The 72089-nt window shown below is 37.6% G+C and overlaps 3 protein-coding genes and 1 long non-coding RNA gene across 4 annotated transcripts; 2 read left to right on the top strand and 2 right to left on the bottom strand.

Moving 5' to 3' along the window:
- Positions 1-22818: 22818 nt before the first annotated feature.
- On the top strand, positions 22819-26366 carry LOC138876546 (uncharacterized). Its single transcript, XR_011401880.1, has 2 exons — positions 22819-22930; positions 25876-26366. It is a non-coding gene; the product is annotated as an uncharacterized lncRNA (long non-coding RNA).
- LOC104244514 (14 kDa proline-rich protein DC2.15-like) lies at positions 23285-23958 on the bottom strand. The gene has a single exon (XM_009799956.2). It carries the CDS (start codon positions 23890-23892, stop codon positions 23485-23487), a length of 408 nt encoding a protein of 135 aa, XP_009798258.1. The 5' UTR covers positions 23893-23958; the 3' UTR covers positions 23285-23484.
- Positions 26367-31046: 4680 nt separating the features above from the next.
- LOC104244515 (14 kDa proline-rich protein DC2.15-like) lies at positions 31047-32029 on the top strand. Its single transcript, XM_009799957.2, has one exon. It carries the CDS (start codon positions 31246-31248, stop codon positions 31660-31662), a length of 417 nt encoding a protein of 138 aa, XP_009798259.1. The 5' UTR covers positions 31047-31245; the 3' UTR covers positions 31663-32029.
- Positions 32030-58447: 26418 nt separating this feature from the next.
- Positions 58448-58972, bottom strand: LOC138876272 (uncharacterized). Its single transcript, XM_070155181.1, has one exon. It carries the CDS (start codon positions 58970-58972, stop codon positions 58448-58450), a length of 525 nt encoding a protein of 174 aa, XP_070011282.1.
- Positions 58973-72089: the final 13117 nt, after the last annotated feature.

The following is a 72089-nucleotide window of genomic DNA, read 5'->3' on the forward strand; positions in this document are numbered from 1 at the left end:
CATAAATTGGGGCAAAGGAAGTAAAGTTATATGCATAATCAACAATGAGATAACCTTTTTTGGGTCTATTTCTAAAGGTTGGTAAACCAATTTGAGCTTGCTAGAACCTACATGTCATGATTTTCATATAGGAGATTCATATTTGAACGTCAAAGTATGAAAGAAAATCCCCGTAATACAAGAATGCCAGAGCGTTACTCAATAGAAAACCAAAGGCAATCTGGGCAAACCTTCAAGGAAGGGTGAAGCCCTAGCCATCTAAGCTTAAATGATATTTTTAATTTGATATTGGCATACTATAGTTTAATAATCTAGTCAGGGGCTACACAAGAAAGAGCAAATGAAATCACCACAACTTTAATAAGATTAAAATTATTCTTCTCATGAATGTGCCAAAGATCCCTACGTCAAATTATTGTAGTTAGTAGTGTTTTCTTGTGTCTATACTCACTAAACTACTCTTGTTTATTTATTGAAAAAAATATTTCTATTGGAACCATCTCTTGTACCAAGTATAATTTAGAACATGGGAGCTTGATTCTGGTTGGATTATATTTGGCGATATTTATCTTTTAATTGACGATTTATTTTGCATCTGGACTTGTAAGTCTTCTTAATGGTAATACAATGCCAATAAAACATATATGTAGGTTTGTATAATTTAATTCCGTCACAGTAATCATAAAAGAAGAGAAAGCATGTGTATTGTGAAATATGACAAGTATATTACTCTATTTGGTCCATTTTATGTGGCATTATTTTCTTATTAGGGCATATAAAGGAATTGCACGTTTCTAAATTTGAAAATAATTAATTTTAAACTCTCCATTTTACCGTTAATAACATGTTTTTATAACTACGGAAATCTCATGGCATATTTTAAACCACAACTTCCGAAAGTTTGTCTTTCTTTAATTCTATTCCCCGTCGAACTGCGCCATATCAATTGAAAAGGGAATACTCCTTAGTTTTGGTGGTCAGTATTGACTCACAAGAACTGGTTTTGGTCCTATGACAACTAAAACTTACATCTGTTTGGACATTATGTGATGCGCAGGAAACAAATCCTTTCTTATAGTTCCAACACCATTAACTTTTATATAATTATACAGAGAAACTGATTACCTTAATCTTATACTTGTTCTGTTCTGTAAAATTACCCCAAATGAATCTAAATGTTGCCTGCAAAATATGATTAGTAAGGTTTTAACAAGGGGGAGTGTTACAAAATATGATTATGGTGGATGTCCATAACCACCAATTGAGTAATACCCACAGCTCTTCTCCATGATCTTCATAACTCTCATTACTCTAATACTTATGGAGTTATGGTTGTAACTCTCATACCTCCCCCATGATCTCAAATGCTTAATGGCATATTTATGTAATTCTTTTGGTATACCTTTATGTAGTACTATAAATAGAGGATAATAAGTCATTTTGTAACATACTTGGAAAACACTTGATGAAATAAGAATCTTTCATCTCTTGCTCCCTACATTCTTGTTCATTTAATTATTTTATATTGTTACTTTGAGCTAAATTTCTTAACAGTACCCATTTTTTAAATATTTTTTTAACTTTTACCCACGGTTTAAACAACTTCATACATTTTTTTCCCTTCTCCTTCGGGTAACAGTGCTTTTATGTGGTGTTTGTAAAAATATTCTAAGGTGATTTATGATGCTTTAGAGTGGTCAGCTGTTGTAGCATTTTATTTTTTACTATTGCTTAGGGTTTCTTCTTTTTCTGTTCTTAATTGCAAAATGGGTTCGTTAGATTTATTGTTGTTTTGACAAATTGATGATTGAGGTTTGTTCTTGATGATATTTGGAGGTTATGTTTCAAATCTAAGCTTATTTGGAATAGATTTAAGTATTAAATCGTATATTGGATTGTTAAAATTCGAAGAACAAATTTCTGATTTTGGGTTATTTGCACTTCAGGCCTATTTTGGCCTTAAGTGCATGAAAACGTTGGTCGCACATCAGACTTTCTAGCCTTAAGGTCATCTGAAGTGTAATTTTTTCACTTTAGACCCGACAAGTCTGAAGTTGATCGTAAAGTGGGTAAGCTTGCAAACTTTTTTGAAAAGTAGGTATAGGTTCGATTGTGATCCAAAAATGGAGTATAGATGCAAAAACCCCAAAAATGGTCCACCAAGGTAGACTAAGGGTGTGTTTGGTGTAATGGAAAATGTTTTTCGTGGAAAATATTTTCCAAGAAAATGTTTTTCGTGAAAAATATTTTCCAAGAAAATGTTTTCTTGGAAAACAAGTGGTAATCTTTGTACGCATGTGATTTTTATCCTATATGAGAATTACTCCCAATGAAATGCAAAATAAAATTATTTTCCTTGGTGTGCAATTTTGAGAATTTTTGTGACATTTTTTGGATAACTATTTGTATTTGTCTGTGCATGTTTATTTGTTAAATTAATAAAAAATACAAAAATATGTCGCATTTTGCATGTAGGATTTAATTCTACAATTTTTAGTAATTAAGTTTGTTTTACAAAAATTAAAAATTACAAAAATAGGCATCTTTTGCATTTTTAGCATTTAATGTCCAAATATACAATTTTATGCTTAATTATTACTTAATTGTGCGTTAATTGTTATTGTGAGTTAATTTGCGCTTTTATAACTTAATTTAGTTCTTAATAATAATTTAAGGATTTTTAAAATTTAGTTTTAGAAAAATAAAAGAAGAGCAAAAATACAGAAAAATCGGATTGGGCCACTTCTTCAAATTTCAACCCCAAGCCCAAACAATTGTCCATCCTTCCACACGACCCGGTCCATTTCAAACCGGGTCAACCCAATCCATAACCCAACACCCCCTATCTTGCATTTCAAAAACAAAACAAAACAAAACCCTAAAAAACAAAAACAAAAAAACCATCCGCCCCCCCTCCCTATCTTCTTCTTCTCTAAAAAGCTCAAACACAGAACCATGGCTTCCCCAAGCCCTCTCCAATGGATGCCTTAGCCTCTCATGGCTGCCCTTTACCCTTCATTCTCACGTCCAAACGACCCCTAACAGCTTCATCTTCACCCTCACCATGGACGACCTAGCTGCGTCTTCATCTTCTCCTTCTTCTCCAAGCTTCACCAAGCTCCATCCATGGCTGCCCCCCCCCCCACACACACACCCCAGCCTCCATGTCCAGCCATAAAAACGAGCCTTACTGCTGCGTCGTCTTCACGTCGTTCGTCACCACCATGACCGCCTTTCTCGTCGTTGTCTCCTCCATGGCGAGCTCAAGCTCGTCCATGGATGCTTCACCATCTCCAGTAGCTCCCCCCGCCTCCAACGAGCCAGCCTGCTCCATCGACACAGTCGGACGACCACCAGTCTTTCGTCGACGTCCAGTTCCACAGTCGACGACCAACAGCTCCAACGATCCTCCATCTCCATCCACCAACAACCCAGCCCCATCGTTCATGGCTGAACGTCCACCATGACAGCCCAACAGCCCACGACAACCCAAGCCATGGCTACCCCATCACAGTCATCATTCACCCCCAGTCTCGCCTCGTCGTCGTAGCCCGTCGTTTGTTCGATCTATTGGTCTGCAGAGTGTTAAAGGCTATTAAGGTCCATCTCATCTCCCTTTCTCATTTTTAGGATCTATATGCGAGTGAGATAAGAGTCGCTAAAATCTGTTTAAATGTTATGGTTTAAGGAATTCGAATTTCTTCTTAGTTGAATCTGGGTTGTAAAAATTAGATTTTTGTTTAATCGAATTTGAGTTTGATTGGTTTTTCATTCGTGATTATTAGTTGTAAAATGTATAGTATCTTTGCTAATATTGAGTTGGTTCGGATGATTTCATTTTGTGTGATGTTTGGTTTCCTTTCTTGTCGATTGTTCATCATTTTCTTGCATATGAAGTTAGTTTGTTTTCATTCAGTATGTTGGCAGTGTTCATTTGTTCTTGTTTAGGCTTAATCTAGAAGTGTGTTAGTTTAGTCATGCAATATTTATTTTGATGATATTTGGTCTGAATCGAGTTTCATAGTTTAAGTTGTGATTTGAGTTTGTTGAATCTTTTCATTTATGTTCATACTTTGTTTGATTGATCTTGAATCCGAAATTAGTATAGTTTGATCTTCTCGATTGTTGATTATTATTTTTGATTATTTCTTCAATTTGCTTTATGATTTTGTTTAGTTTTAATATAGGAATTGTTGGTTGTAGAGTTGTTAGATTTTAAGTTCAAATGATTATTGAATTTAGAAATCTGAATATATTTGTTTGTTGTTGTTGTTGTTGTTGTTGAATCTGAAAGTAGGTTTGTTTGTTGTTAAAGATGTTGTTCAATCAAGATAATTTTAGTTGTTTCTTTGTTGTTCATCATTTAGTTTAAATTTTGTTGTTGAACATTGTTAGAAATTGATCATATTGGCTATATTTCGGTTAAGATTGATTAGGTGAATTGGTTATAGCTGATGGGGGTAGTTTGGTAATTTGCAGTACGTTCAGGGGTAAAATGGTAATTGCAATAAGGTCGGAGGGGTAGTTTGGGAATTGAACATTTTGAATAATTCTTTATGTTAAGCATGGGGGACAAAATGTAATGGGGTGGGGTTTGATATAATTGTTTAATATAAATGGGGAACAAGACATAATGTAGTGGAGGGAAATATGGTAATTGTTTATGTTAGGCATGGGGGACAAGATGTAATGAGTTGGTTTTGATATATTTGTTTAATGTAGTGGGGGATGTGTGGGAGGATAATGAGTTTGGTAGGAGAAAGTGTGGTTTTATTAATGGATTAAAGGGTTTGGGATGGAAAATAAATAGAGAAACCTGATCAGATTTTGAGAGGGAGTTTTTAGAGGAGAATAAGAAAAAAAACGGACAGATAGAGAGAGAGAAAAAAAAAAGAACTGGATATTTAAGAGAGAAAGAAAAATTTCGAAAAATATTAAAACTTTCAAATAATAAAAAAAAAACTAAAAAAAAATCTTCTGCTTTCTTTCATTGTTTGAAATCAGCATTAATTGTGGTTGTATCATCAAAGCTTGAAGCTTTTGTTTTGGGATTACTACTCCACCGGTTTGCAAACTCTATTCCTGGGTTGTTACTGTTGCTGGACTGTTGTTGTTGTGTTGTATTGTTATTACTGCTGCTGATTCTCATCTTCATCTTCTTTTGTTTCCAATACCAGGTACACGACTGTAATACTAGCTATTGCAAGCTAATAATGTGGAAGTATACATATGAAGAATGAAATTTTGAAGTTTTAATTTCATTTTTCTTTGTTCCTTTTGTTGATTATATTTAAGCTATTTCATGTATTACTGAATAATAATTGGAATAAGAAAAAATAACATAAGTTAGTCTTTAATGAATCGGTTTGGTAAAACGGGTTAATTCACTAGTTGTGAAGGTTTCAAGATTATCAACAGTAGGTTAATCATGAATAAGTAGCTAAATTTAGCTAAGGCATGAATTTAAATTAAATTTCGTAAATTAGGCATTAAGGCATGATTTGAGTTCAAGCAAGATTAGAAGAATGTTTAAGTCTAATAAACTTTCTAATAAGTTTTAGTAATTATGGTTAAATCTAGTTTCAAATGGTTGTGAATAATCTCAATATTTTTTTTTTATAACAATGCTGAGTTGTATTTGATTCTTTTGGATATTAGTAGTCGAATTTTTATTTTATTTATAATTTTGAAATTTTGAGTAAAATTCCTTTTTTCATCAATATTTGTATTAATCTAGCAATTAGCATGCCATGTTTTCTTAAAATAATAAAAAAAAGCTAGTAATTAATTAGGATTATCTTTCTTTATTTTAAAGACTAATTTTTATAGAAAAATGTAGTCGTTTTAAGATTTGTCCACTTAAAATAAATGAGATGAGCCTCGCTTAATAAAATGTATAGATTGTGGGGCCCTCAATAAATGTACATTTAATTGCTTAGAATTCGGGAGGAGTCGTTTTAGCAAATTTCACGGCCCTACCCAAAATAATGATACGCTAGTCGCTTTAGGCGCGTATTTAATAATGTTATCTTCTTAAACTCGGGTGCATATTTCATGCGACCCAAATCCAAATCCCAAAACATTGAATAAAAATGTGTTCCGGATTGCGGTTGCATTTCATGTGACGTAATCCAAAGACATGTTTTAAATAATGTTCACATTCTGGTAAAAATAATAATAACAATTATGAAAGCGGTAAAAAGATAAAATTTGTACATAAGTTCATATTTGTATAAAATCAGATAATCAAGCCGAATATAACAGTTGAGCGACCGTGCTAGAACCACGGAACTCGGGAATGCCTAACACCTTCTCTCGGGTTAACAGAATTCCTTATCCGGATTTCTGGTATGCAGACTGTAATATGGAGTCATTCTTTTCCTCGATTCGGGATTAAAATTGGTGACTTGGGACACCCTAAATCTCCCAAGTGGCGACTCTGAAATAAACAAACAAATCCCGTTTCGATTGTCCTTTAATTGGAAAAAACTCCTTCACCCCTCGCGGGGGCGGAAAAAGGAGGTGTGACAGCTCTAGCGACTCTGCTGGGGAATTAGACTCAGAACCACTGGTTCAGGGTTAGAAATTCGAGCTTAGATAAATTGTTATATTTGGTTTTATCTGATTCTGTTACATGATATATGCCTAATGTGCTAAATGATGTTTTTACCGCTTTAATATTTTCTGAATTGTGTATATAAAACTGCTACGAAACCCTTCTTCTTTCTGAGTCTTCTGAATTTATGGTGCACACGTGTGCGTGGCCCACCTTTCTATTAGAAGTCATACCAAATAGAACGAAGTTGGGACAAGTAACTAGGCCGGGTAGACTTTCGTGCTCCCGGTATGTTGCCCCCACTTCGGCTCAAGCTGTCCACTTGGGTAAGCCAGGGCTAGAACAATATGCCTCAGGTTTTTCACTTAGAATTAACTCAGCTTCATGCCGGATCCCTAGTAGGAACGTTTGTTTGCATCACGTGCATTTGACTTTGGAGGCTCAACACAAGGGTTGGGTCTGTCTAGGACAGGTGTACCAAAAATGAAAATGATCATCCTGATGCATCTTACTTACTGCTACTTGCGCATTTATTTGATTCGGACTTGTGTGTTGACTGACTTTTGAATATCAGGAATAATATTTTGAAATTGAAAAAATAGCGGTTAGGGAACTGATTGTTTATTTTTGAAAAAAAACCAATGCCCAAATACTGTCAAAACTCTGCCGAAATTTTGAGAAAATGAAAAAAAATGTTTTATTAGTTTGTTTTACTAAAAGCAAAGGAAAAAAAAAGAGTCGTTGTTGTGTCTCGTTTTCAAAAATAGAAAAGGAAATAGTTTGCCTTCCCATGAAAAATAAAAATGAAAAATGGTCTTGTTTTTAAAAAAAAAAGATATATATATATATATATATATATATATATATATATATATATAGTTTTTTATGCCCGAACTACGCGGGTTTGATTCTCACCGGATGTGAGATACGTAGGCAACCCTCATCGGGTCCAACCCCCTTTTTGCTAAAATAGCCAAAAATAAATTTAAAAAAAAAACATGTCAAAATTTTAATTCTGTCATAAAGAAGTCGGGTGATGCTGTTTTGTCAAAACATAGCCGAATGTTCCCGAAAAGAACACCGGAAGGCTGACTTTGCATAAACAGCCACCTTTGGGTCATTTTTTAGGATTTTTGCCCAGTTGACCCACACAGCCTTAAAAATCTTCGTCCCCGAGGCGCTGAAGGGCCGTGTTTGCAACACCCGATTTTTATTGTAATTTGAAAAGAAAAAAAAACAAAGATTCAGCGGTCAGGTGAATACTGTTTGGGTTTTTAGTCAAAAATAAGCCGAGTCAGCTTCGGCCGCGTCTTAAACCGTTCTTGCCGAAATAGCCTTAGAGTATCTTTCCGTTGTCGAAAGGCTATTTTCGTAAAAGAACGGACAAGTTTGTAAAGTGTCATAAAATAATCCTCCCCGGCCTCAAAATTCATGTGAAATTTGGAAGTGGCCACATTTGCAAGAATAACCATTTGGTTGCATTTGTCGAACAGAGAAAGGGAGCTGGCCGTTTGTTTTTGAGTTTGTAAAACTTTTGATTAGAATATGTGGGTCGTTTGATTTTCAAGTTTGTAGGTCATCTTTAAACCTTTGAGACCCAGTTTGTTTTTATTATGAAAATTGATAATTCAAAAAAAAAATGTTTCATTGTTGTTACCTTTCATTGGTCCGAACTACGCAAGGTCTGATTCATGCGTGGTCATGATACGTAGGCAATCTCCATAAGATTCGACCACAACACAAAAAAAATAAAAAAAAAATTGAAAAAAAAAAGAAAAAGAAAGAAAAAAGAAAAAAGAAAATGAAAAAAACGAGGAAAAGATGTTGTTAATAATGAGGACCGACTGAGTCCATTTTAACCTGTTGTTTTGAATCACAAAGAAAGAAGGTGGTTGGTGTGTGGTAAGCCGGAACTACAGGATCCAAAAGCACACTTTGCGGGGATCAAGCCTGATGACAGAAGCATTCGAATCCTATTGGGGACTTGTTGACGGAGGTTGATGATATTGAAGCTGGTAATGGTCTTGACAATACTGATGCGAAGCTCAGTGGCTAAGATGCCAATTTTGATAAAGTGGGAGGACGCTCTGTTCCTTGGTTAGCAAGAGAGAAGCTTTTGGTGGCTTATTTTGTTGTCATTTCTGTTGTCCGGATTATTCTTAGGGTTGTAATCTGGATATTGTCTTGTGTCAAACCTTCTTATCTTTCCATTTTGTCGTAGCGGTTTGTTTAAGTTTTGTCCAAGTTGTTTTAGGATTTTATTTTGGTTTGTTTCGTTTGTATTGTTATTCAAACCATTTCACCGGTAATCTAATGCAAAATCCAGTCTTTTATTATTTCCAGTTTCCTTTTTGTTTAGTCCTTTTATCATTTTTATTCAACGTCGATTCTAGTGACATGACATGCGCACACAGTTTGGGCCTAATCTTAAAAGTTAATCATAAAACCCTGGGAAGGTGATCAAAACATTTAAATAAAGACGGTTTGAGAATATTCAGAGCTCGAGTCATGTGGAACTAGGGCAAGTTAAACACAAAAAAAAATCGTTAAAAGCAAGATTCGCCAAATTGGCATGAGGGTCGTTCATGATAACGATACTGAGAGCGTCGCCCAATGGTGCTTTAGAAATGACAAACGAAAAGCAAATGTTGAATATAATTGTCAAAGTCCAGCACCATCGGAAGAGGCTACGAATCTTTGTTTAAATGTGTTGTTTGCAATGGGCATGTTTCGAAGGCTGGAATGACGAAGTCATTTTGTTCTTCTACCTAAATACTTTATCCTTTGTTACCCCTTTTGAGCCTTATTTATTTTTCTTTCGTACCCCTCGTTCGGAATCAGTAGCAATGACTAAAAAACGCAAGCATGACAGGAAAAAAAAGAGAAAGAAAGAAAACAACAAAACGAAAAAAAAGAGAAAAAAAAAGAAAAGAAAAGAAAAGAAAAATGATAACAAAAAAAAACAAAGGAAAGTGAAATGAAAACAGAAGAACTGGGAACTACGTTCGACCTGATTCCTCAAAGAGGATACGTAGGCGCCTCACGGCTCGGTCATGGTGTAATAAAAATTAATAATAATAAATAAATAATCCTCAAGCAAGAAACTGGGGTAAGGATTGCGCTTGCTGTAAGCAAATATGGTTCCGAAGGTTGTAATTTTGAACCCCAAATTTATTTTGTTTTTTGTCGAGCCTTTAATACCCTTTCTTTCTAGCCCTATCCAAAAACCCACATTACGGTCCAAAGAAAGACCTTCTGATCAGTCTTCAAAAGATGCCAAGTCATACAAATGAGAGTCTTACCGGTGAACATAACACTCTGTTCCACAGCAGAGAGGACTCTAATCCCCAGCAGAAAGAGTCATACCGGCAACACTCCAAATCCCCAGCTGGAAAGTGATACAAATGAGAGAGTCTTATCGGTGAAAGTCTTTACGGAAACCATAAGGCGATGAAAGCTGAGAGAAAAAAACTAAAATGAGAGAGGCTTGATAGTGAAAACCCTTCGGGCACTACAAGTCGAATAAGATTAAAAATCAGATGAGGAATCTCCAAGTGAAGATTGAAAGACGATTGATGGCAGAGGATAGGCCACATGTGCATGTCATGATTATTAGAGTCGGTATCTGCATTTGATAGGTTTTTATTTATAGTTTCTTTTGTTAAAGAGTCATCTTTTTCCTTTGTCTTTTTATTCTGTTCCCTTTTATCTTTTCCTTTCATAGAAAATTTCCCAGTAGAGTCTGTTTGGTCAGAACAAGTGAGAATTGACTTCAAAATAGGCCATCAGCTTTCCAATCATCCAAGATGAGATCTGACTAGTACATCCAAATGGTATAGTCAGCAAGGAACAAGCGCGAGGCCAGTGTAAAAAAAAGATATCCCCAGCAAAAGGGAATTGACAAAAGGATTGACGAGTGTCAAGAGGGATACCCTTGCCGAAATCAAAGGTTATAAACCTCAAGGCCAAGGCCCGTGGACAAATCAAGGAGAGCAATGAGCATGATTTGGGAAATTCATGCGAGACTAAAAGGTCGGGGAAATGCCAGTTTCTGAGCTATGCCACAAAAGAAGAGGGATATCCCCAGCAGAAAGGGATTATCCCCAACAAATAATATCATCCCCAACAAGTTGTGGAACGCACAGCAAGGAAGGAGAAAGGGAAAACCATCCCAGTAGGAGTATCACAACCAACCACCACGTTTTAAACTAACAAATTTTGTTTGATTTGAAACAGGTAAAGGAAATGGCATTGATGACAGAAATGCATGCCATAAGGGAGACTGTCAAACTGGGGCAGAAAATTTTCCTTTCATTTAGAAAATTTTCTGGAAGTTAGGTACTCATTCAAGGAAGAATAAAGATAACACCAGCCTCAAGGGAAGTGGTCTTTGAACTGGTGTTATCCCCAGCAGTATTAAAAGAAAGAAAATAATGAGTTTTAATAAAAGGAGTTGTATCCCCAGCGGACAGAACCAAAGAGATGAAACTGGTGTTTAGAAAAAGCAAAAGTCATTATCATCCCCAGCAACTTCCAGAAGAATGAAGCATCGATTTGAAGGGATATAATTCCCCAACAGCGTTATCCTCAACAACGTTATCCCAAGAAGATAACACTTTTATCCCCAGCAATGTTGAGAGAAAATAAAATAAAAAAAAAAATTGAAGGAGGGGAAGAAAGGAGACTCCCCCAGTGGTATTATCCCCAGCAAGCAAGAACAAAGCAGCACAAAGGAAAAAGAAAAGAAAAGAAAAAATTACAAAGGTAAGTTTCTCAAATCATTGATCTTTACATTTTCCTCCTAGGATAAAAAGTCCTAATCTGATGAATTTCCCTCCCGATACAATCTTAGTCCGATGAAATTTTCTCCTAAGATATCAAATCTTAGTCCGATGAATTTTTCTCCTAAGATATCAAATCTTAGTCCGATGAATTTTTCTCCTAAGATAGAAATCTTAGTCCGATGAATTTTTCTCCTAAGATAGAAATCTTAGTCCGATGAATCTTTCTCCTAAGATCACAACAAAATGGACCTAGTTTGACGATTTATCTCCTAGAGTCACAATCTTGGTCCGATGGAATTTTTCTCCCAAGATAAGATATCAAATCTTAGTCCGATGAAATTTTCTCCTAAGATACCAAATTTTAGTTCGATGAATTATTCTCCTAAGATAGAAATCTTAGTCCGATGAAATTTTCTCCTAAGATATCAAATCTTAGTCCGATGAATTTTTTCTCTTAATATCACAACAAAATGGACCTAGTTTGACGATTTATCTCCTAGAGTCAAAATCTTGGTCCGATGGAATTTTTATCCCAAGATAATATAATAAAATCTTAGTCGGATAAATTGAAAAAAGAAGAAGTTTGAATTTGAAAAAAAAAGGAGTCATTTCTTTTTTAGTTTTCTTAAGATTATCAATGTTCAGCTGTTGTTGAAGTCAGGAGCCAACCTAAAGAAAGGAATGACATTTTATTTTTAAAGTTGGTGTTGAAGTCAGGAGCCCGTCTGAAGAGAGGAATGGCGTTTTATTTTTAAAAAGTTTTGAAATCAGGAGCCCGCCTGAAGAGAGGAAAGGCGTTTTATTTTTAAAAGTTGTTGAAATCTCGCCAACCTAAAGAAAGGAATGACATTTTATTTTTAAAGTTGTTGTTGAAGTCAGGAGCCCGTCTGAAGAGAGGAATGGCGTTTTATTTTTAAAAAGTTTTGAAATCAGGAGCCCGCCTGAAGAGAGGAAAGGCATTTTATTTTTAAAAGTTGTTGAAATCTAGCCAACCTAAAGAAAGGAATGGCATTTTATTTTTAAAGTTGTTGTTGAAATCAGGAGCCCGCCTGAAGAGAGGAATGACGTTTATTTTAAAAGTTATTTGTTTGAAGTCAGGAGCCCGCCTGAAGAGAAGAAAGACGTTTTATTTTTAAAAGTTGTTGAAATCTCGCCAACCTAAATAAAGGAATGGCATTTTATTTTTAAAGTTGTTGTTGAAGTCAGGAGCCCGCCTGAAGAGAGGAATGGCGTTTATTTTAAAAGTTGTTTGTTTGAAGTCAGAAGCCCGCCTGAAGAGAGGAATGACGTTTATTTTAAAAGTTTTTTGTTTGAAGTCAGGAGCCCGCCTGAAGAGAGGAAAGGCGTTTTATTTTTAAAAGTTGTTGAAATCTCGCCAACCTAAAGAAAGGAATGACATTTTATTTTTAAAGTTGTTGTTGAAATCTCGCCAACCTAAAGAAAGGAATGGCATTTTATTTTTAAAGTTGTTGTTGAAGTCAGGAGCCCGCCTGAAGAGAGGAATGACGTTTATTTTAAAAGTTGTTTGTTTGAAGTCAGGAGCCCGCCTGAAGAGAGGAAAGGCGTTTTATTTTTAAAAGTTGTTGAAATCTCGCCAACCTAAAGAAAGGAATGGCATTTTATTTTTAAAGTTGAAGTCAGGAGCCCGCCTGAAGAGAGGAATGGCGTTTTTATTTTTCAAAGTTGTTTGTTGAAGTCAGGCGCCCACCTGCATAACGAGAGGAATACTTTTCAGTCTTATACTGCAGATCTTGAAAGCAATAACCCCACCGGAAGGCAGAAGGTTACAACAGGAATCCCCAGAAGGTTACAATAAAAATCCCCAGTACCGGGAAGCAGAAGGTTGCAACAAGAGGTCCCAGCACAAATTCAAGCGCATGAGTCAAAAGGAAGAAAAGACGCGTCTTGAAAGAAGCGACCTGTGAACAATAAATCTTACCCAGCATAACAAATCTGATAAAGAAAGCCGTATCCCCAGAGGAAACGCCGAAAATCTTAATGAAGAAAGCCATATCCCCAGCGGACCGAGCAAAATGATGAAAACTGGTATTCAGAAAAGCAAAGGGCCAGTGTCATCCCTAAATTCACGGAAGAAAAGCACCGGAGGAAACACAAGCCGACAAGAAAGCAAGGCAACAAGAACAAATTGCAGTCTAGCCTAGCTTCTTGTTTTCTTTTAAACACGGTGTAACAAGGAGATCGGTAAGCAGTGGTAATAGCAGGCAACAACAGTAACCTTGCAGTCCCACGGTAGTCCCAACTACCAAAACTTCCCGAACTACATTGACCTGATTCCTGTTTAGCCCAGGATATGTAGGAAACCTCTGAAGCAAAGGTTCGGTCAAATCTTTTTCAAAAAATGCTTCACACGGAGTACTCGGATGGGCAAAAATCGCTCACTTTATCTTTGCACGAAAACCCTTCGTGTCTTCGAGCAAAGAGGGGCAGCTGTAAGCACGTGATTTTTGCCCTATATGAGAATTACTCCCAATGAAATGCAAAATAAAATGATTTTCCTTGGTGTGCAATTTTGAGAATTTTTGTGACATTTTTTGGATAACTATTTGTATTTGTCTGTGCATGTTTATTTGTTAAATTAATAAAAAATACAAATATATGTCGCATTTTGCATGTAGGATTTAATTCTATAATTGTTAGTAATTAAGTTTGTTTTACAAAAATTAAAAATTTCAAAAATAGGCATCTTTTGCATTTTTAGCATTTAATGTCCAAATATACAATTTTATGCTTAATTATTACTTAATTGTGCATTAATTGTTATTGGGAGTTAATTTGCGCTTTTATAACTTAATTTAGTTCTTAATAATAATTTAAGGATTTTTAGAATTTAGTTTTAGAAAAATAAAAGAAGAAAAGAGAGCAAAAATACAGAAAAATCGGATTGGGCCACTTCTTCAAATTTCAACCCCAGGCCCAAACAATTGTCCATCCTTCCACACGACCCGGTCCATTTCAAACCGGGTCAACCCAATCCATAACCCAACACCCCCTATCTTGCATTTCAAAAACAAAACAAAACAAAACCCTAAAAAACAAAAACAAAAAAACCATCCGCCCCTCCCTCCCTATCTTCTTCTTCTCCAAAAAGCTCAAACACACAACCATGGCTTCCCCAAGCCCCCTCCAATGGATGCCTTAGCCTCCCATGGCTGCCCTTTACCCTTCATTCTCACGTCCAAACGACCCCTCACGGCTTCATTTTCACCTTCACCATGGACGACCCAGCTGCGTCTTCATCTTCTCCTTCTTCTCCAAGCTTCACCAAGCTCCATCCATGGCTGCCCCCCCCCCCCCCCCCCACACCCCAGCCTCCATGTCCAGCCATAAAAACGAACCTTACTGCTGCGTCGTCTTCACGTCGTTCGTCACCACCATGACCGCCTTTCTCGTCGTTGTCTCCTCCATGGCGAGCTCAAGCTCGTCCATGGATGCTTCACCATCTCCAGTAGCTCCCCCCGCCTCCAACGAGCCAGCCTGCTCCGTCGACACAGCCGGGCGACCACCAGTCTTTCGTCGACGTCCAGCTCCACAGTCGACGACCAACAGCTCCAACGATCCTCCATCTCCATCCACCAATAACCCAGCCCCATCGTTCATGGCTGAACGTCCACCATGACGGCCCAGCAGCCCACGACAACCCAAGCCATGGCTACCCCATCACAGTCATCATTCACCCCCAGTCCCGCCTCGTCGTCGTAGCCCGTCGTTTGTTCGATCTATTGGTCTGCGGAGTGTTAAAGGCTATTAAGGTCCGTCTCATCTCCCTTTCTCATTTTTAGGATCTATATGCGCGTGAGATAAGAGCCGCTAAAATCTGTTTAAATGTTATGGTTTAAGGAATTCGAATTTCTTCTTAGTTGAATCTGGGTTGTAAAAATTAGATTTTTTGTTTAATCGAATTTGAGTTTGATTGGTTTGTCATTCGTGATTATTAGGTGTAAAATGTATAGTATCTTTGCTAATATTGAGTTGGTTCGGATGATTTCATTTTGTGTGATGTTTGGTTTCCTTTCTTGTCGATTGTTCATCATTTTCTTGCATATGAAGTTAGTTTGTTTTCATTCAGTATGTTGGCAGTGTTCATTTGTTCTTGTTTAGGCTTAATCTAGAACTGTGTTAGTTTAGTCACGCAATATTTATTTTGATGATATTTGGTCTGAATCGAGTTTCATAGTTTAAGTTGTGATTTGATTTTGTTGAATCTTTTCATTTATGTTCATACTTTGTTTGATTGATCTTGAATCCGAAATTAGTATAGTTTGATCTTCTCGATTGTTGATTATCATTTTTGATTATTTCTTCAGTTTGCTTCATGATTTTGTTTAGTTTTAATATAGGAATTGTTGGTTGTAAAGTTGTTAGATTTTAAGTTCAAATGATTATTGAATTTAGAAATCTGAATATATTTGTTTGTTGTTGTTGTTGTTGAATCTGAAAGTAGGTTTGTTTGTTGTTAAAGATGTTGTTCAATCAAGATAATTTTAGTTGTTTCTTTGTTGTTCATCATTTAGTTTGAATTTTGTTGTTGAACATTGTTAGAAATTGATCATATTGGCTATATTTCGGTTAAGATTGATTAGGTGAATTGGTTATAGCTGATGGGGGTAGTTTGGTAATTTGCAGTACGTTCAAGGGTAAAATGGTAATTGCAATAAGGTCGGAGGGGTAGTTTGGGAATTGAACATTTTGAATAATTCTTTATGTTATGCATGGCGGACAAAATGTAATGGAGTGGGGTTTGATATAATTGTTTAATATAAATGGGGGACAAGACATAATGTAGTGGAGGGGAATATGGTAATTGTTTATGTTAGGCATGGGGGACAAGATGTAATGGGTTGGTTTTGATATATTTGTTTAATGTAGTGGGGGATGAGTGGGAAGATAATGAGTTTGGTAGGAGAAAGTATGGTTTTATTAATGGATTAAAGGGTTTGGGATGGAAAATAAATAGAGAAACTTGATCAGATTTTGAGAGGGAGTTTCTAGAGGAGAATAAGAAAAAAAACGGACAGATAGAGAGAGAGAAAAAAAAGAGCTGAATATTTAAGAGAGAAAGAAAAATTTCGAAAAATATTAAAAATTTCAAATCAAATAAAAAAACTAAAAAAAATCTTCTGCTTTCTTTCATTGTTTGAAATCAGCATTAATTGTGGTTGTTTCATCAAAGCTTGAAGCTTTTGTTTTGGGATTACTACTCCACCGGTTTGCAAACTCTGTTCCTGGGTTGTTACTGTTGCTGGATTGTTGTTGTTGTGCTGTATTGTTATTACTGCTGCTGATTCTCATCTTCATCTTCTTTTGTTTCCAATACCAGGTACACGACTGTAATACTAGCTATTGCAAGCTAATAATGTGGAAGCATGAATACATATGAAGAATGAAATTTTGAAGTTTTAATTTTGTTTTTCTTTGTTCCTTTTGTTGATTGTATTTAAGCTATTTCATGTATTACTGAATAATAATTGGAATAAGAAAAAATAACATAAGTTAGTCTTTAATGAATCGGTTTGGCAAAACGGGTTAATTCACTAGTTATGAAGGTTTCAAGATTATCAACAGTAGGTTAATCATGAATAAGTAGCTAAATTTAGCTAAGGCATGAATTTAAATTAAATTTCGTAAATTAGGCATTAAGGCATGATTTGAGTTCAAGCAAGATTAGAAGAACGTTTAAGTCTAATAAACTTTCTAATAAGCTTTAGTAATTATGGTTAAATCTAGTTTCAAATGGTTGTGAATAATCTCAATAATTTTTTTTTATAACAATGCTGAGTTGTATTTGATTCTTTTGGATATTAGTTGTCGAATTTTTATTTTATTTATAATTTCGAAATTTTGAGTAAAATTCCTTTTTTCATCAATATTTGTATTAATCTAGCAATTAGCATGTCATGTTTTCTTAAAATAATAAAAAAGCTAGTAATTAATTAGGATTTTCTTTCTTTATTTTAGAGACTAATTTTTATAGAAAAATGTAGTCGCTTTAAGATTTGTCCATTTAAAATAAATGAGATGAGCCTCGCTTAATAAAATGTATAGATTGTGGGGCCCTCAATAAATGTACATTTAATTGCTTAGAATTCGGGAGGAGCCGTTTTAGCAAATTTCACGGCCCTACCCAAAATAATGATACGCTAGTCGCTTTAGGCGCGTATTTAATAATGTTATCTTCTTAAACTCAGGTGCGTATTTCATGCGACTCAAATCCAAATCCCAAAATATTGAATAAAAATGTGTTCCGGATTGCGGTGCATTTCATGTGACGTAATCCAAAGACATGTTTTAAACAATGTTCACATTCTTGTAAAAATAATAATAACAATTATGAAAGCGGTAAAAAGATAAAATTTGCACATAAGTTCATATTTGTATAAAATCAGATAATCAAGCCGAATATAACAGTTGAGCGACCGTGCTAGAACCACGGAACTCGGGAATGCCTAACACCTTCTCCCGGGTTAACAGAATTCCTTATCCGGATTTCTGGTATGCAGACTGTAATATGGAGTCATTCTTTTCCTCGATTCGGGATTAAAATTGGTGACTTGGGACACCCTAAATCTCCCAAGTGGCGACTCTGAAATAAACAAACAAATCCCGTTTCGATTGTCCTTTAATTGGAAAAAACTCTTTCACCCCTCGCGGGTGCGGAAAAAGGAGGTGTGACAATATTATTTATTTTCAGGTGTTTGGTACGCAAATTAAGAAAAATAGCTTCTCAAGAGTATTCATAAATAATTTAGAACCCACAAATTCATAAACTTTCGAACCGCTAAGCTTTCAAAACCGCGGAATTTCGAACCCGTAAACTTTATAATTTCTAAACCCGTATAATTCCAAACACATAAACCTCCGAACTCATAATTTTGGAACTTGTAAAATTTTGAACCTTTTAACCGATAAATAAAAAAATAAAAACTGAAAAATATATTTAAAAAATATTCTTTTCGGGGGGGGGGGAGGGGGAGGGGAGCAGTAAAACGAAAAAAAAATAGAAATTTAAATTATAAAAGAAAAAGTAAAAAAAAATGTGCGGGGTGGGGGGCAGGGGGCACGTGGGAGGGGGGAGGGAGGGTTAGGGTGGGTGATGCAGAAAAACGAAAAAAAAATTGAAATTGCAAAAAAAAAATTAAGGTAAAAAATAATTTTTTTTGCGGTGGGGGTGGGGGGGGTGTTAACAGAAAAACTGAAATTTGAAAAAAAATAAAACCGTTTTTGGAGAGGAGGTGGGGTGGGTTGGTGATGGTGGGGACGGTTGAGAAGGAGTTTTGGAAAATATTTTCCATTCCCTTGATAAGGAAAACATTTCCTCCAATTGAAGGAAAAGGCAAAATACATGTCAGCCCCTTAAAGTTGTTCACACCTTTCAGTTAGACACTTCATTTTAAGTCTGTTCCATTTGAACACTCTAACCACATCTCAAATGTGTCATTTAGACACAAACTTGAGATGTGTGTAATTTACATACCAAAGTGACAAATAAAAGGCGGACACGTGGATTTAACTTAAATAAATTTTAAAAAAACTTTTAAAAACAAAAGAAAAATGTTAAAAGAAAAACAAGAATGCACCCCCCCCCCCCGGTCATCTTCCGCGATGAAACCCCTTCCTTTTGTCTTCTGCCCCAGCAACCCCTCCTCCCTATTTCGTTTCCTTTAAGAAACTCTCCGCCGCCACTATTTTCCTCCCTAAATTTGTCAAGTGTGGAAGCAGACAATGAAGTTAATTAGTTTAAGATTTCATGTAACAAATTAATAATCTAAACATATATATTGGAATACTCTTTATTAATCTTCCTTAATGATCTGCGATTTCTTTGCATATATGATAAATGTAATTCCAAATACACTTACAGATTTCAAGTGGCAATTGAACCCAATTACAAAAATCTGAAGGAAAGTTACGAGAATTATTCCCATTTACATTGGTGAAAACCCAGTTCTAAATTAAAAATGAAATAATTTTTTTGAGAAGAGATGTTAATGATAAGTCGAAAATCGGAGCAAAAATACCTAAAATAATGAGTAGCTTTCATAAAATTTGCTTTAAAATCGTTAGATTTTGGTCAAAACTAGCTCAAAAGAGCTAGCATTCTTAAAAGAGAGAGAGAAAAGCATTTGTTTAGAATTCTGGAAAAATATCATCAATGTTCATAGCCTGAGCTTTGTGATTTTCGAAGATAAAGATTAGTCGGGGTGGGTGGGGTTGGGGAGGGAGGGGACAGAGAGAGTAGATAGCATTTGGAAAATGAGGAGTTTGTGTTTTGGGCCATTTCATGTGCTTGAAAAATGTAAGAAATACTGTCTTGCGATGTCAGTTTTTTGTGTCTAAATGACAACATTTGACATGTGGTTAGAGTGTATAAATGGAACGGACTTAAGATTGAGTGTCTAAGTGAAAAGTGTAAACAACTTTAAAGGTTTATCGATGTATTTTGGCATAAGAAAAATACTTTCCAAAACATTTAAGTCAACCAAACATAAAAAAATTAAAAAACATTTTCATACCAAGCACACCCTAAGCCCCACGTGAGTTTGGATGGGATTGGTGAATGAATCAAAGAGAAATAGGCACAGTATAGCTGCTCCCAAACTAATGGTAAGTCAATATATATTTTTTGCATGAATATACGTATAAAAACATAGTAACTAGTCTATATGTCCCAAATTAAATGTTTTAATGATTAAAATTGTAAGATTATGCATTAATCTTATCATTAGTTCATTAAGAAAATTTAATTTAATATTATACCGATTAATTTAATTACTGATAATGAATTACTGGTACTTCAAAAACAATCCGATTATCATAAAAGTCAAATTAAACTCTTGGAAGTCGTTTGGTTTGAAAATAAGTTATGCTGGAACTAATTATGCTGAGATTAATTATCCTGATATAGTTTTTATTGATTGTTTAGTATGTTGTATTAATTCTGAAATTGTCAATTTTACTGTTTTATCTTGAAATAACTTATCTTGGGAATACTATTTCCCCCTCTAAAAGATAAGTTATCCTGGTATATAAATTTATATTATTTACACAAAATATTAATCAGTTTTACCTCGTAATCCGAAAAGATTCACTTACGGCGAAAAGGAGGAAATATTTGCTTAATGGTAAATGGTGATAAGTAAATGTGTTAGGAATATCTGCACCAGTTGATCTATGTTAACATGAGTTTAAGTTAAGTTAATATACATCGTGTAAAGAATTTTATTTATTATTTATAATTAATCTTGAAATAAAACAAATTATCTATTACAACAAAGGAACCTGATTGCACATTAATTTTGACCCGTCTTACATACTTGGCATAGAAAATCATGATTTTTCAAAGGTGGAAATCATATTTGATAGTATTTCAATTATATCTAAACAACTTCACACTATGCCACATGGCAATTTAGGACAAATTAATTAGGTTAGATAATAATTAGTTTTTTTTTAATTTAAATTTTTTAAAATTAAATATGTATTATTAATAATTAATTACTTTCTTTGAATCTACAAATTTAGAGTTTTGAAAGTATTTTAAAATAAAAAACAAAAAGGAGAAAATAAAAAAAAACATCAATTCAAATTTAGGAGCAGTTGCTTCCTAATATGGTGGTTTATATCTATAAAAAAACTGCCAAATATTTTTTTGACAAAGAAAATAATTTGATTTTGAATTTATAGATAGAAATATATGAGTTAAGATAAAACAAAAGTTCATTTACTTATGAAAAATAATACAAAATAGAATTATTAAAAATATCAATAAATATATGAAAAAATAGTAAAATTACTTTTCTATTATATTTTGAAAAAAATTTAAATTATAATTTTATCTATATATGATAGTATCTTGATTATATGTAAAAAGCTTCACAATAGGCTAAATGACAATTTAGGACAAAGTTAGTTAGGTTAGGTAATAATTAGTTTTTTTTTTGAATTTATATTTTTAAAAATTTAAATTATGCATTATGTATTGTTAATAATTAGTTACTTTCTTTGAGTTTACAAATTTAGAGTTTTAAAATTATTTTAAATATAAAATGAAAAGAAGAAAATAAAAGAAAACTATCAATTCAATTTAGAAGCAGTTTCTTCCTAATATGGTAACTTATATCTACAAAAAATTTCCAAATATTTTCTTGATAAAAATAATAATTTGATTTTGAATTTATAGATAGAAATATTTGAGTTGAGATAAAACAAAAGTTCATTTGCTTATGAAAAATAATGCTAAATAGCAATTATTAAAACTATCAATAAATATATGATAAAATAGTAAAATTACTTTTCTGTTTATATTTCAAAAAACAAAATTCAAAATTACAATTTTATTTATATATGACAATATTTTGATTATATATAAAATTTAAAATGGAAAAAAATAATTATAATATTATAGTAGAAAAAATATAGATGAAACAGAGATAATATGAGGATATTTCAACATTGAATTAATTTAGAAAAATAAAATAAAATAAGTAAATAATACACATATTATTGATAAATTTAGAAAATTACAGAATTGTGAACAATAAAATAAAATTTAAAAATATTTTTTGAGAAGCAAAAATGAAAATGACATTAAACCAAGTGACACACTAATAAATTGTCATATTAATAGTGTAATAATATTAAATAAAAAAAATTATAATAAAAAAAATAAGAAACAAAATTATTATACGATGACTATATAATTCATTTTTCTTTAATTTCATATAATTTAGTTAATGAAATGTTGTATTGAGAAGTAAAATTCCAATTAAATTTTATTAAAATAACATGATATAATATACTAAAAAGATAAATTATAATTAAAATAATGAATAGTTCTAATATTGACTGCGCAACGCGCGGGGTTTTAATACTAGTTTATAATTAATCTTGAAATAAAACAAATTATCTATTACAACAAAGGAACCTGATTGCACATTAATTTTGACCCGTCTTGCATATTTGGCATAGAAAATCATGATTTTCCAAAGGTGGAAATCCTGACAACTAGTTGTCGAAATGTTATTATAAAATATCATAAAAACGATTTTCCTACACCATGGGAAAGTTAGCAAAGGAATATATAATTTTTTGTAAATCTAGTTGCTCATTATTTGGCAAGAGAATCAAAATATTATGCTTGTTTTTTAACTGAAAGTATGCTCCCGTAAACTTATTGATTGCCGATTTAACTTCATAAAAGTCTTTGTTTGAGTTAAAAAAAAAAAAAAAAAACAGAACACTGATATTTCTCGTTAATGTCTCACTAAGATTTAAGCGGGAAACTAAAAATATTTCCTCATTACTCTTTTAGCCCGGAAAAAAAAAATACAGAAATAAATCAATCAAAAGAAAAGGCATGCCAGAGAAAACGTCCACACGAAATTTTCTTAGGTTTTGGTCCAAATCAAGGCTCCCAATTCTTCTTCTTCTCCTCACCACATCGGAACCGACGTCGGCAATCTCCAAAGTCCTAAGTCTCTCCAAATCCAGCCTCTCAATAATTCAATTCCGTTGCAGCCCTTACCGCTGAATAGAAAGCAGAGGCTTTCGCAGTTTAATTTGCCACATTCCTGTAAGTTCAACTTTTTAAATTTAGAACGTGATCGTCCTCATCCCATCTCATATTTCCTCATTTTCTAATGAAATGTAAACCCAAAAAGAAAAAAAAGTTTCTAACTTGGATGAATGCTAGATGCAGTTTTCTCTCAATTATGATTTTCTAGCACTAAATTTGCTCTTTTGCCTTAGTTATAGCTAGTGGATGTTATCTGTAATGGACTAGAATGAGCAAGTTATATTTTTCTGAAAGCCACAAGGTGCTCGATATATGTCCTCTGAGACCAAAGATGGAATAATCGTGCCCAAACAAACAAAAATATGTACATCATAAGTAGAGACGCATATGAATACTGTACAAAAATCATACCAAGAAATATATTTATTTCCAAAGGGCATACAAACAATTGGCCGTTCAAGAGCCTGTTCCAACACTAAGCAATCCAATACAAACCACAACCTTGCACCTAACGAGAAGTTTAATGCAGGAGATAAATCGAATATCACAACCTGCTAAACAAATGAAAATCAAAAACCAACTTCAGAAAGACAAAAAAAAGTCAGAAGCATTTAGGGACAAGTGAATCCCTTTGGAGCCTTCTTACTGCAAACATTGAGCAGTAAGTTAAGGGAAATAGGGAGATTTAGGTTAACGCCCAAAATTTTAGCCTTAAGGGCAGTGCAAAGGCAGACAGCAGCCTCCAAATCCACTAGATTCTCAATAAGACTGCAGCATGGTTTTACAGGTGGAGTTCCCAGGGTAACATTCAGCAAACCGTTAAGCACATTAGCGCAAACACCTAGTTTTAAGGCATCAGTTGGGCATTTCCCGCCTTGAGAAGAAGGAGGAGGGGGGCATGGCTTTGGCTTTGGTTTAGGTTTAGGTTTAGGGCTAGGGCCTGGGCAAGTGCTGCATGCACTCACTACTGTGAAGAAAAGGATATTGAATATAACAAAGAGGGCTAGTGACTTGGCCATCTTGATCTCAAAGCTAGTGCAAGATTTGCTAGCTAAAGGGATAACAGAGAAATGTTTTGAATTATGATAATGAAGAATTAAAAGATAAATGGCTTGCTTTTATAGGCTGCATGTATAAGGAGGGAGACAAAAAAATGATGAGAAAACATTCTTAAACTCATGTGTGTAAGCCAGGAATTTTAGCTGGCTAGAAGCATATTTTGGTAGATCTTGGAGGTATGTGAAGAAGGAATTAATTCTGGTTTCCATGTTCCACGTTGAGTTTCAATATTAAAATTCAAGTAATTGTCTTATCTCGTAGCTTTATTGGTGATATATTATGTATGCTGACAGTATCAAAAATAATTATGTTATTGTAGTTTATCGCACACTAGCTAGACCCTTTATTCTTTTTAATGAAAAATCACTCTAGTGTTTCTTGGGTAAAAATACCGTAGAGCAAAACATAGAGAGTACAAGTAGTGGTTATGGCCTTACCTCTTGTTTCGAGCTACAAAGTAGCAAATGCCATATAAGAGTGTGCAGCTAAGACTACATATTGGCCAGAAGTAGGATAACTCCCCTTTACATGGATGTATGAAATGAGCTTTCAAAAGGAGTAAAAAGGTGCAATACTTCATATAGTATTGGCATTCTTTCCTTCTTAGTCAGTGCCAAAAGAATGATACCTTTTTTTATTTAGTAATAATTGTACTTTAACTTTCTTACCCTTAATGAGGTTATTTTTAACCAAAATTTTTTATGGATTGTTTTAGACCAAAAATTTCAATTTTCTTTATTTATTTCTTAAATTTCGTGTCTAGTCAAATACTTTTACATAAATTGGGACAGAGGGAGTAAAGTTATATGCATAATCAACAACGAAATAGCCTTTTTGTGGTCTATTTCTAAAGGTTGGTAAACCAATTTGAGCTTGCTAAAGCCTACATGTCATGATTTTCATATAGGAGATTCATATTTGAACGTCAAAGTATGAAAGAAAATCCCCGTAATACAAGAATGCCAGAGCGTTACTCAAAAGAAAACCAAAGGCAATTTGAGCAAACCTTGACAAGGAAGGGTGAAGCCCTAGCCATCTAAGCTTAAACGATACTTTTGATTTGATCTTGGCATACTATAGCTTAATAATCTAGTCACGGGCTACACAAGAAAGAGCAAGTGGGATCACCAGAACTTTAATAAGATTAAAATTATTCTTCTCATGAATGTGGCCAAAGATCCCCACGTCAAATTATTGTAGTTTGTAATAAACTACTCTTGTTTATTTATTGAAATATTTCTAGTGGAAACCATCTCTTGTACCAAGTATAATTTAGAAAATGGGAGCTTGATTCTGGTTGGATTATATTTGGAGATTATCTTCTAATTGACGATTTATTTTGCATTTGGACTTGTAAGTCTTCTTAATGGTAATAAATTGTATGGTTTGTCTGGTTTCCGTCACAGGACTCATAAAAGAAAGAGAAAGCTTATGTATTGTGAAATATGGCAAGTGTATTACTCCCATTTTGTGTGGCATTATTTTCTTACAAGGCCACATAGAAGAATTGCACATTTCTAAATTTAAAAATAATTAATTTAAACTCTCCATTTTACCTTTAATAATAAATTTTTATATTACAAAAAATCACAAGTTCTGAAAGTCTGTCTTTCTTTTAACTCTATGCTCATTCAAACTGCACCATATAGTGAAACGGAGGGAATATTAGTTTTGGTGGTCAGTATTGACTCACAAGAACTAGTTTTGCTTCGATGACAACCAAAGCTTACATTTGTTTATACAAGATTTGATGCCAAGAAACAAATCCTTTCTTAGTTCCAACACCATCAACTTTTATATAATTGTACAGAGAAACTGATACCTTGATCTTTGATATTAGGCTATATAGATGATATTTACACCTTAATATTATCATGCTTTATTGTTGTTTTATAGGCAAATTGCCAACAAAATGCTCTAAATGGTGTTCTTTTGTTTCGCAGGGAATATTCTAAGTGAGGAAGAACCACAGAGTGTTTTGGAGGCAATAATGTGAAGAAAACGCCCACTCAAGCAATACCGAAAGAAGCAAAAAGATGTACTGAGCAAAAATTCTACCGCGACCGCGGTGTAACCGCAGCAGATCAAGAGGCGAGGCAGAATACTCAACATTCACCGCGGTCGTGCCGCGGTCCTGCCGCTACTGCGGTGCACTGTTCACTCGTCAGCAAATTTGGGGACCAAAGTATAAATTCGGGAAAACTTGTTCCAAACCCTTATAAGCTTTAGAAACTCGCCCAAGAATTTTTGAAGCTTGTTTTTAGAATACTTTGGAGGCAAGAACAAGTGTGAGAAGATCAACCAAACATTAGAGTTTTTTTATCTCTTTTATTTTCTTGCAATTATCCATTATGACTAATTTAGTAGTTTTATCTTGTTTTGTCATGAGTAGCTAATTCCTTAGTCTAGGTGTTTAATCTCTTTTATCTTGTTTAATCTCTATTTGTTCAACTACGTGTTTGTTGTAGTTAATTGACAGGATCTTCAATTAGCTGTGCCTATTTAGTGTGCATAACTCGGGGGAGAGTGCATATTTAGGTAATTGTTGAATAACACCACTCCCAAAGTATATGAGGAATCAATAACTGCGGGTTTAAAGGCGGGATTAGGGATAACGAAGCCTTGGGTGCAATCTAAAGTGAGCTGTAATAAACAAAGTCAGCTAGTGTATCTCGGGAGAGTACGTCTAGTAAATTATCGTGATTACTCGGGAGAGATTTACGGTAATAGGAGTGCTCATGATTGATAGAGATGATTTGGTGAATCTATATGAAACATAACCGGAAGGGATTCCATCAATAGGGGAAATCATAACCTTAGAACCTTCTCTTAATTGTTTACAACTTAATCATAGTTAGTTTTCAGTTGCTTATTTACTTTCATTCTTAGTTAGTAGAAATAACATCAATTGTTATTGACAACATTTGGGAAGTTGATTCCGGAGAATTTAGTAAATCCAACGAAAGTAATTGATAGGTTAATTCCTTGTGGGTTTAACTCTAGGCTAAATACTCAGATTATATTTGCAACGTCCGCGTATCCTTTTTATAAGGTATAATTGGGCGCGATCAATCTTATACTTGTTCTGTTCAGTAAAATTGACCCAACTGAATCTACATGTTGCCCGCAAAATAAGGAATTCAGACTAAGATGCTACCGATGAATTCAACCGTAGCACACTGTGTGAGCATTTGTGGTATTTCTCATCATAAATAATTCTAAAAGCAAATGGAAGTTGTTTTTTGGAACTTTATCATAATATAGAATATTGATAATTTGATATACTTCATGCGTTACTTGCTAGTGAAATAATATGTTTTCGTCTTCAGATTAATTTATGATAAATCATTTGTTGTATTTATTTAAAAGTCTATGCTAATAATACTCTGATCTGCCGTAACTATCTTAAAAAGTTCAAGTTAGCTTATACTATTATGTAACATGGTTTCATTTGAAAGAGTGGCTAAACTAGGATCAAGCAAAATAAAGTTTTCTATAAATGTTTCCTCTTTCCCCAAAAGCATTGTTAATTGTGGAGAGTTTATTGGGCCTAATATCTAGAGTTCGGAACCAATATGTTATTTTTTTGGATAAAAATAACATTAATAAGTGTAAAAAAAAAGTTATCATTCTATATTTTAAACCGCGCTATATATGTATAGTGCATGTATTAACTGTGTTATATATATAATGCATGAAATCACCAAATTGATCATGAAATCATTGGGCGGCCTAATGGTTAAAGAGTAGTTATGAAGATGGTTTTGTCCTTGAGGTACAAGGTTCAAATCCCTACACCAACATTCTTGTATTTTCCTATTTCTTTTTCATTTTTTCATTATTTGGTTTAAGTGTTTAGATATAAATACTTTAATAGAGAAGCCTTTTATTATTTCTTTAAAAAATCAACCAATACTTTTAATAGTTGTTATTTTCTGTCATACGTAAAACAAAATAATTTTTTGCCTTTTATTTTCAAATTAGAATTATAAGTTTTATTTTATAGTTAAAATTTTCATAAGAGAATAATATATATATATATTTGGTTGAATTATTTTATTTTTTGATATCTTTCTTTCTAAATTAGTTAGCAAACATATATTATTCAATAGATAAGAAAAAGAATACAATTCAAAAAATAGAAAAATATCTGGACATCTATATTATATTAAAAGGAGAATAGTGAAGCATGTGGTTAAGTCAAGTGGCAAGCTAAAAAGATTTATAATTTTTTATTTTGAATAGTCTAAAATATTTTGAATAATCAAATAAATTTTTTATCTTGCCACTTGACTTGACTAATCAAATAATCTAATCAAATTGTCTAATTTTATCTTGCCCTATAATTACGGTATTGCTAATATTTAAAGACCTACTAAATGATAATTACAAATAAGTATGATTAACTCTAGATTCAAAATATAAATTTATTTTTTAGTTAAGAATTTTTATATATCAATATGATAAAAATCAAGAATATTGCTTGGCATATAATATTACCCCTTATATGATAATATTTAAATTACGGTATTGCTAATATTTAAAGGTCTACTAAATGATAATTACAAATAAGTATGATTAACTCTAGATTCAAAATATAAAATTTATTTTTTAGTTAAGAATTTTTATATATCAATATGATAAAAATCAAGAATATTGATTGCCATATAATATTACCCCCTATATGATAATAATCAAATAAATTTTTTATCTTGCCACTTGACTTGACTAATCAAATAGTCTAATCAAATAGTCTAATTTTATCTTGCCCTATAATTACGGTATTGCTAATGTTTAAAGGCCTACTAAATGATAATTTCAAATAACTATGATTATCTCTAGATTCAAAATATAAAATTTATTTTTTAGTTAAGAATTTTTATATATCAATATGACAAAAATCAAGAATATTGCTTGGCATATAATATTACCCCTTATATGATAATATTTAAATTGTAAATACCTAATTATTTCTACATTTAAATTTTAAATAATTTTTTATTTTGAATAGTCCAAAATATTTTGAATTATCAAATAAATATTTTATCTTGCCACTTGACTTGACTAATCAAATAGTCTAATTTCATCTTGCCCTATAATTACGGTATTGCTAATGTTTAAAGGCCTACTAAATGATAATTACAAATAAGTATGATTAACTCTAGATTCAAAATATAAAATTTATTTTTTAGTTAAGAATTTTTATATATCAATATGATAAAAATCAAGAATATTGATTGGCATATAATATTACCCCTTATATGATAATATTTAAATTAGAAATTTCTAATTATTTCTATATTTAAATTGTAAATACCTAATTATTTTTAGCTTGCCACTTGACTTAATCACATACTTCACTATTCTCCTTTTAATATAATATAGATGTCCAGATATTTTTCTTTTTTTTTTTGGATTGTATTCAACCTTGTACATCAAGGACAAAACCATCTTCATAACTACCCTTCAACCATTGGGCCGCCCAATGGTTTCATGTATAATGTGGTGATTTCATGTGTTATATATATAACGCAGTTAAGATATGCGCTATACGTATATAGCGCGGTTCTAAACCGCACTATACTTTAACGGCTAAAACACCGTTAAAGTATAACGCGGTTTAAAATCGCGCTATATATAGAATGGTAACTTTTTTTTTTTACACTTATTAATGTTATTTTTGTAAAAAAAAAACAACATTTTGGAGCAAAAAGGTAGCCTCGACCGAAACTGGACCCCGACAAAAATGAAGTCAACTAAATTGGAGTTTCGTTTATAAAAGGTATTTTTATACAAATAGCTGGTCGGATTTGCTGTTTACTTTCTGGTATACATAGATTATATGTATTTTTTATTTACATAGATTATAAACTGATTATATACAGGTTACATATATATTAGATATTTGCTGACTATTTTTTAGTTTAAACGGTTGGGTGGGTGGTTATTTAGGTTATTTCTTCTATAAAATATTGGGCTGCATACGTTTTTAACAAAATTCGAAACAGGGCCGCAGAAGAAGTTTATTAAATTAGCAATAAAACAATTCAGTGGTTCCAACTGAAAATTGAGATTGGATGACTGAGTTCCCACGAGCTGGTACACTTACCATTGACACCGAAAACTATTAGTATAAGCCTATAAGGAACGTTTTTGGTTGGCAGTGATTATTATAAACAACTACTTATAAATGAATTGTATTTAGTGTAAAACAAATTTTAACTGTAAGTGTAAAAATTAAACCCCCCCCCCCCCCCAAAAAAAAAAAAAAAAATAGGGGTGTCGAGCACAATATCAATAAAGTACACATTAACTTAAGAAGTTCTTTTACTGAAATTTCAAGGGTTGAGTGCGGTTGTATTCTGAAATTTGGTTTCCACCAAGATAAGATTTTCACATGCATTAAGTTAAAATACATTTTCAGTTGAATCATTCACGGACTGAACAAACATTGTCTTTAATAATGGAAAGCGATTAGCACTTAGCAGAATAAAGCTATTAACGAAGCATAGATATACACTATCTCTTAACTTATCAATAGAACTTTTCTACCTTAACGAAGAATATTTTAAGAGAAAGAATGAGCGTGGTCCAAATAGGAACATGGTTTCCTGTGGAAGCAGGACACTTTTTGGTGGAATTGTCTTAATGGATGGAGCCTGCTGTTATACGAGTTCTTGAAAAGTGAAAACCCACTAGCTTTTGTATTAAAAATTACTAAATATTTTTTACTATTTGATTATAAATCCAATTATTATTGTTAACTTGAGATAGCCATCGAAATTTATAAATATCAAATCTTGAATCTTCCCCTACTTCTTACTTCATCTACTCCCATTGTGGACCTAACACTAAAAAAGTATTCTTATTTTGAAAAAAAATAATTTGAAAACTATACTCCTATTTGTTGAAGCACTGCATCATTCGTTCAAGTGGATGAAATCTGCAATTTAGAAAGAATGACACGAACTACAATGCCAATTGGGTAGTCACGGGTGTGTTTTCTGTACCTATTGGTCGGTCTTGTGATACCCAAAATTTGATAAAATATCAGTCCACAAACACTATAAACTTTCAAGAAAATGTCTAGACAAAGTTCTGCAAAGTAATTTGAGCCAGAATCTCTCTGCTTTAAATTATTTGCCACCTTTATTCCAGGCTAGCATTAGTTCACATGTCTGCATGCATGCCAAATTCTAGGGTTCATATGCCTCCACGAATTTGCCTATAAATACGCACTTCATTTTCTCTACACTAAACCTAAAAAATAGTACTCCGTACTAATATACAAAACATAAATCCTCTGCTTCGTTATGGATTCAAAGAGATACTTAGTTACTCTCTTTTTACTCTTTAACATTCTTTTCTTTACCCTTGTAAGTGGCTGCTGGAGTGGCTGCAATAATAATCCACCAACTCCAAAACCAAATCCGAACCCGAACCCAAATCCTAACCCTAGCCCATCAAAGGGACACTGCCCTAGAGATGCCCTAAAACTAGGTGTTTGTGCCAAGGTGCTGAACGGACCCATCGGAGCCGTCATCGGAACCCCACCGGACATGCCTTGTTGTTCCGTACTAGGTGGACTTTTGGATCTTGAAGCTGCAGTTTGCCTTTGCACTGCACTGAAAGCCAACATTCTTGGAATCAACATTGATATTCCCATTGCACTAAGCTTGCTTATTAATACTTGTGGGAAAAGCCTACCATCTGACTTCACTTGTGCCTAAGCTATAATGCTTCTCTTTTGAGTCGCCACGAATAAGTTTTATTGACAGGACTATTCTTAACGACCATTTAGGTTGGCACAAAAAAAATTGTGATGATTTCTTTATTTTCTGTGGTGATTAAAGTCTCATTGCTTGTATGTTTGATGAATTATTTCCCTTTGTTGTTTTAGCATTAGAGGAATTTGTTTTTCATTTTAGTTTGTTGAAGTTCATGTTGTATTTTAGTTCTTTGTTGTTAGGACTTAGGAATGAGCACTTGATAATTCGTACGAAGAGATTGTTCTTCCATCTCCTTAGTAATTCACTAGTGCTTCCTTTATTGACTTGATGAATTTCTAATTCACCAGTGGCTTCTATTTCTCCTTTATTTTGTGTATCCTCTTGCTGGTATTTTCACTGGTTTGGGAGAATAAGTGGATTAGTGCACGATAATTGATATGCTTGGAGCTACTCCCTCCGTTTCACTTTGTTGTCATAATTTAACTTGGCACAAAATATAATAAAGCATAAAGATTTTTTCAATTTATGGTCCTAACAAATATTCCATAACATTTGTGGATATACATTTTTTTTAAAATTTGTGATTTTAAACATGGCATATACAATATTTGTATGGCTATAAAAGTTTTTTCTTAAGAAAATATTGAAATATATCATTCTTTTAAAATGAATTAATAAAAAATAGTGCCAAATAAAATTGAGCAAACGAAGCATTAAATTTGAGCCATCTTAGTAAGAATAAAACAAACAGAACAGAGTACTGTGCATAGAATGTCGAATTAGTTTCCGCGTGCATGGGTGCATGATGCCTACAAGGAAGAAATCGTCTTTATTCCATCTATCTCAACATAGACTCTTTTGCTTCACAAGATTAATCTAAGTGAGTAATTTTAATTGATATTTAAAGGTGCCCTTTTTGTCACTTTTATATGAATGAAATTTACAACTTGTAATACTTTTTATCTACATTAATTTCTTATATCTAACTATAGCATAAAACTTAAATTGCTTAGTCCATTTTATTATGGAATAATAATAGTGATCAAAATAACACAAATGAAAATACTCCCTCCAGTCCTTTTTATATGTCACTTCAGCTGAGAATTGTTTCAAATATTTGTCATTTTAGAAAATCAAGACAAAAAAACTGTTTTCTCCATATAATTTTATTCTTTTTACACCAAGAAGGCATATTATCATTAATTACTCATTTAAGGAAAATATAAGGGTAATTTAATCATATACTAGAATTTTGGACCCATAATACAAGGAAGCAACTGAATTTTAATTCCGGTAAGTGTCATTTCATGAGAACCGTATTTGTGGATGGTCATGGTTTTTAAGAGAGGAGAAAAAGGTAAGAAGAGAGGAGAAGTTGTCTCTCATTTCTCTTCCATAAATTAAATTTTGGGGAGAAAAAGAAAAGAGAAGAGGAAAACGAGTGGGACAGAGTCATCAATAAAAAAAATGTTAAGCTTGATCTAAAAGTCACTGGAATTCGGTGAATAGAATTTAGAGTTTTAACAAAATATATATTCCTTTGGTCGAAAATGTAACTAAAATGGTAGACTAACCTCCATTATTGGCGGACCTTGAGCTCACAAGGCAAGAGGAAAAGAAGATTCTAGAGAGATGATAGAAATGGAGAAAATTCTGTATATTTTTTACTTAGCTAAGTAGTGTACTTATACGCGTGAAAGAAAAGAAATAAGAAAGTACAACTGCTAATTATCAGACTACCCATGTAACTAATTTGCTAACCGTCTAAACTAACTAACTACCTAATGAACTCAATTACAATACAATACAAATAAATACAATACAACAACATATAACAACTCTATAATCTCAATACCCTCCTCAAGTTAGAGGTGAGGCACTCACTGCCAACTTGCTGAGGAGATCTGAGTGCTTGATCCATGTGAGACCCTTTGTTAAAATGTCAGCTACCTGATCATGAGTAGAAATATGGTGAAGTGTAATCTGACCATCATTCAGCTTGTCTCTCACAAAGTGTCAATCTAATTCTATATGCTTTGTCCTCTCATGAAACGCAGGATTCCTAGCAATGTGCATAGCTGCTTGACTATCACAAAAAACTGGAATAGGATCACTACATGGAACTGTTAATTCTTCTAATAACCTCTGCACCCATTCCAACTCTCCAACCACCTTTCTCAATAATCTGTATTCTGCTTCTGCAGAAAACAATGAAACAGTAGTCTGCTTCTTTGATTTCAAGCTAATGGGACTACCTTCAAGGAGTACAAGATACCCACTTACAAACCTTCTTGAATCAGGACATGCTGCCCAATCTGAATCAAAGTAAGTTCTGACTTTGTAAGAAGGATCATTGGACAGAAAGATGCCTAGAGTAAGATCACCCCTTAGGTACCTAAGCACATGCACATCAGCCTTAAGATGAGGCTCTCTTGGCACTTGCATAAATTGGCTTAAGTGTTTTACACTGTATGCAATATCCAGCGTTGTGTTTGTGAAGAAGTTGAGCTTTCCAACTAGCTTTCTATAATAAGATGGATCAGGAAGTAAGGTACCTTCTTCAGCTTTCATTTTGGTTGATGAATCAAGAGGAGATAAAACATATGAGTACCCCAGACAATCATACTCTTTCAATAGGTCAGTGCTGAACTTTTATTGGGAAATCAACACTCTATAATACTTATAGAGCATCTCTAGCCCCAAGAAGTAGTGTAACATGCCTAAGTCTTTTATTCTGAACTGATTGTGTAAATAAGTCTTCAGTGCTTTGATTTTCTCAAAATCAGTCCAGTGAGGATCATATCATCAACATATACATTATACAACTACAAAGACTGATGAATTACCCTTCATTTTATAAAATAGGGAGTAATCATTATTTGAGTGTTTGAAACCTCTAGAATACAGGGACTCTGTCAGCTTATCATACCTCTGTCTACTGGCTTGTTTGAGGCCATACAGAGACTTTCTTAGTCTGCACACAAGTTGTGTGTTCTCTACCATCAGGCCCTGTGGGATTTCCATGTACACTTTTTTATGTAGATCTCCATGGAGGAATGGATTATTCACATTCAACTGGTAAAAATCACATCCTTTCTTCCCTACAACGCTGATCAAGGCCCTAACAATAGTCATCTTCACCATTAGGGAAAAAGTTTTTGTATAGTCAATCCCAGCTTCCTGTGCATATCCCTTCACCACAAGTCTTGCTTTGTATCTTTCCACACTTCCATCTGCTTTGTGCTTTATTTTGTACATCCATTTGCACCCTATGGATTTCTTTCGTGCATGCAACTTAACTAAATCCCAAGTATGGTTAGTATATAAAGTCTCAAATTCTTGTGGCATTGCTACTTGCCAGGCAAGATTCAAAGATGCCTCCTCATAAGAGTATGATTCACACTCATGAAATATTTTTAACTAGTTGGTGATTGTCGTGGCTCAGTGTATTGAAAGACACATAATGGTTGTTAGAGAAAAGAATAGTAAGTGAATTGGGGGTTAATTGATGTTCAAGGTTTATATTGTTGCTTAAGTGATTTTCTGGTTGCAGATTGGGCAATGTATAGACATGGTCGTTGATGTGTGAAGGGGTACTGAGGGTCCTGCATGATCTTCTATGTTGTGTAGTGTTTGGTTGATTAACATTGAGTTCTGTGTCTGATGAATGTGTGCCTTTAGATATAGGACTATCAATGACAAAGTTAATGCTTCTCTATTATGATTACAATGATCATCAGGTGCGATCATTGTAGGATTGGGACATGAAGAGTTATAGCTTATCATGCAATACATAAGGAAAAGAAGATGCTCGCGTGAAATGGTAAAAGGGAAAACATCTTTATAAAACACAACATCTCTAGACACATGTACTCTTTGTGGCTAAGTCAAGGACCTTATATCCTTTGGTTCCAAAAGGATACCCTACAAACACATGGGGAATGGCTCTTGGTTCAAATTTGTCTTTGTGAGGTTTAAGTGTGGTGGTATAACACAAGCAACCAAAACTTTTAAGGTATGAATAAGTTGGTTTTCTGTTATAAAGAAGCTCAAAAAGGCATTTGTTGTTGAGATTTGAAAAGCGCAGTCTATTTATCAAGTATGTAGCAGTTAGTATATACTCTCTCTGGTATCTTATGGGAAATCTAGTCTGATAAAGTAAGAGTCTAGCTGTTTCTAGTAGGTATTTGTGTTTTCTTTCAACCACATCATTTTGTTACGGTGTGTATGGACAGGTTTTTTGGTGAATTATGCTCTTTTCTTGAAAGAACAACATAGCCTCATTGTTTACAAATTCCAGTTCATTGTCAGACCTAACAGTCTTAACTGAGGCACTAAACTGATTTTCAATCATGGAAACAAGAGCCTTGATGGCTTGAAGAATGTTACTTTTGCTACTTAGAAGGTATGTCCAGGTTGATCTGCTAAAATCATCAACCATAGTAATAAAATATTTGTAATTGTCATGTGTGGCTATGTGATAGGGACCCCATAAGTCTATGTATAAAAGTTTAAATATTTTGGTGGTGGATGAAGTTCTCTGGAGAAAAGGCAACATTGCTTGTCTTGCCATGGGGCAGACAGAGCAAATGAATGGCTGTTTGGGGGAAAAGTTAGCAGGTGTAGAGGAAAGCACTCTCATTTTCACAAAGGGTAAATGGCCTAGACTACTATGCCATAGATGTTCAACACTCTTTTTATAAGATGTAGAAGACAACATAAGAGAACTCACATTAAATGAAGAGTCAACTTTATTGCTTGAATAAAGAGTATTTACATTGTTGTGTGAATGTGATGACATATTTACATTTGACAGAGAGTGAAGGTAGATTGCGACTCTTTCCTGTATTCACAACATCAGTTAATGCGGGAAAACAAAAATGAGAAAAAAAAAGATTAACAGGAACAGAAGCTAAAATAGACTCTGAACAACTGTGACATTTAGGGCAAATGAAGTACAAGCTACTCCTTGCTTTATCAATTTTCAGAGGCCTCTTCAATGAAGGGGCCAACATCATACAAAGGTTCAGTTGGGATAATCTGTCAAGGAATGAATAGAAATGAGGTTTTATTTGAAACTAGGCATATAGAACACTTTGGCTAAGGTTAACATTGGACCAAGAAATGTATCTCCATTTTCTGTCACTTTCACCCTATATCCGCTAGGTAAAGTAATTATGAAAGGATAGGAAAAGGTTCTAATATTCTTTAGGAAGGATTTTCTATATGTCATATGGCTTGAAGCTCCACTATATAGTATCCACAAGTCAGCAATTGATTTAGAAAATCTACACACAGTTGTTTCAGCAATCTCTTTATAGGTAGAACGAGCCAGAATACCTGCAAAATTTGCAGCTCCACAAGTTATGTTGTTGGGGCATTCTCCTATGTTTCTTCTGGTAATTTCTCCAGTAGTCTGAGTAATTGATTGTATTGCTCCTTTTTCAGGTTCTGAAGTCCCTGATTGTGATTGCCATCTTCCACCTCCTTACAGTCTGCTAGGGTGGGCATCAGTCGGTTCGGTTATGAATATTATTGATTTAGCATATCAGTTATCGGTTTACAAATTTGATAAACCGATAACCGAACCGATAATATATCGATATCGAGTATCAGTTAATCAGTTATCGATCATTATCGGTTCGGTTATCAGTTTACCCGATAAGATAACTCAATTTAGAGTTAAGCAAAAAAAAGAAAATAATTCACTGGAGTTAAGCAAAAAAGAGAAGAATTCACATATAATATACTAAATACTTACGCTAGGAGTAACTAGTAAGGTCTATGAAGAATGAAGATAAAGCAATTGAAGAGTGCGATTGAGAAAGAATAAGAGAGAATGAACTGAAGCCCTAGCATTTGTATATACTTAAGGGTAAAATTGTAATTTTATTAATTCTTATTGGGTTATTGATTAACCCATTAATAAAATTGGCAAACCGAGGCCCGAACCGATAACCCAATAGTAAAAAAAAATTCTAAACCGTTATCGAACCGTTAACCCAATAACCTGATACCGATAACCCAATAAACAATTAACGGTTCGGGTTATCGGTTTTACCCCGATATATGCCCAGCCCTACAGTCTGCATGAACATTTGTAGTAGATGTTGCATTTCTCCCTTTTGTGAACTTGAAATCTTGTGGAAAACCATGGTTTCCGTAACAGGTGTCCCTGGTGTGTCCTGACTTTTTGCAATAGTCACAAAACATTTGAGACTTGGCAGGTAGATAACTTGACTTATTTGAACTGTATGAGTTGTGCCCAGTACAGCTTCCCCTCTGATTGTAGTCGGTTTTGAATTTGGTATTGCCAGGTCCATTTGCATTCAATGAACTAGATTCCATAACCAATCTGCTATTTGGTCTGACTTCTCTCTGTTTTCTTTTTGGATAAGGATAGAAAAGGCCTGTGCTATGCTGGGCAATGGATTCATCATCAATATGCTACCTCTCACAACTATATAAACCTCAATTAGGCCCATTAAGAATTGGATTAATCTTCGATCCTACTCAGCTTTGTGCATTCTTACCTTTGCACCATAAGTACATTGGCAATTGCACTGTGCATGTGCATTCAAGGTGTTCAGTTCCTCCCAAAGTCTTTTCATTTTCTTGTAATATCCTTTGATGTCCAAAGCCCCTTGACTGAGGTCACTAATCTATTTTTGCAATTGATAAAGTTTCGCTCCATTAGTTTGATCATATATGTCTTTCAATTCCTACCATAATTCCTTAGCTTTATTGACATATTGTAGAATATCCGCTAAATCCTTTGAGAGTGAATTCAGAATCCACAATGTAACCATATCATCATAACGAGCCCATTGAACATAGGTTTCTACATCAGCGTTAGGTTTCTTACACTTTTCCGTAGTAAAACTGACTTTGTTCTTAACTTACAGAACTCTAAGAACTCTTTTTCTCCAGGATCTATAACCGGTTTCGTCAAAAGCAGCAGGAACTAGTGTCGTTCCGGCACTCTCCGACGGGTGCATGTACAGTGGGTTAGTCAAATTCAAATTACTAGTTGTAGCTTGAGTTTCCTTGTCTCCAGCCATCAGTTGAAGTAGATTCTTAGAAGATTAGAGTAATTGATTCCTCAGTTTGAAGAAATCAGATGAAAATTTCAAAACCTTTCCGACGAACTATGAACTTTAAATTTTCCAATTTTGTGGGATGAAAAAATAGACAGATGAAAATGAAGAGAGTTTTATGTCGAGAAATTAGAGTTGTGCTCTGATACCATGTTGAAAATGTAGCTAAGATGACAAACTAACCTCCATTGTTGGCTGACCTTGAGCTCACAAGGTGGGAGGAAAAGAAAATTCTAGAGAGATGATAGAAATGGGGAAAATTCTGTATGTTTTCCAATTAGTTAAGTAGTGTACTTATACACGTGAAAGAAAAAGAAATAAGAAAGTGCAACTGCTAATTATCAGACTACCTCTGTAACTAATTCGGCTGCTAACTGTCTAAGCTAACTAACTAACTAATGAACTCAATTACAATACAATATAAATAAATACAATATAGCAGCGTATACCAACTCTATAATCTCAATACCTTTAAAGAGTATTAGTGTTAAATAATGTCCATTTCTTTTTCTTTATACAAAAAAAAAATAAAGAGAAAAGAAAAGAAAAAAAGGAAGTTAACTAGGAGTATATCATTTCTCCTTTACTCCTAACCTATTTATTCTACGTGGTGTCTGTTATTTTTTATTTGTTTCTTTCTCTCTAAATAATTATAATGATCGACTAGCTCTTTCAACATTTGGCTGATTAATAGAAAAATAATTAATAATAACCCTCTGAAATAAACTTTTATCAACTTGTTCTGGCTAAGAGAGACTCTTTATAAGGCAAGTAGTTCCCATTTAGTAGTGGTAGCATATATGGCGTAACCTTGATATATAAAGGCAGACTTGGGATGGGTTTTGTAAATTTAACTGAATTTATTACTTTTAGTTCAAATAGATAACACATAAGAAATCTGTTTTAAATGTATACATATAATAAGATCGTATTTTCTAAACTCGCAGATTATATATAGCTAAATCTTAGATTACCCTTTGTTCATCAATTAACCAACCCCTAGCAGATAATATTTGATTACATCTAAAAGGTTAGGACGAAGTTTTCGTTGTTTAAACTGACGTTAGCAAATAGAATCTGGAACAAGTTCTATGTATAGTAATTGGACATTGTAATAGAGTAAGATTAATTGTCTTCCATATATATTGCATCAAGTATAATGTTACAAAAAAATAACAAAATTTTGAGAAAATTGCTGTTTTGGTTCCTATTTTATTTTTGGTTCCATATATATTGCATCAAGTATAATGTTACAAAAAAATAACAAAATTTTGAGAAAATTGTCGTTTTAGTTCCTATTTTGTTTTTCATTTGTGTGTTTAGTCTCTCTATCATGTGGATCAGGTCATCTTAATAGTTCCAATTAATGACCTAAGGGTTCGTTTGTGTATGGGTCAAAGTCTGTGTTTAGAATATTTAGGCCAAGATAATACTAAGGGAAGAGTTTTCAAGTCGTCGTTTGTCAAGATGGTCCAAGAAGCAGCAAAGTCTGTGGTCGAAAAGTCAACGAAAGCCGTAGTCGAGGCGTGAACAAGGGTCGAGGTCGAAGTCGAGTACCATTAACAGAGCTGTAACAACTAGTTTTCAAGTTAGGATATTAAAAAGAATATACTGGTGAATATTCTCTACACTTGTACAATTAGGATTTCTTAGGAACATGTCCCATATAAATAGAAAAAGAGATAATGATTGGGGCATGTGATATTCATCTGTAAAAGACACTTTGACTTAAAGATTCTGCTCTCACTTAATATAAACATCACCTTTCATTGAAATTCTTGTCCATATTTTCCATCAAATCCGAGAATAACTCGAATATTTAAGAATTTGTCTATCATTCACTATCAGGAGCAAGATCCACTTATTCCATCCTTATTGGGTGAATCATTCCTCCTATTTATTGCTTCTTTAAAAATTCCGTCTAAGGATATTATTGTTAGCTAAGATTAATCCTTATTTACATAAATTTAATTATTTGAACTAAGATCTATATTTTTTGGTCAAACAATTTGGCGCTGTTTGTGGGGATATCTTACTTAAAATTTTTGTTTCCTCTAGATCTACAACTAACACAGGTCACTAACATTAAAGAAACCCAAGATTTCTTTCTTTGTGTGTGCAAAACCATACATGGCATGTTAGTTTGTGTGAGTCCACAATCAGTAGAGTAATTGGTCCTCTACAAGATTCTACTGAGAATGCTAATAAAGAAGTAAGTAAATAAGGCAGAGGATTTTTACATAGAAAAATCCTACACAAGGGGATAAAAAAAACCACGACCTGCACCTGTAGGCTTTCAACTTCATTAACTTGTAGACAACCTATTACAAGCCACTTTGAAATGACTCCATTACAAAGATTTTACTCAACTAACTTATGGTACTCTTACCACAAACCACTTTGTGACCTCCTAGTTACAAAGACTTTTACTAACTTGTGATGCTCTCACCACAAGCCACTTTGTAACTCTATAGTTACAAATACTTTTGCTTATGACTAAACTGAGTCACAACATAAACTCAAGGAGTTTACGGATTTACAAGAGGATTCCTAATCAAACGCTTCTAGCTAAGCAGTTTAGGAGATACAATAAGAACAATCACAAAGTTACAACTCAACTAGGACAACAACAAGCTATCTTTAGGAACTGGTCCGTATTTGCGTTCAACTTTGTTCTTCAAGCTTGTGAGGCTTGATTTCTCTGTTTTTGGCAAGCAGCTTGAATGAGAAACTGAAACATTCAAGTGATGTTTTGTATAAACTCATTGTAGGTAAACCTTGATCACATCACTTGAAATGATGTGAGTACTTTAGTTGGTCAGAGAATGAGTGGGCGCTGGAAACAGTGCAGTGCGGCAGAAACAGTACAGTCAGTCACATCATTTCCAGTTATGACCAATTGACTTTGTACTGTGATGAGGAAGCCACAAGGGTATCAGATCCTTGTTTGGGTTCCTAGCTCCTGAAGTTGTAGCAGTTCACCTTTAGCTAGAATTCGTTAAGCTTGTAGTATAGTCCGAGTAGAGCAGGTTCCCTATCTGGTTCTTAACAGTAAGTTTGTTAGATCATCAAAACATAAGGTAAGAACATTTAAAACCTATCAATTTCCCCCTTTTTGATGATGACAAACTTAACATTTATAGAGTGGATTTAGAGCAGTAAGAACTAGATTAAGTAACAGGGGAATGCAGGTTCCCCCTGACTGTATGCCTTTTAGAACACATGTGTTCCCCCTGAGTTGATGGCCATAATATTTTTCCCCTTTTGGCATCATTAAAAAACACAGACAAAATAACAGCACAAAGAAGTCCAACTAAGCTAACTCATGTCACATATGTGCGCACAATCATGATAGAGAATAGAAACACAGAAAGAGAGTACTGATATAATAAAATAGGGATTGATATTAATAAAACTTTAATATGCCTTTGCTTTGAGAAAGCAAACAACAACATTGGACTTGTTAAAACGGGAGCAGTAGTGTTTCATCCCAACCACATAAAAAAAATATCTGCCAAAACATCACAGAAAACTTAACAAACATTTCGTGAAACTAGTCACTGAAGGGGTACTTAGGGGGCACTAGGAGTAAAGGGCTTGGAAGCTACAGCAAGCATTTGGAGAACGAGGTCTATTCGGGTATTTCCCGACTTTTTCTCATTGAGCAGTTCTGCTTTCAAGTTCTCTACTCGCGCCCTGAGATCAGTATTCTCCTTTGTCAAACGAGCTACTTCATCATTTGACACCGGAACCCCTTGGGCTTGCTGACCTTCCAGGCTAGCATTCCTGGCCTTCAACCGACGAATTTCCTTAGTTGCACTGTTCTGAGCATTAATAAGTTGTGAGACGGTTGATTTACTTCCTACCCTCCTAATTCTTTTCTATGCACTCGTATTCTTCCAAAGTTGTTTGTGAGAAAGTCTGCTTCCTAGTCCCCACCTTGTTTGTCCCTAGTGGTACTTCAAAGAATTTAAACACTTGAGTAAGCAGGAATTCATAGGGAAGGCCATGATTACCATCTTTGAAGGTGGCAACCTTTTGCATGTGTTCAATCATAATAATAGGCAGACTCACAGGAGTAAAACTGTCCAGTTGCTCCATCAGGAACAGGTCAGACTTAGAAGTCACTGACCTCCTCTCAGCTCGAGGCAATAGAACTTTGTTAACTAATTCGAACAGCAGCTGATAGACAAGGAGTAGTGCTTTCTTATGGATCTGGTTCCCCTTCTGGTATGCATTGTCTTTTACCACGACATTTCTAAAGTTAAACTGACACACATCTTTTACACTGGACACACCAACTGTAGGAATTTTAAGAATCTCTCCAAGCAACTTTACATCGAACACGATGTCTACTCTATTGACCAAAGCACAAATATGGTCAGTCTCAACGGGAAAGAGGCTAGCAAAGAAGCTTTGTACCTCATCCTCATATACTTAGGTGCATCAATTTGAAATAAATGCGCCCAGCGTTGAAACTCGACCATTTCCAGAATTTGGCGCATACCCGCCATCTCAGAGATTGATGGGTCAAACGTATGACCCAACAGAACTTTTTGATGCCTCAGGCATTCAGAGCCATGGGTGACTTCACTTCTCATTCTCTTCACAGAACCAGGTTCTTCAAAAATTTCAGACTTGCGTTTGCCGGACTTCGCTCCACAGAATTTTCCTTTTCCCTTGGATTTGAATAACACATCCTCACCAGACATCGAGAACTCACTTACCACCTCCTTCATCTTGTACCTAGAGGTTGACCCCTTCTCTATTGAACCAGGCTTCTTCTTTTTCGAAGACCGTCTAACAAGTGAACCAGGTTCATCTGGGGTTTCCTCTTCCACCTCTACTACCGGGATCACCTCATCATTTACAGGTACACTGTCTTTCACCAACTTTCTCCTTTTCTTCTTACTACTCTCCTTGCTCTTTTGAAGGGTAGAATTGTAGGCCACCTTAACTTGAAGCCTGGTAGTAGTTCATTTGGTTTCAGACTCAGGGGTGAACACAACCCTCCGCTTACTTATGAATGCATCAAGAGCCACATTATCTAGGTCTTCTTCATCACTGGATCTCATTTCATGTGCTTGAATTTCCAAGGGCACAACATCGAATGCAAGAACAACATTGTCCTGGGAACGAGAGCCCTGACCTAGGTCCTCTGGAGAGGGATCAAGTTCCTCATGTGATGCCCTAGTAGTATCTGCTAGTGCATCCCCTTCAACAGTTACAATGGACCCTTCTTCCCCATACCTTGTACCCCATTTTTCTAAGAGGTGATCTTATGCAGTACACCATCAGTAGATACCACAAACACGGTTACAACATTTTTTTCTTCCTCAAATGGTGCTACTACCACCATGGAATTTGTAGCAACGATGGCAGAACTCTTTCTGACCTCAGAGTTTTGACCTTGTTCTCCACTTGGTCTTTGACTGATGGGAGCCTCAGACGATGGGGAGAACGGAGCAGCAGTTTTAAGGGTTTCTGAATTAGGAAGAGACTAGGAAACTGGGTGAGGTATAAATGTAGCGGTAAGAGTAATAGTTGGTGAGGAAGGCTCAGTGGGAGCGAAAGGCTCCATAGATTGATCAGTAGTAGTTATGACTGAGGCAGAGAGATCGGAAGTTGTCTTAGCCATTGAAAAAATTGTGTGACGTTGCTTTTGGGAAATTATAATGTAAGACTTATGGTTAGGAAGAGCAGAAAAAGGGTTTTTAAGAAGAAAGAATAATTATGAAGAGAGAGGAATAGCTACCGGTTCTGAAATGACGGTTGGGCGTGGAGAATTGGAATGTTTCAGAGGGAGATGGAATGATTTGAAATAAAGAGACGTGACAGCAGGATCTGAAAAGTTGAATGACATGGCAGTTGTATTTTGTACCCTTTTTAAGACGTGTATTAAAGGATGCACAAAACTACTAACCTTTAGTACAAGAACCAGGTTCTTGACCTTTTATTTGAAAGAATCAATCCTCTTTTATCATTCATGCACTGCATCTGCGGCTTCTATACTCATCATGCGTTCTTACCTGCAACGGTATTAAAGTGAGTTAAACATGGCCAAAACACACTTTTAGCCAGTTATTTCTTGAAGATGATTTTCATAGCTAGATAAAGAGGAATCAGGTTCTCAATTGGGCTTTAAAATCCCTAACTTCACTCTATTTCTTTCAAATTGTTCCCTACTTAGCGCCTTGGTGAAAATGTCTGCAATTTGATATTCTGTGCTGCAGAATTTCATACATATCAGCCCTTTCTCCATATTGTCCCTCAGAAAGTGATGTCTCATATCAATATGTTTTGTCCTTTTTGTGTTGAACTGGATTCTTGGCCATGTTGAGTGCACTGGAGTTGTCACATAGAAGGGGCGCACTCTCAGTGAGTACCCCAAAGTCCTCCAGTTGTTGCTTGATCCATAAAATTTGAGCACAACAGGAAGTTGCGACTACAAATTCAGCTTCAGCTGTTGAAAGAGCCACTGAATTTTGTTTCCTTGTGCCCCAAGAGATAAGGCATGAACCTAAGAAGTGAGCCATTCAAGAAGTGTTTTCCCTGTCCACAAGATAATCTGCATTAGCATACCCAATCAGATTAAAACTGTCACTTGACGGATAATACATCACCAGGTCCTATGTTCCTTTAAGATATCTTAGTATTCTTTTGGCAGCCTTTAAGTGAGATTCGTTGGGATTTGATTAAAACCTTGCACACAGCCCCACACTAAAAACAATATTAGGTTTGCTGGTAGTGAGATAGAGGAGAGACCCAATAATGCCTCTATACATGGTTTAATTCACAGGAGATCCAGTTTCATCTATGTCCACTCGAGTGGCAGTAGCAATGGGAGTGTCTATCACCTTTGATATTCCCATGTCAAACCTCTTCAAGAGCTCCCTAATGTATTTTTGCTGACAAATGGATATACCTTTTGGGGACTGTTTTACTTGAAGGCCCAAGAAGAAGTTCAGTTCCTCCATCATGCTCATTTCAAATTCACTTCCCATGAGTTTTGCAAATTCTTCACACAGAGAATCATCTGTTGCTACAAAAATGATATCATCAACATAGACCTGAACAATGAGCAGGTTCCTTCCTCGTTACTTTAAGAAAAGAGTGTCAATTTTTCCTCTTTTAAAGCCATTTTCCAAGAGGAACTTTGACAACCTTTCATACCAAGCTCGAGGAGACTGTTTTAGCCCGTACAAAGCTTTGTCCAGTTTAAACACATATTCAGGGTGCTCATGATATTTTGGGGGTTGCTTCACATAGACTTCTTCCTTAAGGAGTCCATTCAAAAATGCACTCTTGACATCTAATTTACCAAGCTGATCCTTTCCATTGTTGAGAACATAGCATTTGCACCCAAATGTTCTTAGGTGAGTCAGCTTGGATTTCCTTCCATTCAACAATTCATACGGGGTTTTGTTTAGAAGTGATCTAATCATGCACCTATTCACCAAGTAGTAGGCAGTGTTGACAGCTTCAGCCCAAAAGTTCTTTGCAATTCTACTGTCGATTAACATTGTTCTTGCCATTTCTTCCAGAGTTATGTTCTTCCTTTCTACTACTCCATTTTGCTGGGGAGTTCTAGGAGTTGAAAAGTTGTGAGTGATGTCATTTTCATTGCAGAATTCATCAAATTTGACATTGTTAAATTCTGTCCCATGATCTGATCTAATGCATGCGACTCTAGACTCTATTTTCACCTGGATTTTCTTCACAAAGGCCATAAACACCTCAACAGTTTCATCTTTGGTTCTAAGAAACAGAGTCCATGTGAATCTGGAGTAGTCATCTACTATCATAAAAATGTATCTCTTTCCTCCTCTATTTTGCACTCTCATAGGTCTACACAGATCCATATGCAGAAGCTCTAGTGGCTTTGAAGTGCTCACATCTCTTTTAGACATAAAAGAGGACTTCACATGTTTCCCTCTAGCACATGCATCACAGACTTTTTGCATCTTGAATTGTGATATAGGCAGACCATGGAGCAGATCCTTTTGAATTAGATTGTTCAGAAGAGAAAAACTTGCAAGGTCCAATCTTCTGTGCCATAATTCAGCATCATCATCAACAACTTTCAGACAACTTAGATCACCACTCTGTAAGCACTCGAAATCAGCAACATAAATGTTCTTGTATCTTTTGGCCACAACTATTATTTCACCGGTCACAAGATCAGTGACTGTACATATTTTGGACAAGAATTATACCTTGTTTCCTTTATCATATATTTGAGAGACACTCAAGAGACTGTACTTAAGGCCATTGACATAGTACACATTTTCAATAGAATGGGTGAGTGACTTCCCGACTTTTCCAACTCCAAGAATGTACCCCCTTTTTTCATTGCCAAAGGATACACTCCCTCATTGCAGGGCTTTTAGTGAAAGAAATTTTGTGGTATTCCCAGTCATGTGCTTGAACACCCACTGTCTATGAACCATTATTGACCGCTTCCTTTCACTGTTCCCTGCATAAGAGATTAAGAGTTAGTTTTAGGAACCCAAGCAAGTTTGGGTCGCTTGTAGCAGGCAAGAGGATGAATAAGAGTTCTCTTAGTTCATGTAGGTAATGTGCATTTTTTGTGAGTGGAACCTGGTCCCTCTTTTATAGTCACCTTTTCAGCAAACACTTTGTTTTTCTGAATTGATTGATTCTTGGCCTGGACATCTTCCTTGAAGTGCCCAGGGTTCTCACTTTAGGTACAAGTCCAGTTATTAGAGACAGTGACGTACTTGCTGTGAGGGTTGTGAGGAGTTTTCTCCCTTTGGAACCCTATTCCCTATCTGTTTTCAGAATCATTAGTATGTAAGGCAGTGGAAGCTTTTGAGTACTAGGTCCACTTTAGGGACTTTTCAAGATCATTCTTTACTCTTTCCAAATTAGTTTGGAGTTGCTCATTTTTCTCAATTTCAGAACACATCCTAGATCCCATAGCTTTCACCTCATTTTCAAGCCTAATGTGTTCCTCACTGACTATCTCCTATCCTTTTCCAGAATTTTCAGGTTTTGACTTAGTCCATGGTTTTACTATTGTTTCCCTTGGGTCTGTAATTTCTGCCAACAAATCATCCTTTTCTTTTCTAAGGATTTCAATGGTTTTCTTATAGTCAGTAACTACAACCACTAAGTCGTCTCTAGTTTGTTCAGATTCTCCAAATTCTATGGTCAAAGAATCTCTATCCTCCACAAGACTATGAAAAGCAGTGATTAATACATCAGCTAAAGACATGAGTTTTTTTGGAGAATAGGATTTCAGATTTCTCTGAACATCCCTGAATTTTACCTCTTTGTTGTCATTGTCTTAATCATCATCTGATTACGCCATCAAAGCAAAAGTTGAGTCATATCCAATTTCCTTGCCTTCAACTGCCATAATGGAACTATCACCAGTATCGGGTTCATCTTCAAACTCACTAGAGGAATCCCCCCATGTTGCAAGAGCCTTTATCATCATATTGCCAGCGGATCTTTTTCTCTTGAAGTCCTTGAAGAGAACCGAGTTCGTCTTAGCTATTTTCTCATGGTAGTTCTTGGAGAATTCTTGCTTCAAGAGAGGACAGTCTTTCATGAAGTGTCCAGGCTTTCCACACTTGTAACAAAGATCACAGTTTTTTGGTCTGTTAGAGCCGTCCCTTTTTAGCATTTCTCCATTTCTTCTGACCATCTTCTAATATTTTTGGTTAAGTAAGCCATGTCACTGTCTTCCTCACTTGAATCATTGTTATCATCTTTAAGTACCAGGTTCTTTTCCTTCTTTGGTTCTCTTCTTTCATTGTCTATCTTTCTTTTCAACTCATAGGTCTTCAAGTTTCCGATCAGCTCTTCTATAGTCAGCTCCTGTAAGTCCTTTGATTCAGTAATTGTCACGACCCCGGTTTGCCCTCCGTGAACCATCGTGACGGCACCTAGTCCTCTACGACTAGGTAAGCCTAAATTACGGAAGATAACCAAAGTGCGGAATAAAAACAAATTAAAATAGAATGATTCTAGCCTAGCATGCTGCACAGAATTCAGGTAAGGCAGGTTGAGCAATTAAGTCATTTAAACATGCTTTTCTAAGCTAACAATAGGCTTAATAGTGCAAGAAATAAAACACAGGAAAGGAAACATACTAGTGATTACTTAATGAAAACCGGATTTCCAATAATTAGCACAAGTACGCACTCATCACCTCACGTACAAAGCAATTCAATTACCAAATATACCAATCCTAAGGGGAAGGTCCCCTACACAAGGTTAGACAAGCCACTTACCTCGAACCGGCTCAAAATCAACCTGAAACCACGCTCTTGCCACGAGTACTCTACTTCAAATGACCCAAATCTATGAAATTCAATTACATAATGTAAATAACACTTCAAATAACTAATTCTACAAGGAAATTCTAAGCTAATACGCAAAATTAGGTAAAATGACCAAAACGCCCCTCGGGACCATGTCTCGGAATCGGGTAAAATTTACATTTTCATAAACCTCGTACCCTCATGAGTCTATACATAACAAGAACACTGAAATCGGAGTTCAATTGACCCCTCAAATGCCCATGTTAAAGTCTCTTAATCTCAAGCCCTAATTACCCATTTTCCCAAATTTCTCACCACCAATTAGGTCTTTAATCACATATAAACGAGTTATGAAGTCAAAAATTTCCCTTGAATTTCTCTTCAATCCCCTTCAAAAAGCTTCAAAATCACCCAAAAATAGTGAAAGATAACCCCAAAATCGCGGACCAAATGACTATTTAAACATTCTCCTCGAGCATCAAATCCTTCTTCGCGAACGCGGTCAACGCCTCGCGTTCGCGAAGCACAAATTTACTTTGACTAAAATTCATTCATCGCGATCGCGACACACATCTCGCGAACGTGAAGGCTTAGCTCTCATACACAATGAGAATGCGACGTCCCCTCTGCGAACGCGAAGGACAAATCAACCTCAACCCAGCCGCCCAACTTTCCTCTACGCGAACACGGCATTACCTCGGAAATGCGATGCACAAGACCCCAGCCCCTTCGCGAACGCAGAGATTCCCTCGCGAACGTGAAGGCTAAATCCTCAGCCTCACCTGCTAACCCTTCGCGAACGCAAAGGTCATTTTTTTGCAACACCCAACAGCAGTTTTCTGCAGTTTTTCACAACTTGAAATGGTCCGATTGACCACACAAAACACACCCGAGGCCCCCGAGATCTCAACCAAACCTGCCAACCAATCCTAAAACATCATTAAAACTTGTTCCAACCTTCGGAACGCTAAAACAACATCAAAACACCTATTTTTCATCGGATTCAAGCCTAAGAATTCCCAAAACTCTAAAAATACGCTTTTGATCAAAAAGTCTACCAAACCTTGTCCGAATGACCTGAAATTTTGCACACACATCACATTAAACACTACGGAGCTACTCCAACTTTCGAAATTCCATTCTGAGCCTCAGATCAAAATCTCACTATCAAACCTGAAACTTCAAAAATTCAACTTTCGGCATTTCAAGCCTAAATTAGGTATGGACCTCCAAAACACAATCCGAACACGCCCCTAAGCGCAAAATCACCCAACGGAGCTAACGAAACCATCGAATTTCCATTCCGAAGCCGTCTTCATACAGTTCCGACTAGACCAACTTTCCAACACTTAAGTTCTCATTTAGGGACTAAGTGTCCCAACACTCCCCGAAAGTCAAAACCGAACATCTCGGCAAATCAAAATAGCAGGAATAAACTTGACGAAAGTAGTTAATGGGGGATCGGGGCATAAATTCTTAAGACAACCGGCCGGGTCGTCACATAAATTTTTGTCCTCTAACGAGCATAGAGACATACCTGAAGTAGTGAAAAAATGAGGGTAACGGCTTCGCATATCCTGCTCGGTCTCCCAGGTCGCCTCCTCGACCGGCTGGCCCCGTCACTGAACTTTTACCGAAGCAATGTTCTTTGACCTCAGCTTTCTAACATGCCTTTCCTATATTGCCACTGGCTCCTCAACATAAGATAGATCCTTGTCCAACTGGACCGAACTGAAATCCAACACGTACGACAGATCACCGTGATACCTCCGGAGCATCAAAACATGAAATACCGGATGAACTCCTGCCAAGCTGGGAGGTAAGACAAGCTCATAAGCAACCTTTCCAACACGCCTCAATATCTAAAAAGGGCTAATAAACCTTGGACTCAACTTTCCTTTCTTCCCAAATCTCATAACTCCATTCATAGGCGATACCCGAAGTAGAACCTGCTCTCCAACCATATAGGAAACATCACGAACCTTTCGGTCTGCATATCTCTTCTATCTGAACTGGGCTGTACGGAGTCTATCCTAAAACACCTTGACCTTCTCCAAAGCATCCTGAACTAAGTCTGTGCCCAATAGTCTAGCCTCACCCGGCTCAAACCAACCTACTAGGGATCTACACCGTCTATCATATAAAGCCTTATACGGTGCCATCTGAATGCTGGACTGATAGTTGTTGTTGTAGGCAAACTCCGCCAATGGAAATAACTGATCCCAAGACCCTCCAAACTCAATCACACATGCACAGAGAATATCCTCAACAATCTGAATAGTCCGCTCGGACTGTCCATCCGTCTGAGGGTGAAATGTTGTACTCAGCTCCACCCGAGTACCCAACTCATGCTGAACAGCCCTCCAGAACCGTGATGTGAATTGAGTACCTCTATCTGAAATGATGGACAGTAGAATTCTATGCAGACGAACAATCTCAAGAATATAGATCTCCGCCAACCGCTCCGAGGAATAAGTAGTACACATAAGAATAAAGTGAGTGGACTTGGTCAGCCGATCCACAATCACCTAAATAGCATCGAACTTTCTCAAAGTCCGTGAGAGCCCAACTACAAAGTCCATGGTGATCTGCTCCCACTTCCACTCCAGAATCTCCATCTGCTGAAGTAACCCACCCGGTCTCTGGTGCTCATACTTCACCTGCTGACAGTTGAGACACCGAGCTACGAATCCAACTATATCTTTCTTCATCCGCCTCCACCAATAGTGCTGTCTCAAATCCTGATACATCTTTGCGGCACCTGGATGAATGGAATACCGCGAGCTATGAGCCTCCTCTAGAATCAACTCTCGAAGACCATCAACATTGGATACACAAATCCGACCCTGCATCCTCAATACCCCATTATCACCAATAGTCACATCTTTGGCATCATCGTGCTGAACCTTGTCCTTGAGGACAAGCAAATAAGAGTCATCATACTGCCGCTCCCTGATAAGATCAAATAAGAAAGACCGAGAAACCACGCAAGCTAGAACCCGACTGGGTTCTGAAAGATCCAATCTCACAAACTGGCTGGCTAATGCCTGAACATCCATAGCCATAGGCCTCTCCGATGCTGGTAAATAAGCCAAACTCCCTAAACTCTCTGCCCGATGACTCAAAGCATCAACCACCACATTGGCCTTGCCCGGGTGATACAAAATAGTGATGTCATAGTCCTTAAGCAACTCTAAAAACCTCCGCAAATTTAGATCCTTTTACTTGAATAAGTGCTGCAAGCACCGATGGTCAGTATAAATCTCATAAGGCACACCGTATAAATAATGGCGCCAGATCTTCAAGGCGTGGCGTGAACAATGGAAGCTAACTCAAGGTCATGGACATGGTAATTCTTCTCATGTATCTTCAACTGTCTGGACGCGTAGGCAATCACCCTACCATCCTACATCAATACCGCTCTGAGGCCAATCCTCGAGGTATCACAATAAACCATATAAGACCCCGAACCTATAGGAAGTATCAAAATTAGGGATGTGGTCAAAGATGTCTTGAGCTTCTGAAAGCTCGCCTCACACTCCTCCGTCCACTGGAACGGAGCACCCTTCTGGGTCAACCTGGTCATGAGGGCTGCAATCGATGAAAACCCCTCCACAAAATGACGGTAGTAACCTGCCAAGCCAAGGAAACTACGGATCTCCATAGCTGAGGATGGTCTGGGCCAAATCTTTGTGGCCTCTATTTTCTTCGGATCCACCTAAATGCCCTCACTCGATACCACGTAGCCTAGGAATGCCACTGAATCCAACCAACACTCACATTTCGAGAACTTAGCATATAACTTCTTCTCTCTCAGAATCTGAAGCAAGTCCTCAGGTGTTGCTCATGAACTTCCCGACTTCGGGAATACACCAGAATATCATCAATAAAGACAATGAAGAACGAGTCACTATATGGCCGAAACACACTGTGCATCAAATGCATAAAGGTTGTTGGGCATTGGTCAGCCCAAATGACATAACAAGGAACTCGTATGACCATACCGAGTCCTGAAAGTAGTCTTCGGGATATTTGGCTCCCAAATATTCAACTGATGGTAACCTGAGCGCAAATCAATCTTAGAAAATACACGTGCACCCTGAAGCTGGTCAAACAGATCATCAATACGAGGCAAAGGATAACGGTTCTTAATTGTAACTTTGTTCAACTGGCGATAATCAATACACATACGTATAGAACCATCCTTTTTCTTCACAAACAAGATAGGAGCACCGCAAGGTGATATACTGGGCCGAATAAAACCCTTATCAAGTATTTTCTGTAACTGATCCTTCAACTCCTTCAACTCAGGAGGAGCCATATGATATGGAAGAATAGAAATGGGCTGAGTGCCCTGTAACAGATCAATGCCCAAATCAATATCTCTATCAGGCAGCATGCCTGGAAGATCAGCTGGAAACATATCGGGAAAATCTCGTACTGCTGGGACTGAATCAACTGAAGGGGTATCAATACTGACATCTCTCACATAAGCTAAATACACATCACACCCCTCCTCAACCATACACTGAGCTTTAAGAAAAGAAATAACTCTACTGGGAGTGTGATCTAAAGTACCCCTCCACTCAACACACAGTACACCTGGCATAGCCAGCATCACGATTTTGGCGTGACAATCAAGAATATTATAATGGGGCGACAACCAGTCCATGCCCAAGATAATGTCAAAATCTACATGCTGAGCAACAATAGATCGGCTCTAGTCTCAAAACCACTAAGAGCAACCAAACACGACCGATAAACGCGGTCCACAATAAGAGAATCTCCCACATGAGTAGAAACATAAACATGGGAACTCAAAGAATCCCGAGATACACCCAAATACGGAGTAAAATAAGAAGACACATAAGAATAAGTGGAGCCTGGATCGAATAGAACTGATGCATCTCTATGACAAACCAGTATAATACCTGTGATGACAGAATTGGAGGCAATAGCCTCGGTACGGGAAGGAAGGGCATAGTATTTATCCTGGCCTCCCCCTCCCCGACCTCCACCTCTAGCTGGCTGAGCAGGTGGGGTACCAACTGCAGCTGTAACCATAGCCTGAGAACTCTGTGGGGCACGCTGTGGCTGAGAAGTCTGTGGAGGTGCACCCCTCCCAAGTTTGGGGCAATCCCTCACCATATGACGTGTGTCACTACACTTAAAACAATATCTGGGAGGACGTGGTGGCTGTGACTGGCTCGGGCCAGGTCTGTTGGAGTGACCTTTGAAAGCACCCCGCGCAAGAGGCGTGCTAGATACCGGAGGTGCATAAAAAAGCTCCTGAGGTCTAGGAGGAGCTGGAACACCACTGGTTGCTGGAAGAGCTGAATGAACAGGGCGACTCATATAACCCCTACCATGACGGCCTGCTACTGGGGCACGGGCACCAGAGAAATAGCCCGACTCTCGAGACCTCTTGGCCTCCCTCTCCTCTTTATCCTTAGCATACATACCTTCAATCCTCCTAGAAATGTTCACCACCTACTGCTAAGAAATATCCATCTCCAACTCACGAGCCATGCTAGACCTGATGCTGGGAATAAGGCCCTTAATAAACTGGCGAACCCTCTCGCAAACAGTAGAAACCAAGGCTGGTGCATTCCTAGCAAACTGGTGTAACGGACAGCATACTATGAGACGGTCATAGTACCCTGGCGCAAATGCTCAAACTCTGCACGCCATGCGTCCCTGAGGCTCTAAGGAACATACTCTCTCTAGAACAGATCTGAAAACTGAGTCCAAGTCAACGAATCAGCCTTATCCGGACTATCTAACTCATAGGTGCGACACCACTCATAGGCGGCTCCTCGAAGCTGGAAAGAGGTGAAGGAAACCTTGCTCGATCCTGATATACCTATGGTACGGAGAATGCGGTAACTCTCATCTAGAAATCCCAAAGCATCCTTCGATGCTAGACCACTAAATACAGGAGGCTTGTACCTCTTGAACCTCTCAAGCCTCAGCTGCTCCTCCTCTCAAGCCGCTGCCCTACCCTCGGGCTGAACTAGCACTGCAAGCGGTACAGGAATAAGCTCAGGGACCTGCTCAACATGCACTTGCTGCTCAGGAGTGTGGGCGGCGGGAGTCTGTGCTCCTCCCCCGGCCTGAGATGTAGCTACAGCAAGGGGAAGCAACCATGTCTGAGCCAAAGTGGTGTACATGCTCATGAACTGTGCTAGAGTCTCCTGAAGTGATGGAGTAGTAGTAGTAGTAGGCGTATCAGGTGCATGGGCTCCAGTTGGATCTGCTGGTGGTACCTCGGTGGTAGCTCGCGTAGGTGCTCTGGCTGCATCGTGTGCGTGTCCTTGGACTCTACCCCGGACCCAGCCTCTAACGGCTGCAGTAGGTGGCGTAGGTGCCTGATCATCTCGGGTAGCGCGTGTCCTCACCATTTGTGAAATAATAGAAGACAGAAGTTTACAATTGTGACATTAAATCTCGCACGACAGGGAAATTAAATGAAGTAGAATTTTCCTAACAATTACATAGCCTCTCGTAGATAAGTACAGACGTCTCCGTACCGATTAGCGAGACTCTAATAAACTGGATTATGATTTATGACTCCTATGAACCTAGAGCTCTGATACCAACTTATCACGACCCTGGTTCGCCCTCCATGAACTATCGTGATGGCACCTAGTCCTATTCGACTAGGTAAGCCTAAATTGCGGAAGATAACCAAAGTGCGGAATAAAAAAAATTAAAACAGAATGAAGAGTGATAAAATAGTGTTTAAAAGTGTCGCTCGGCATACACAATATTTAGCTCTCAACCAATACATACTTCCAAGACCCGGAAACCCATGAATCACAAGCTAAGGATCATTACACAGTACTCTAACTCCAGAATATCTAACAAGGAAAAGAAATACAGAAGGGCAAATGTTTAAAAGCAAGAATAGAAAGGGACTCCTCGGTCTGCGTACGAGCAGATATACCCCGAAGTCGCTAGAGCAGTCGCCTCGCCTCAAGGGTGATAGGACTGAGTCGCAGTACGTGGATCTGTACATGAAAAACATGTGTAGAAGGTGCATGAATACACCACAACGGTACTCAGTAAGTGTCAAGCCTTACCTCGGTCGGGTAGTGACGAGGAAGGTTAGGGCCCTACTGAGGTTAAATAAAATATAAAGTTTGACAGTGTAGAACAGAACAGTATAAATAAATACATCAGTAAAAGTAACACGGAATATAAAAAGGGCAACAACTATTATAGAGACAAGGCAAAACACGGAAAGAAATGCGACTTAGTACCAAAATAACAACCGGGGATCTCCCAGGATACCGTCCTGTAGTCCCATATGTACATATTCAATGGATCTCCCGGGATCCCGTCCCGTAGTCCAACTCATAGTGCGCGAGGATCTACCGGAATCCCGTTCCGTAGTCCCAAATGTAAATACCTAGTATTGGGGGAATCTACTAAGTGTATTCCCGTAGTTCCATATAACTGTGCATGTGGATCTATCAGAATCCCACATCCGTAGTCCCAAAATAAATAGACAAGGGAGAGCTACCAGAATCCCACATCCGTAGTCCTAAAATAAATACACAACAGCAACAGGAAAATATACAGAAATAGAAAATTTTCATATTAAGGCAACAAGTGATTCCAACCAAGCATGCTGCATAGAATTCAGGTAAGGCAGGTTGAGCAAATAAAGCAATTAAGTCACTTAAACATGCTTTCCTAAGCTAACAACAGGCTTAATAGTGCAAGAAATAAAAACAAGAAAGGAAACATACTAGTGATTACTTAATGAAAACCGGATTTCCAATAATTAGCACAAGTACGCACTCGTCACCTCACGTACAAGGCATTTCAATTACCAGATATACCAAACCTAAGGGGAAGGTCCCCCACATAAGGTTAGACAATCCACTTACCTCGAACCGTCTCAAAATCAACCCGAAATCATGCTCTTGCCACGAGTACTCAACTTCAAATGGCCCAAATCTATTCAATTCAATTGCATAATGTAAATAACACTTCAAGTAACTGATTCTACAAGGAAATTCTAAGCTAATACGCGAAATTAGGTAAAATGACCAAAATGCCCCTTGGGCCCACCTCTCGGAATCGAGTAAAATTTATATTTTTAGAAACCTCGTACTCTCACGAGTCTATATATAACAAGAACACTGAAATCGAAGTTTAATTGTCCCCTCAAATATCCATGTTAAGGTCTTTTAATCTCAAGCCCTAATTACCCATTTTTACCAAATTTCTCACCATCAATTAGGTCTTTAATCACATATAACGTGTTATGAAGTCGAAAATTCCCCTTGAATCCCTCTTCAATCCCCTTCAAAAAGCTTCAAAATCGCCCAAAAATGGTGGAAGATAACCCCAAAATCGCGGACCAAATGACTATTTAAACATTCTACCGAGGCATCAAATCCTTCTTCGCGAACGTGGTCAAAGCCTCACGTTCGAGAAACACAAATTTACTTTGACTAAAATTCCTTCATTGCGATCGCGACACACAGCTTGCGAATGCGAAGGCTTGGCTCTCATACTCAACGCGAACGCGACGTCCCCTCTGCGAATGCGAAGGACAAATCAACCTCAACCCAGCCGCCCAACTTTCCTCTACGCGAATGCGACATCACCTCGTGAACGTGATGCACAAGACCCCAGCCCCTTCGTGAACGCGGAGACTCCCTCGCGAATGCGAAGGATAAATCCTCAGCCTCACCTACTAACCCTTCGCGAACGCGAGGGCCTGCTCGCGAACGCGAAGGTCATTTTCTGCAACACCCACCAGCAGTTTTCTGCAGTTTTTCACAACTTGAAATGGTTCGATTGACCACCTGAAACACACCCGAGGCCCCCCGGAGCTCAACCAAACCTGTCAACCAATCCTAAAACATCATTCAAACTTGTTCCAACCTTCGGAACGCTCAAAACAACATCAAAACACCTATTTTTCATCGGATTCAAGCCTAAGAATTCAAAAAATTCTAAAAATATGCTTTCGATAAAAAAATCTATCAAACTTCATCCGAATGACCTGAAAGTTTTCACACACGTCACATTAAACACTACGGAGCTACTCCAACTTCCTGAATTCCATTTCGACCCTCGGATCAAAATCTCACTATCAAATCGGAAACTTCAAAAATTCAACTTTCTGCATTTTAAGCCTAAATTAGCTATGGACCTCCAAAACACAATCCGAACATGCCTATAAGCCCAAAATCACCCAACGGAGCTAATGGAACCATCGTATTTCCATTCCGAGATCGTCTTCATACTGTTTAGACTACGACCAACTTTCCAACACTTAAGCTCTCATTTAGGGACAAAGTGTCCCAAAACTCTCCGAAACTCAAAATCGAAAATCCCGGCAAATCAAAATAGCAGGAATAAATTTGGGAAAAGCAGTTAATGGGGGATCGGGGCATAAATTCTTAAGACGACTGGTTGGGTTGTCACAGTAATAGCATTCACTTTGCATTCCCAAGAGCTAGGCAGAAAGCTGAGGATTTTCCTCACAAACTTGTTTATGGGAATAGTTTCACCAAGTGAGTGTAACTCATTTATGACGGAAGTGAATCTTGTGTGCATAACTTGAATGGATTCAGCTTCCCTCATTTTAAAGAGTTCATACTCGGTAGTGAGCATATCAATCTTAGACTGTTTTACTTGTGTAGTTCCCTCATGAGTTGTTTGAAAGGCTTCCCATATCTCCTTGGCAGTGTCGTAGGTGGAGATTCTATTATACTCTTTAGGTCCTATTCCACATACTAGAATTTTCTTGGCACGAAAATTCTTCTCCACATCTTTCTTGTCTGCTTCAGTGTACTCTTTGCTGGTTTTTGCCATTGAAAATGGAAGTTCCTCTAGTACCTTAGTTGGAACATAAGGACCATTGCATATGATATCCCATAACTCACAATCCTCAACCATGATAAAATCGTGCATTCTTGTTTTCTACCACCCATAGTATTGTCCATTGAACTTGGGTGGTCGGTATCTAGATTGACCTTCTTCAAAATTTGGTGGAGCAGCCATGAGGATCCTTCCTAGGTATTAGCCTGATAGGAGGAACCTGTTCTGATACCAATTGTTAGTTTGTGTGAGTCCACCAATCAGTAGAGTACCTGGTCCTCTACGAGATTCTGCTGAGAATGCTAATAAAGCAGTACGTAAATAAGGCAGAGGATTTTTACGTGAAACAATCCCACACAAGGGGATCAAAAAAATCACGAACTACACTTGTAGGCTTTCAACTTCACTAACTTGTAAATAACCTATTACAAGACACTTTGAAATGAGTCCATTACAAAGAATTTACTCAACTAACTTGTGGTACTCTTACCACAAGCCACTTTATGACCTCCTAGTTACAAAGACTTTTAATAACTTGTGATGCTCTCACCATAAGCCACTTTGTAACTCTACAGTTACAAAGACTTTTGCTTATGACTAAACCTATTCACAACATAAACTCAAGGAGTTTACGGATTTACAAGAGGATTCCTAATCAAACGCTTCTAGCTAAGCAGTTTAGGAGATACAATAAGTACAATCACAAAGTTACAACTTAATTAGGACAACAACAAGCTATATTTAGGAACTGGTCCGTAGTTGCATTCAACTTTGTTTGTCAAGCTTGTGAGGATTGATTTCTATGTTTTTGGCAAGCAGCTTGAATGAGAAACAGAAACATTCAAGTGATGTTTTGTATAAACTCATTGTAGGTACACCTTGATCACATCACTTGAAATGATGTGATCACTTTAGTTGGTCAGAGAATGAGTGGGCGCTGGAAATAGTGCAGTGCGGCAGAAACAGTGCAGTCAGTCACTTCATTTCCAATTGTGACCAATTGACTTTGTACTGTGATGAGGAAGCCATAAGGGTATCAGATCCTTGTTTGGGTTCCTAGATCCTGAAACTGTAGCAGTTCACCTTTAGCTGGAATTCGTTAAGCTTGCAGTATAGTCCGAGTAGGGCAGGTTCCCTATCTGGTTCTTAACAGTAAGTTTGTTAGATCATCAAAACATAAGGCAAGAACATTTAAAACCTATCATGAAAGGTAACCGAGAAGAAAGGACGAGAATAACAAGTGACTTCCCAACCAACCTCATGAATTTCATCAACGAAAGCTGTGAAACGGCAGGTGAGGACATGATGCCCAGTGCATCCCTTAGGCGAGATGGTCACCGTTCCTATACTGTAACATAACAAAACCCCGTGGTAAAGGAGCCTCCACGTCTATAGAGGAAGGGACGCCCCCAGCGGTAAAAACAAATCCTCGAGGCGTGGCTAAATGACACGCTAACAAGTGTCTTCAACAAAATTGCCCCAAAAACGACAGCAGAAACTGCAAGGACTTGCACGATACAACAAACAGACAAGAAGTGCAACCAACCCATCCCTCCAACAATAGGTATAACTCACAATATCATTGATAATGCAGGTGACAACGCCCTCTCCGCCATTCTAAAAGGGATGGAAGAAATGGACAATGAAACAAGGCACTTCGAGACCAGACGAAAGAACACCAAGAACGGGTTGATCAGATATCGGGCGCTCCTAACCTGCTATCGAAAAGGGTCGGCGGCCAGTTCGTCGAGCAGCTACACTAATGATGCAGCCCCACATGCCATACCAAAGACCTTCAAAGTACCGCCCTACTTCAGGATGTACGATGGCACGACCGATCTCGAAGATCACGTGACTCACTATGTCACCACCGTGAAAGGCAACGACCTCTCCAAGGAACAAATGTCCTCCATTTTATTGAAAAAGTTTGGTGAAACACTCACGAGATTAGCATTGATGTGGCATTCACAGCTACCCGCCCGCTCCGTAGAAACTTTTGAAGAAATGGCCGACAAATTTGTAACTGCCCACACCAGAGCCAAGAAGGCCTAGGCGAGAGTAAACGTATTATTTTCCATCAAAAAGTTCTTGGGAGAAGCGTTAAGGGACTTCCTCTCTTGGTTCAACTGAGTAAGGATGACTCTGCCAAACGTATCTGAAGAGATGGCGGTCGTAACCTTTCAGAACGGGCTGAGTAGAGATGGTTCAAGAGCAACTAGAAAACTGTTGAGTCGATTGATAAAGTATCCCCCAACCACTTGGGACGAAATCCACAATGCTTATTGTGCCGAGGTCCGAGCAGATGAGGACGACCTCAATGGGCCAACTCATTGACTGACCTCAGTACAAGCCAAATCTAGAAAAGATCAAAGAGACAATGATAGAAGAGATCATCCAATTCCACGACCTAAACGAGAAATACATGAACCATATATTATGATAGCCATTGCGCCCTACCCCCGCTATGAAGAAGGCTCGTCCAGACCAAGGATGGGAACTCATCGGAATGAAAATGTTATGCCTCACTTATTATCTGCTCACAATTTTTGTCTGTCACCTACAGAGATAGTCTATGCTCTGGAGAAGCTCGAATCGGAAGTGAAGTGGCTGCCGAAGATGAGATCGTACTCGAAAACCAGAAAGTCCAACGCCCCTTGTGAACTTCACCAGGAACGAAAGCACAAAACTGAAGATTGCATCGCCCCAAGGCAAGAAGTTGTAAACATGTTGCGACAAGGGCACCTCAAAGAGCTGCTAAGCGATAGGGGAAGAGAAAATTTCGCTAGAGGACGTGTGTCACACCTTCTTTTCACACCCCCAGAAGGGTATAAGGACTGATAACTATGATTTTAATATATTTTATACTCCTTCATGCTTAAGTTTTAATTAGAGATGTGTACAAAATAGTCCTAAAAGGCTCACAAGTTGTGCTTGATTGTAGGTTTGATCAACAAGGTGATAAGATGTCAAAGATCAGATCAAAAAGGAGTGAAACTTGCACAAGTACCAAGACAAGACAAAGCTCAGGCAAAACAGGGCCATTGCAGCCACACACCATTCTATGCGGTCCGCACAAGTGAAGTTCAGAGAGGCTGCTATTCAGGCACAAAGGCAATGCGGCCGCAAGTGGTTTTGTGCGATCCGCATTGGGATCAATGCGGTCGCACTCGATTTAGTGCAGTCCGCAGAGCCAAGGTTCAGAGAGTTGCCAGTTCCAAGTTTAAAGCCCAATGCGGTCCGCGCTCCATTTCATGCGGACCGCGCTAGAAGCCACCGCGGCCGCACTCGATTCTGTACGGTCTGCATTACCCAAGTTCAGAGAGCCGTTTATTCAAGTTCAGAGCCCTATTGCGTCCGCATGTGATTTTGTGCGGTCCGCACTAACCCCGCAAGGGTATTTTTGTCCAGATTTTTCAGCTTAGTATAAATAGCTTCTTTTCCCATTTTTAGGTCATCAGATAGTTTGTACTGAAGGCTGCGCTCGTGACTTCGATATTTTTAGCTGTTTTGAGTAATTTTAGCTTTATTTCAACATAGAATCTTCAAGTTTAATTTAGCAATTAATTAATATGAGTTTTTCTTCATCTATTTCTTTGTTTTCTTCTCTAATTATGAGTAGTTAGACCCATAAGCTAGGGTTGTGGCTCAATCTTAGTGTGGGTAATTGATGGATCTTGTGTTTTAGGGCTTGATTGATTATGGGTGTTTGGTATTTGGACTAATTTCATGTTTAATTGCTGAATTAGTGGTTGCAAATACTAGTTTGTATTTAGTTGACTTTGTATCTTCTTGAGAAAGAGAGCCTAAGTCTCTGAAATTGGTCCAACAAGTAATTGGGGCGTACTCAAGAGATTGATAGCCCTAATTAAAGGGTTAAACCTAGAGATAATAATACCCGACTTGAACCTTGATTGCTTGTGCAAATTTGCATACCCAATTGGTCTTGAGAGAGTCAATTTGGGCAAAATCACTCGAACTACCGAGAGGTGTAGAGTGAGTAGAATCGTGCAATGGTTATATCATACTCCCCAAATATGACAATCATACCTTAAACTCCGTCAATTGACCACCTAGGTGAAAGTCACTACCCTAGTGCATTTTATCCATTTGAACAACTCGCAATAGTTTAATCTTAGCTTATTTTAGTTTAATTGATCATTGTAGTTCTATACAATTAGAAGTAAATCAAAACCCAAAATGTTTAGAAGTGCAATCAAGAGCAAATACACAACTCCACTTTAGATAGACACCCAACTCCAACTTCTAGCTCCTAGTGAAAATTGATCCCGACCTTAATCTGGCAAAAGCTGCTTCGACCTCTCTCGCTACTCAATAGTAGTGCAGGGTTGGCCTAGATCACTTTTTGGCACCGTTGCCAGGGAGCTAACGGTTTTGCCTATCTATCTGAATAGTTTTGTGTATTAGTCTTTCCAGTAACCAATGGTGAAAACTCAAAAATCCATGGTTTCCTGGTAGAACCCTATTTTGCCCAAGTTATTTCGGAACCGGAAAAAAGAAGCGGGTTTTCGCACAGATTGCTCATAGTGTAGGTCCCACTTGTATATCGTATTTGGCCGAAGAAGCATCGGACAAGTTGGAGTTCTTACCTTCTTGGGACTCCATGTACCAAGATCTGCTTTTATTATATGGTCAATACCGATCTATTTTAGTAGATCATATGGATGTAGAAAAAGCTTCTAATTTGGATGAAATAGAAACATCTCTTTTCCATTTCTATTTACCCAATTCATATCTTTGTTTCGTGTGTTCCTGGGAGGAATTCAATCTCAGAATAACACCTAAATAACTACGGCTAGAGAGTCAAATAGGTCGGGAAGAAAGAGTCTGAGGTCGGGTCGGACGACATACATCTTGGTTGGTTCCATCACCACTAGAGATTGGACATATATATAATTTTTTTTCTAAAAAAGGGATTCTTATATATATATTTTTAAAATAGCTGCAAGACCAAAACGGGGTGCAAAAAACCGAAAGCCCTTCTTTTATTTAAGTTCCTCCCAGATGCATGGCTTATATACCCGGCTCAACATTCTTGGAAAACAATCGAATCGAGGGTTCGGAGGAGAATTGTCCATTCAATCTTGTGAACTAATGGAGACCGAAATTGGAAAAAGAGATACGAACGGTAATTGTCCGACACTACGTTCCTCGATCTTCAAAGAAAACTGACTCCTCCTAATCCTCCTTCTCCTTTAGGATAGGATCCTCCTTGGTCCTTCTTTCACTAATGGTCTCACCATTTTCTAGTAGTAGTAGTTCGCGCGAGGGACTTTCCTTTCTATTGCTTGCCTTTGCCTTTCACTCTCATTTGGTCTCTTTCTTCTATAAAATAAAGTGAAGCAAATCGCATGGCAAAGAAGCAGCCAGCTGCTTGCCCCCTTCCACTCAGCCTTTCTTCGATGTGTGAATAAGGTCTTAGTCTGTATGGGCATTCTAGGCAGGTCACAATAAGTAGCTAGTCGAAGGATTAGACCAATCGCAATTCATCACCATCTTGCCCGCTTCCAATTGATGACTGGCTATTATATAAGTGTTGACCTAAGCCCCTGCACAGGGGCTCGGCTCTCGAACCATACATGAGTTGTATCGTACGGCTCTTCCTAAGAACTTGAAGCCCCCTCTCTCTAAAAAAATGCATGCATTGATTTCCAATAACGAATAGGCTAGCTCTATCTCTCAATTACCTATCCTGTGCTCGAGAAGGTCCCTCAGTTCCTCGGTAGCACCTCGAGGTGCATTTAGTTGTCTTACATGAGACGAGGGCTATTCCCCACTCCATGGCATGACACCTTTTGCTCTTCTATTCCGCCCGTCCAGACGCGATGCCCTTTCTCATTATCATCTACCGACCTTTTTTTCCTCCCGGCTATTCACGCATGAAGATCGTCGTATGTATGCTCGACTTCGGTTGCCAGTGCTATAATAGGTAGAAGTACATTATGGCAAGATCAGTCACCCAGGCAAACAACCCTCATCCAAGAAAAATTGTGCTATACCCCCCGTTCCCTATAGAGCGAAAGAGCTGCCTGGTGATCCCTAGGTTGCAGCACGTCCGATCATTAACTCCTCGCACTGTTGCCGCCATTTCTAGGACCGACCGACGCCTCCCCTGCACAGGTACCTACGTAGTGTAGTTTTGGTCGCACATTCAACATAGCGTTCAGACTCATGTTCTTTCCTTCTGTGTTACTAATTTGTTTGTGTCACAACTTCAGGTACAAAATGTCAGCGAACTTAAACAATGCACCTCTTGTAGATCTTCCGCCGGGAGAGGAAGTAGATGATAATGTTGAAGATGAGGTCCCTATTGTGCCTCACGGACAAAGGAGAGGCCTCCCGGCCAATGATAATATTCTAGACCTTCCCCCGCCACCTCCAAGAGTGGCTCTTAGAGTGATTCCAAACCAAGGCTATGCAAGTGCTATTGTCCCACCCCGAATCCGGGCGGGCAATTTTCAAATAACCAATGTGATACTGACATTGCTGGAGCAGCGTGGGTATTTTACGGGCGCTGCAAATCAAAATGCTTACAAATATCTCAAGGGGTTCATGGATACATGTTGGGAGAGCAAGCAAACTAATGTGTCTGAGGATGCTCTTCGATTGAGACTCTTCCCATTCTCACTTACAGGGAAGGCATTGGATTGGCCCGAGCGACTTCCCAACCATCCCATCACTACTTGGGATGAGTTGGCGGACAAGTTCATTGCAAAAAATTTCTCACTGGGGCATATGGCTGCATTGAGAGATGAGATATTGGCCTTCAAGTAAGAGCCCACAGAACCTTTGCATGAGATTTGGGAGCGTTATAGAACAATGGTGAAGGAATGCCCCAACAATGATATGACCGAGGCGATGATTCAACAAACATTTTACCGGGGCTTTAACACAACAAACTAATGCATAGTGAACCAACTTGTTGGGGGCAACTTTATGAAGTTGTCTTATGATGAGGCTTGTGACATTCTTGACGAGATGGCTGACACTTCTTCTGCGTGGTAAAGTAGAGCCAACGTGCCCCAGGGTGACCCCACGGTCACTCATTTACACATGGAATTACATGATCATGGGCAGGATATAGCTGAGTTGACAACTACTATGAACCAACTAGCAAAGGCATAGTTACAACAAGTGAATGCCATGGAGGGTGTTAACATGCTTGTCAACAAAAGAAGACAAAGAAGTCAACAGAACCAAGGGAATTCGGAGCAACTTGACAATGATTGTGGTGGATTTCAAGATGATTGTTTTGATGGACAGAGTGAAGAGGTGCAATACATGAATAATTATCAACGCCAAAGGGGAAATTCTTCCAACCAACAACAATGGAGACCCCAAGGCAATTGAGGCAATCAACAATAACAAGGCAATGGTAATTGGGGGAACAACAACCAAAACTCCAACTGGGGCAATAAGAACAACAATCAAAACAATCAAGGAAATTGGAATGGTAATAATAATTTGGGTGGCAACAACAATCAAGGTGGATGGAATAATGGAAACCAAGGAAATCAGGGACAAGGCTTTCAAAGGCCCCCAATGTACCAACAACCAAACAATTCACCCCCCTTTCCATCTCAAGGTCCCAGTTCTTCTAGCAATGATATGGGGAGAATTGAAATGATGTTCAAACAGATGATGAAAAAGAGTGCAGATTCCGATGCTCAGTTGTCTTCCCACAATACCTCGATTTGGAATTTGGAGGTTCAGTTGGGCCAAATCTCACAGTCCTTGAACACTCGCCTTAAGGGTGCTCTACCAAATGATATGGTAGTGAACCCGAAGGGTGGGAACAATCATGTTATGGCGGTAACTACAAGGAGTGAACGAGGCGGTGATGTGAGTGCCTCCAAACAAAAGCAAATTTTGAGTGATGATGTTGAGTTGCAAGAAGATGAAGTTCCTTTGGTGGTTGAAAATGTGATTGATGAAAATGTGAATGAAAAAGTGAGTATTGATATTCAAGGTACCGAGGTGGAAACTCAGAATGATGTGAACCCATCTAGGGAACACATAATAGACATGCCGGAGCTGGTTGTGCCTAAAGTCAAGGCTCCTTTGCCAATGCCACCTCCACATTATCCTCAAAGGCTCGCAAAGCAGAAAAATGAGAATCAGTTTAAAAAGTTCATTGACATGATGAAGAGCTTATCCATTAATATGCCTTTGGTGGATGCCCTTGAACAAATGTCGGGCTATGATAAATTCATGAAGTACTTGGTGACAAAGAAGCGGTCTATGGATTGGGAAACTATAAAAATGACTTACCAAGTTAGTGCAATAGTGCATTCAATGGCCTCGAAGCTTGAAAATCCCGGTGCTTTCACCATTTCTTGCACCATTGGGAGTGCGGATTTTACCAAGGCTCTATGTGACTTGGGGGCTAGTATCAATTTGATGCCCTACTCAATTTTTAAAACTTTGGGTATTGTGCAACCTAGGCCGACTTCCATGAGATTACAAATGGCGGATAAAACGATGAAGAGACCATTGGGTATTATTGATGATGTGTTTGTCCGGGTGGACAAATTTATCTTTCCAGCTGACTTTGTGATCTTGGACTGCAAGGTGGATTATGAAGTGCCTATCATATTAGGGAGACCTTTCCTTGCTACGGGAAAGGCCTTAGTTGATGTGGAAGCAGAGAACTCACCTTACGGGTGGGTGATGAAAAGGTGGTCTTTCATGTGTGCAAATCAATGAAGCAGCCCAAAGTACCGAGGTGTTCTCTTTTGTGGACCTTGTCACAATAGTGATAGTGGATGACACCAGTGCAATGATCAATGTGGAGGACCCATTTGAGGTCGTACTGTTGAATCTTGATGTCAATGTTGACGAGGGCCGAGTGGAGTGCATGAATGCTTTACATGGAATAGGATCTTACTCTTATGAGCCTAGGAAATTATCTTTGGACCTTGAAAATAGGAAGACTCCACCAACAAAACTTTCAATTGAGGAGCCTCCGGTGTTGGAGTTGAAACCGCTGCCTCCACACCTCAGGTATGAGTTCTTAGGCTCAAATTCTACTTTGTCAGTTATTCTTTCCTCTTGTATTACTAACATGTAGGTTGATGCCACATTGGCGGTGCTTCAAAAGCGGAAAAAGGTAATTGGATGGACTTTAGCTAATATTCGGGGGATAAGCCTCGCATTGTGTATGCACAAAATTATTCTGGAAGATGATGCAAAATCCTCCTTGGAGCATCACAGGAGGTTGAACGAGGCGATGTAAGAAGTTGTGAAAAAGGAGGTGATCAAGTGGTTGGATGTCGGGGTTGTGTACCCCATCTCTGATAGCTCTTGGACTTCACTGGTGCAGTGTATACCGAAGAAGGGTGGCATGACCGTGGTTGCAAATTCACAAAATGAGTTGATTCCTACTAGAACCGTCACCAGTTGGAGGGTATGCATGGACTACCGCAAGTTGAATAAAGTGACCCGCAAGTATCACATTCCTTTGCCTTTTCTTGATCAGATGTTAGACCGACTTGCTGGGCGTGCCTTCTACTATTTCTTGGATGGGTATTCTGGGTACAACTAAATCTTGATTGCTCCAGATGATCAGGAGAAGACCACATTCACTTGTCCATATAGCACCTTTGCTTTCTCTAAGATGCCTTTTGGATTGTGTAATGCACCGGCTACATTTTAGCGGTGTATGATGGCCATTTTCACCGATATGGTGGAAGACATTTTGGAGGTGTTCATAGATGACTTTAGTGTTGTGGGAGACTTATTTGATGAATGCTTGAAGAATCTTGATAGAGTTTTGGCCCGTTGTGAAGAAACCAACCTTGTTCTCAATTGGGAGAAATGCCACTTTATGGTGGAAGAGGGCACAGTTCTTGGGTATAAGATTTCAACGCATGGTATTGAGGTAGACAAAGCAAAAATTGATGTGATTTCAAGGCTCTCTCCCCAACTTCTGTCAAGGGAGTTCGAAGTTTTCTTGGGTATGCGGGGTTCTACCGGAGATTTATCAAAGACTTTTCGAAGGTGGTGAATCCCTTGTGCAAGTGATTGGAAAAAGATGCTAGGTTCGTTTTTGACGATAAATGTATGCAAGCCTTTGAAATTCTCAAGCATAAGTTGACCACCACTCCTATCATTACCGCACCTAATTGGAGCCTACCCTTTGAGATCATGCGTGATGCGAACAATGTTGCGGTTGGGGCAGATTTGGGTCAAAGAGTGAACAAAATATTTCATCGGGTGTACTATGCGAGCAAGACAATGAATGATGCTCAAGTGAACTACACGGTGACCGAAAAAGAACTTTTGGCTATTGTGTTCTCAATTGAGAAATTTCAACCGTATCTCATGGGTGCTAAGGTCATAATCCATACCGATCATGCCGCACTCCGGTACTTGAAGACGAAGAAGGATTCCAAAGCTAGACTGATGCGATGGGTCTTATTACTTCAAGAGTTTGATTTGGAGATTGTGGACCAAAAGGGTAGTGAGAACCAAGTGGCGGACCACTTGTCCCGCTTGGAGGAGGAGGGGAGGCCTCGTGATGGCCTAGAGATCAATGATTCATTTCCCGACTAACAACTCCTTTCCGTGTCGATTAATTATATGTCATAGTTTGCTGATGTTGCTAATTTTCTTGTTACTGATATAATCCCGTGTGAGCTCTCTTCTAACCAAAGGAAAAACCTCAAGCGAAATAGTTTGGATTTCTATTGGGATAAGTCGTACTTGTTCAAGATTTGCACGGATGGTGTGATCCGAATGTGTATCCCGGAGGAAGAGCAATTGAGTATCTTAGAGGCTTGTCATTTCTCTCACTACGGTGGCCATCATAGCGGGGCGAGGACGGCTTCCAAAGTTCTTAGTTGTGGGTTTTATTGGCCATCTTTGTACAAAGATGCAAGTGAACTAGTGAAGAGGTGTGATGAATGTCAAAGAGCGGGTGGAATTTCGAAGAAAGATGAGATGCCTCTCAATACCATTCTTGAGATTGATATTTTTGATGTATGGGGCATTGATTTTATGGGCCCGTTTGTTAGCTTGTGTGGGAACACATACATTCTTGTGGCGGTTGATTATGTCTCAAAGGGGGTTGAAGCCGTGGCTTTGCCCAACAATGAGGCCTGGAGTGTTGTTGTATTTCTCAAGAAGAGCATTTTTACAAGGTTTGGTACTCCTCGTGCAATCATAAGTGATGGGGGTCTCATTTTTGCAATAGAGCTTTTGACATTTTGCTTGCAAAGTATGGTGTCAATCACAAGGTTTCTACTCCCTAACATCCCCAAGCGAGTGGCCAAGTTGAAGTCTCCAATAGGGAAATCAAGAGCATATTGTCAAAGACGGTCAATGCAAATAGGACCGATTGGTCAAAGAAGTTGGATGATGCTCTATGGGCTTATAGGACTGCCTACAAGACTCCAATTGGTATGTCTCCGTATCGGTTGGTGTTTGGGAAAGCTTGCCATCTACCGGTTGAGTTGGAGCACAAGGCCATGTGGGCTTTCAGGAAGCTAAATCTTGAATGGGAGGTTGCAACCAATCTTTATGTGGAGCAGCTTATTGAACTTGATGAATTCCGATTCCATGCCTACTCCAGTTTTTCCTTGCACAAGGACAAGATGAAGTACCTTCATGATAAATATGCTCGTAGAAAGGAGTTCAAAGTGGGTGATTTGGTTCTCTTGTTCAACTCTCGATTACGTCTGTTTCCGGGAAAGCTTAAGTCAAAATGGAGTGGACATTTTGAAGTGGTGTGTGTGACCCCGTTTGGTGCACTTGATTTCAAGAACAAAAATGGGGAAGTTTTCAGAGTAAATAGGCATAGGGTCAAGCACTACTTGGGAAAAATTGATGACAACCACGTGGTGGCACTTCTTCATCTCAAATGATTTGATGGTAACCTGCGTCGTGCCGCGATGTTAAATCAGGCGCTTCATAGGAGGTAACCCATGTGTTTTTCTTCTTGTTTTTCTTTGATTTTCATTGTAGGGTAGGATTTATTTTTGGATTGACTGGTTGTGAGATGTTACAGGTTTATGTTGATGCAGTACAGGATATGGTGGAAAAATTGTTCAAGTCTCTAAAGTTTTCAATGCGGACCACACTACATTGTGTGTGGCCGCAAAGAACTCAGTGCGAGGGGCACAAAATCAGTGCGGACCGCACTGATGATGGATGAAAATACCAAGTCCCTGAAGTTTGCCACCGCGCCCGCATTACATTTTGTGCGGTCCGCGGTGGACCACTACAGCCGCAAAGCATTTTGTGCAGACCGCAGTGGGTTGCCTCCTCAAACTTTGTCTAAGGCTGTGTGGTGCGGACCGCACTTCATTTTGTGCGGTCCGCATTGGGTAGGTGAGATGGGCCCTAGGACTTTTTTCTATAAATAGTACCTGAGGCCCAACATTCGAACTTTTCGATCCTTTTGCTCTCAGAACTCATAAAATCACTATTCATCGTCCCTATTGCTCGTAATTAACTGCTAGGAATCATTAATCTTCCGTTCTTCTCACATCTAGTAACTTTTACTTCTTTTTAATTGTTTGATTTTGTTATTGTCTTTTAATTTTTGTTTCCTTAGCTTTTCTCCTGTTCTTCCCGTATTTCTTTCAATTTGGTAGGATTAGGTTAGTTATTTTCTTGTTTAAAGTAGACTTAGGTAGTTAAGTGATTAAATAAACACTTAGGGACCTTGTATTAGGTGTAAATTGGACTAAAAGTCAAATTATCTTGAACCCTAAGTTTGTGCTGTGACTGGGCACTCAGTATGGATCGTGGTGGAAATTGTGCGGTCCACAATGGAATTTTGAGCGGACCGCATTGCTAAAAGTCATGAAGCCTGATCATTGAGGACCGCGGCCGCATTGCATTTTGTGCGGTACACAGTGCCTCAATGCGGACCGCATTGCCATTTTGTGCAGTCCGCGGAGCAATTATTCAGAGAGTGGGTAGTCTGGACCCCACCTCTGTGCGGACCGCATTGGCATTTTGTGCGGTCCGCATTGACCTCAGTGCGGCCGCACTATATTTTGTGTGGTCCGCACTCTGTAACATTTGATACTGTCTGCAACTGTGAACTTCACTGTCTTTCTGGATACTAACAAGCTTAATGACTGATGTTTGCAGACAATGGTGAAACAAAGAGGCAAGGGTTCTAAACAAGCTGGTAGAGGAGAATCCTCCCGGGGGGGGGAAACAAAAG

This window comes from Nicotiana sylvestris, chromosome 8, assembly GCF_000393655.2.
Source record: "Nicotiana sylvestris chromosome 8, ASM39365v2, whole genome shotgun sequence".
Lineage (NCBI taxonomy): Eukaryota > Viridiplantae > Streptophyta > Magnoliopsida > Solanales > Solanaceae > Nicotiana > Nicotiana sylvestris.

Excerpts from the sequence above, each read along its gene's own strand:
- LOC104244515 (XM_009799957.2), top strand. The coding sequence starts at position 31,246 with ATGGATTCAAAGAGATACTTAGTTACTCTCTTTTTACTCTTTAACATT.
- LOC138876272 (XM_070155181.1), bottom strand. The coding sequence starts at position 58,972 with ATGGTTGAGGATTGTGAGTTATGGGATATCATATGCAATGGTCCTTAT.
- LOC104244514 (XM_009799956.2), bottom strand. The coding sequence starts at position 23,892 with ATGGCCAAGTCACTAGCCCTCTTTGTTATATTCAATATCCTTTTCTTC.